General features: G+C 50.1%; 1 protein-coding gene across 1 annotated transcript; it reads right to left on the minus strand.

Moving 5' to 3' along the window:
• Positions 1-24,235: 24,235 nt before the first annotated feature.
• LOC139268331 (peptidyl-prolyl cis-trans isomerase FKBP8-like) lies at positions 24,236-56,842 on the minus strand. Its single transcript, XM_070886409.1, has 7 exons — positions 56,771-56,842; positions 49,498-49,550; positions 44,790-44,962; positions 40,893-40,970; positions 35,226-35,351; positions 34,987-35,097; positions 24,236-24,608 (listed from the first exon to the last, which is right to left on the minus strand). Exons 2-7 carry the CDS (start codon positions 49,529-49,531, stop codon positions 24,522-24,524), a joined length of 609 nt encoding a protein of 202 aa, XP_070742510.1. The 5' UTR covers positions 49,532-49,550; positions 56,771-56,842; the 3' UTR covers positions 24,236-24,521.
• Between the last annotated feature and the right edge of the window lie 15,075 nt (positions 56,843-71,917).

A 71,917-nucleotide genomic window follows, 5' to 3' on the forward strand; every position in this document is an offset into this window, starting at 1 on the left:
GGCAGAATGGGCAGTTCAGACCATCAAGCAAAGTTTGAAACGCGTGTCGGAAGATTCTCTGCGGACCCAGTTGTCCCGAGTACTGCTCAGCTACCGCACCAGACCCCACTCACTCACCGGGATTCCCCCAGCCGAGCTGCTTATGAAGAGGGCGCTTAAAACAAGGCTATCTCTGGTCCACCCTGATCTACATGATCACGTGGAGGACAAGCGGCATCAACAGAGTGTGTACCATGACCGCGCAAACTTGTCACGCGATATTGAGGTCAATGATCCTGTGTTTGTGCTCAATTATGGACATGGTCCCAAATGGCTCGCTGGCACGGTCACAGCCAAGAAGGGGAGTAGGGTGTTTCATGTCAAACTGACCAATGGACAAACGCACAGAGAACACTTGGACCAAATTAAACTGCGATTCACCAACAGCTACGTACAACCTGAAGAGGACACCACCAGCTTTCACCTTCCAACACACACACACAAGTGGCAACTGACATCACAGTTGACCACGAAACAGAACTCACCATCCCCAGCAGCCCAACAAGGCCAGCTGCCTAACAGCCCAATGAAGACCCGACCAACCCAACCACACCAGCATTTGTACTGAGACGATCGACAAGCCCCAGATCGGCTCACCTTGTAAATAAGTGTATTATTGACTTCACGGGGGAGTGATGTTATGTATTTAACCCCTTGTAACCTGCATCACACCTGTCCACCAGAGGCCCTACCTGTTGGAGTCCCAAGGGATCCCAGCATCCCTTGGGAGTACAGTATATAAGCAGGCCACCCAGGAGGTACCTGCACTCTGGAACCTTAATAAAAGAGCTAAGGTCACACTTGCTCATTACACACAGTACTTGGTCTGGCCATTTATTATGAACGTAACACGTCAAATGTTCCATAAGAACATAAGAATTAGGAGCAGGAGTCGGCCATTCGGCCCCTCGAGCCTGCTCCGCCATTCAATGAGATCACGGCTGATCTTTGACCTCAACTCCACTTTCCCTCACGAAGGCGCCGCCTTTTAAAACGGAGATGAGGAGTAATTTCTTCACTCAGAGGGTTGTAAATCTGTGGAATTCTCTACCCCACAGAGCTATGGAGGCTGGGTCATTATTTAAGGTGGAGATAGACAGATTTTTGAGCGATAAGGGAGTCGAGGGTTATGGGGAGCGGGCAGGGAAGTGGAGCTGAGTCCATGATCAGATCAGCCATGATCTTATTGAATGGTGGAGCAGGCTCGAGGGGCCAAATGGCTGACTCCTGCTCCTATTTCTTATGTTCTTATCCCCATGTCCCTCGATTCCCCGACAGTCCAAAAATCTATCGATCTCCATCTTGAACATATTCAAGGACTGAGCCTCCACAGCCCTCTGGGGCAGAGAATTCCAAAGATTCACCCCCCTCTGAGTGAAGAAATTCCTCCTCATCTCAGTCCTAAATGGCCGACCCCTTATTCTGAGACTGTGACCCCTGGTTCTAGACTCCCCAGCCCGGGGGAAACACCTTCCCTGCATCTACCCTGCCAAACCCTGTAAGAATTTTGTATGTTTCAATAAGAACACCTTTCATTCTTCTAAACTCTTGAGAATATAGGTGTGGTCTACTCAATCTCTCCTCATCAATCCCCCATCCCAGGAATCAGTCTGATGAACCTTCGCTGCACTCCCTCAATGGCAAGTATATCCTTCCTTAGGTAAGGAGACCAAAACTGTGCACAATACTCCAGGTGTGGTCTCACCAGGGCCCTGTATAATTGCAATAAGATAGCTTTACTCTGAAATTCAAACCCTCTTGCAATAAAGGCCAACATACCATTTGCTTTCTTAATTGCTTGCTGCACCAGAAGAGACATCGGAGCGAGCCTTTGGTTCAGTGGCAACATCCTGCCTCTGAGTGCAAGAACCAAGGTTCCTGGAGAGTCCCGGAAAGTGTAGGCTAGAGCGTCGGCTTGGAATTGGGGATTGGTATCCAGCGGGATCCTTGCGTCCGGTGGGGGGGGTATGTGCGCCCCCACACCCCCCCCCCCCCGCACCCCCCCCCTCCCAGGGAGCTCATAAACCCCTCCCACCATGCAGGACTGACCGCCCCACTACGGGTGGGGGTAAAGATGGTCACGGCCCATGGAAGGAGAGTTAGCGTCATGGACCGTCGGACTGTCAATCAGCCCGTGAATCCTCCCACTGCTTCGCACCGCTCCCCAAGGGAAGAGGGTGAAGATGCGGGAACAGCAATTATGTAACCCTGCCAGACTCAGCCTGAGAATCGGTGTCAGCCGCGGCTTTGTGGGAAAGCACCCTCGCCTCTGAGTCACAGGGTCGTGGGTCACAGTCCCCCTCGAGAGAGAGAGAGAGAGAGAGAGAGACTTGAGCACAAAAATCTGGGCTGGCCCTCAGAGGTGCTGTATTTCCGATGAGACGTTAAACCGAGGCCCCGTCTGCTCTCCCACGGATGTAAAAGATCCCACGGCACTAATTCGAAGAAGAGCAGGGGAGTTCTCCCCGGTGTCCTGGGGCCAATATTTATCCCTCAATCAACATCACTAAAACAGATTATCTAGTCATCATCAGATTGCTGTTTCTGGGAGCTTGCTGTGCGCAAATTGGCTGCCGCGTTTCCTACATTACAACCGTGACTGCACTTCATTGGCAGTAAAGCGCTTTGGGGTAGCCGGTGGTCGTGAAAGGTGCTATAGAAATGCAAGTCTTTCTTTCTTTCTTTTATGCTGTCCTTCAAGTGAACAGCGGAGTACAATAACTGTCCGAGGAGGACATCTCATTATGGGTGATTTTATTTGTCTGGCACCATCTTTAAGTGGTTTTGGGAGCAGAAATCTCTGCAGCAGGATAATTGCGAACTTTGGGCTGGAAACTTGGTTGGGGGCTAATGAGGGCGGTAATGGCGGTGGGGCGGTTAATTTTGTGCTGGGAAATGGTTTGCGTCTCCAGCCGCAAAATTCGCCAGCTGGGCCCTGAGGGGCGTTAAGGGAGGCGTTACACACCTCTCTCAGGGCGCCAGGCCGGCTGAGCGACCCCAAGCTAAATAGCCGGCCTGCGAACGCCCTGAGAGAGGCATCCCTGGGGGGGGGGGCGGGGAGAAAACTCAGCACAAAACACAACCAAAAGCATTGCCAATACCTTCCTCACCCCACATGCGGGTAAATTGCCCCTAAAGAATAACCAGTGACACTGACCTGTGGTGGACATTCCTTCCCTCACTGCAACTCGGCCCGCCCGCTATCCCAGGCGCTCCCACTAGGGCGTGCTGCGGGGCGCTTTGGCTAAGATCATGCGTAACTGACCTGACAGGGGAGTAACCATGACCAGAAAGTGGTTCTCCCTGGATCAGGAAGGTGGTTCTCCTATGCTTTTTGGAAATAGGAGGTGTGTGGGGGGCACACATCCACCTCCATGGCACGAACCTGGTATTGCAGTACTTCCAGGAACGGTGCTTGGGCTCTAGGCCTTTTGGCTAAGAGCAAAAACATTGGCGCAGAGTGATCCTTGAATTGGCCCAAGGTGACCTCTGGCGTTTGTGATCTGACAAAGAATTGGAAAGATTGGCAACGAATAAAACATTAAAAAAAAAAAAAATGGGTCCCCCAGAAAACACATTTCGAGCCAGTGTCGCAACCGGGGGGGCGTTGCACACCGGCTCGTCTCTCCCGGGCCGTACTGCTCTGCACCCCGTGTCCCGCGCCCCGGCAAATCCAACACCGAGTGTCCCGGCGGGAAGCGGGGAGCTGCCCGCCTGCCTGGAAATGCTCTCCATCGGCATTCCCACCGCCCAGGGCGCGAACACAGGCGGCAACAGAGAAAATTTCCAGCCCCATAATTTGTTACAGTAAATCCCTCCATCCCCCGCAAAACGACTCCTTGAACTCCAGTAGAGATTGGATTATGTTATTACCCCGTGTCATGCACAACAGCCTTTACAATACAGTAAAATCCTGCTGTGTGTGTGTTTCTACCTTGCACAGATCAAAGGTCACTGCCACACAACTCATCACCGCACCTATCGCCTGGAGAGAAGTAACATCATTCTAATCCCACTGACAGCATTGCTGGGCCAGCATTCTCAAACCGTCTCCATCTTAAAACAACAGGAACTGGGATTTATACTACTGTTGATTTATATCATCATCACCCCCTGTGCTCACTGACCTACATTGGCTCCCGGTTAAGCAATGTCTCGATTTCAAAATTCTCATCTGTGTTTTCAAATCCATCCATGGCCCTCGCCCCTCCCTATCTCTGTAATCTCCTCCAGCCTCACAACCCCACCCCCCCCCCGAGATGTCTGTGCTCCCCTAATTCTGCCCCCTTGAGCATCCCTGATTATAATCGCTCCACCATTGGTGGCCGTGCCTTCTGTTGCCTGGGCCCCAAGCTTTGGAACTCGCTCGCTAAACCTCTCCGCCTCTCTACCTCTCTTTCCTCAAAACGCTCCTTAAAACCTCCCTCTTTGACCAAGCTTTTGGTCACCTGTCCTGAGCTAGTCCCACTCCCCCTGCCCTTTCCCCGTAGTGCTGCAAATTTTTTTTCCTTCATAATAACAATACAATTTCTGTGCAACCTGGTTCTCGATAGGCTACACAGAGGATTTCCAACCTCCAGGATTGGCCTGTAGTCTCCGGGCATTGAAGATCAATCTCCAGGGCTCTGCTACAAGTAAAATCCTCGGGACATTTTCTTTGAACATTTATTCGGTTATAACAATATTGGAAATGGGATAGTAAGATGGGTTTGACCTCATCTTCATCCAATCGGGTAACGAAGTGCCTGATCGCTTTCCAATTGGCCGTGGGGGCGGGGCTCCGTGAGGATGGACGTCTCGGGCGACCAATAGCGGGAGAGTGGGGGCGGGGCGGTTGGAGGTGGGAGGTCATGTGATGAAACCCACCAGAGGTGGCGAACCCTAGTGACGGACTGACCTTCTGCGACCAGATCTTGTGCTGTCTCAGTATTGGCTGTGAGCATGTTGATACATTTAACCCTTAAATATACCATCAGGCGTTTGACTCCCTGCTTGAAAATGTGAGGTTATCCATTTTGGTAGGAAAAATAAAAAAGCAAGTTATTATTTAAATGTTGTCTTCCGAAAAAAGGTTGAGCAGGTTGGGCCTGTACTCATTGGAGTTTAGAAGAATTGAAACGTATAAGATTCTGAGGGGGCTTGACAGGGTGGATGCAGAGAGAATGTTTTCCCTCATGGGGGAATCTAGAACTAGGGGGCATAGTTTCAGAATAAGGGGCCGCCCATTTAAAACGGAGATGAGGAGGAATTTCTTCTCTCAGAGGGTCGTGAATCTTTGGAATTCTCTGCCCCAGAGAGCTGTGGAGGCTGGGTATATTTAAGGTGGAGATAGACAGATTTCTGAACGTTAAGGGAGTCAAGGGTTATGGGGAGTGGGCAGGGAATTGGAGTTGAGGCCAAGATCAGATCAGCCATGATCTTATTAAATCGCGATACAAGCTCGAGGGGTCAAATGGCCGACTCCTGCTCCGATTTCTTATGTTCTTATGAACCAACATCAATTAAAACAGATTGGTCATTATCACATTGCTGTTTGTGGGAGCTTGCTGTGCGCAAATTAACTGCCGCGTTTCCCACATTACAACAGTGACGGCACTCCAAATAGTGCTTCATTGGCTGTAAAATGCTTTGGGATGTCTGGTGATCATGAAAGACGCTATATAAATGCAAGTACAAAAGTCAAAATACTGCGGATGCTGGAATCTGAAATAAAAACAGAAAATGCTCGAAATCTCAGTGGGTCAGGCAGCATCTGTGAAGAGAGAAACAGAGTTAATGTTTCGGGTCTGTTATGTCTGTAATTCACTTATGAATGACTCCACGAGGCAATGTGTTGCACTCAAACTGTAGTGACCTTTATTCGTAACTCCAGAGTGAGGCACAAGCATGGTGAGCAGCCTTTTATACTGGGCCCTGCACACCTGTGCAGGTGACCCTCAGGTCTCCCACCGCAGTGCCCTCTGGTGGACAGCCTGTGCCACAGGGGCAAGAAATCCCGGTCTCTACCAGTTGCACCCTCTAGTGGTGCCAGCACAGTATATACACAGTGGAAACCTTATTGATAGTACATCAGGTAACAAGTCTCCATCTTATGCAACTATACAGTGACTACACAGAGAGTATATCTATAGTCTGCGTATATAACAGGGTCAATGACTCAAGGGTCTCCACAGATGCTGCCTGACCCGCTGAGATTTCCAGCTATTTCTCTTTTTATTATATAAATGCCATTTTCTTTCCAAAGGCAGTGATGGAGCTGAACCAGCAAAGGCTGAAGTGCGGCAGTTTGCGAAGTGCTCTGAGTTACTGTGTTTCCGTGGATCTTGACGCAGTCCCCTCACGTTGCCAGGCTCAGTAAGGTGACCAACCAGGGGGTAATGCTGATAATGCCACTTCCATAAAACGTTCAGGAAATCAATAGACACAACACAAACAGAGCCAACGGCCCTCCCTGGGCCGTCGCTGCCCATCATTCATTCCTCGTCGAAGCCATGCGGCAGAAATATTTTTAAACCATCGGGTTATATTTTCTGTAAGTTACCCACTGCCAACACGCTCCGCTTTTGAATGTCTTACTTAAGAAAAAAAAGAAAGTCTTGCATTCATATAGCGCCTTTCGCGACCACCTGATGTCTCAAAGTGCTTTACAGCCACTGAAGTATTTTTGGAGCGTAGTCACTGTTGTAATGTGGGAAACGCGGCAGCCAATTTGTCCTAAAGAAACCTGGACCCGGAATTTCAGGGCCTGTATGTTTCAATGAGTTGCTGAATGTTTGGTGAAATATTTAGTACAGGAAGATAATGCACCCCACAGAATTAGAATTAGATAATAGAAAGGAAAACCTTCAATCTGAACTAAAAACAGCGAGTGTTATAATCGCGCAGCAGGTCAGTGAGCATCAGATTGTCGGACACCAGGGCGGCTCAATCTGTCTCCCAATGAATGAACTTTCAAGCGGTTAATGTTCACCTTCCATCGGTCTCGCTGCCCAGCAGCTGAGCATTTATACAGTGCTTCAGTCGTGGCTCTGTGGGCAGCACTCTCGCCTCTGGCTCAGAGGGTTCAAGACCCACTCCAGACACGTGAGCATTCGAGCCAACACTTCAGTGCAGTGCTGAGGGAGTGCTGCACTGCCAGTCGTCATCTCGCTGCTGTTCGTGGGAGCTTGCAGTGCACACATTGTCGACAATAAAACTGTGCTTCATTGTACCGTAAAACCCCTCGGGAGGCCCCGAGGTCGGGAAAGGGCACAAGTTTTTTCTTCCGGTATAGAATGATACAACCTACGGATGGAAGAGGGCGGAGAGAAAGGGCTGGGTTCGCCTCAGTTAGCGGCCAGAGGGGGCGTTAATGAGAGGGTCAGAGGTTACCGACCGGGAGCGCAGTGTTTAGCGCCCCGACGGGAAATTCATTACCGGCTCACCGGGGGCGCAAACCATTAGCGCCCGGCTGCTGCCGATCGCTCCGATCCTGACGTATTCCTGGTGCAATGCCCACGCTCGCGCCCCGGTCGGTAAATTCGGTGCGTGCGCCTCATTGAGCGACCGCCATTAACACCGGCTGGGAAAACAGTGGGTGCAGGGTTGCAGAGTCGTTAACTGGCGGCTACTTAACGGGATGAGGAAGCGCTTCCCTGGGAGGTCGCAGTCAGTGCAACGTTTACACACAGCACGGTGCGTGAGCCTCCGAGCGTGCGGCGGCAGGCAGACACAACGGCACAGCTTGAGAGAAAGTGATTTTGAAAACTTTACCGGGTGCGTTACTCTGCCGCGCCTTTAAGACTCGGCTTTTCCCGGGATCTGAATCGGAGTTCGCCGTATGTACGATGACTCCGTTAAATTTAGCGCCGCCCCCCCAGCTCTGGTGTGCGACAGCTGATTTATCACCCATATCAGCTCTTCGACTGATTCTGACAAATTTCTGGGCGAGAGGCGCTAAAAGTACTGCTGCACCTGGATTAACACCGCGACAGAGGCATGACCGAATTACTACCCCAAAGGATTTTAAACAAGAGGTAAAAGTATGTGTACATATACACTGACAAATCTTGTACGTTCAATGGGCAATAACGAGGAGTGTGCCTGAGAAAGAGTGGAGACATTTCATGTACGAGGAACTGCTCCAGTCTTTAACAGCTGTCTCCTTTTACATGGCCTTATACTACCTGAATAATTAATCAGCAATATTACTGGCCGCAGATTAACTTGCAGCCGCTTCAAGTCATCAGATAAGGCCATATGCTCGGCAGCCCATTCCCAAGCCTGCAATCCCAGGAAGATGCTGGCTGCTTTTCAAGGGTAAGAGAAATGTAACCCTTTGTTGACCGACCGTCCTGGATATCAGGACATAAAAATCAAGGGAACTGTTGAAAAGAAAGTTGCTGGGAGAAAGTGGCTCAGTACCGAACATGACTTGTGAGTAAGAAAGAAAAATTTGCATTTATATCATCATCATCATCATCGTAGGCAGTCCCTCGAAGCGAGGATGACTTGCTTCCACGCCAAAAAAGGTTAAGTTCACAGGTGTTTCAAATAAAGGACTCAAACTACATCCTGAAGGGCGGAAGATGCCTGTGGGTGGATTGTTTTAACGTGGGGTGACCGTTGCACACCAGCCACCACACGGGCTTGACAGAGCTAGGTCTTGGTCCAGTGGCAAGGGTTAACCAGGACGACTGGAGACCTGCTCTGCTGCACGGACCGAGTGCGCGCACATATCGCAGTGTGGGGCTGGGCCCGTGCTGCCCCTGGCTCCTGGCCCCGAACTCACGCCTCTCCTGGATCCCGGTGGAGGTGTGCATTTATATAGCGCCTTTCACGACCACCGGACGTCTCAAAGCACTTTACAGCCAATGAAGTACTTTTGGAGTGTAGTCACTGTTGTAATGTAGAAAACGCGGCAGCCAATTTGCGCACAGCAAGCTCCCACACACAGCAATGTGATAATGACCAGATAATCTGTTTTAGTGATGTTGATTGAGGGTAAATATTGGCCCCAGGACACCGGGGATAACTCCCCTGCTCTTCTTCGAAATAGTGCTGTGGGATCTTTTACGTCCACCTGAGAGAGCAGACAGGGCCTCGGTTTAATGTCTCATCCGAAAGATGGCACCTCCGACAGCACAGCGCTGCCTCACTACTGCCGGAGCCTCTGACAGTGCAGTACTCCCTCAATACTGCTCCTCCAACAGTGCAGCCCTCCCTCAGTACTGCCCCTCCCACAGTGCGGCACTCCCTCAGTACTGCCCCTCCCACAGTGCGGCACTTCCTCAGTACTGCCCCTCCGACAGTGCGGCGCTCCCTCAGTACTGCCCCTCCCACAGTGCGGCACTCCCTCAGTATTGCCCCTCCGACAGTGCGGCACTCCCTCAGTACTGCCCCTCCGACAGTGCGGCGCTCCCTCAGTACTGTCCCTCCGACAGTGCGGCGTTCCCTCAGTACTGCCTCTCCGACAGTGCGGCGTTCCCTATACACATTGGAATTCAGAAGAATGAGAGTTGACCTTATTGAAACATTTAAGATAATGAGGGGGTTCGACAAGGTGGATGCAGAGAGGATATTTCCACTGATAGGGGAGACTAAACTAGGGAACATAGTCTCAGAATAATGGGCCGCCCATTTAAAACTGAGATGAGGAGAAATTTCTGCTCTCAGAGGGTTGTAAATCTGTGGAATTTGCTGCCTCAGAGAGCTGTGGAAGCTGGGACATTGAATAAATTTAAGGTGGAGTCAAGGGTTATGGGAGTGGGCGAGGAAGTGGAGCTGAGTCCATGATCAGATCAGCCATGATCTTATTGAATGGCGGAGTAGGCTCGAGGGGCCGAATGGCCGACTCCTGCTCCTATTTCTTATGTTCCTATGTATTGCCTCCCTGGAACTGCCTTCCTCTTTAAGGGCTCCCTTGTTTGCCATTTTAAGTTGACTGGCCAATCAGCCAGAGGGGAGATGAGGAGGACTTTTTTCATGCAGCGAGTTGTGGTGATCGGGAACGCGATGCCTGAAAGGGCGGTGGGAGCAGATTCAATAGGAACTTTCGAAAGGGGATTTGGATGGATCCCTGAGAAGGAAATGTTTGCAAAGCTATGGAGAAAGAGGGGGGGGGGGGGAGTGGGGCCAATGAACCCTTTAAGCTATGGGGTTTTGCAGCTCCCAGGACCTCCACACCACCAGCTCCCCAGCTCTCGAATGGACAAAACCGCAATGCACGGTATATTGGCGGAGGGCCGCACACCCCAAAAATATAAGGTAACGTTGAGTGGGACTAATTGGAGAGCTCTTTCACGGAGCCGACACAGGCACGATGGGCCGAATGGCCTCCTTCTGGGCTGTATCGTTCTCTGATTCTGTGACTTCTTTCACCCTCCCGTGCTTTATTCTATTGGTTGTTTATAGCATGGGACAGCCCATAGCGTTTGTGTCTTAGGCTCTTGCAGAAACTTCAGAATGATACCGGGGCTAAAAGGGTTAATTATGTGGCCAGGTTGCACAGACAGGGTTTGTGTTCCCTCGAGTGTAGTAGACGATTGAGGGGTTGTAATGTATCTGCCCACCACCAGGGGACACTACTGTCGGAGGTCCTGGGGTCATAGATACACTTGTGCTGGGCCCGGTATATAACCTGAACTTCACCTTTGTATCTTCACTTCTGGAAGCCATCAAAGACTGACCAGGTTACCATCATCATCATCATAGGCAGTCCCTCGGAATCGAGGAAAACTTGCTTTCATTCCTGGAGTGAGTTATTTGGTGGCTGAACAGTCCAATACGAGAGCCACAGTCCCCGTCACAAGTGGGACAGATAGTCTTTGAGGGTAAGGGAGGGTGGGACTGGTTTGCCGCACGCTCTTTCCGCTGCCTGCGCTTGGTTTCTGCATGCTCTCGGCGATGAGACTCGAGGTGCTCAGCGCCCTCCTGGATGCACTTCCTCCACTTAGGGCGGTCTTTTGGCCAGGGACTCCCAGGTGTCGGTGGGGATGTTGCACTTTATCAGGGAGGCTTTGAGGGTGTCCCTGTAACGTTTCCTCTGCCCACCTTTGGCTCGTTTGCCGTGAAGGAGTTCCGAGTAGAGCACTTGCTTTGGGAGTCTCGTGTCTGGCATGCGGACTATGTGGCCTGCCCAGCAGAGCTGGTCGAGTGTGGTCAGTGCTTCAATGCTGGGGATGTTGGCCTGGATGAGGACGCTGATGTTGGTGCGCCTGTCCTCCCAGGGGATTTGTAGGATCTTGCGGAGATCTTCCCGTGGCCAAGGAGCTCCTCCCCACCAGGTTACACCTAGTCACTGGCTCACAGTATGTAGTTCATTGTATCATTTCATACACCACAGGGGTGACCTAACAGATTGGATAGGGTAGATCGAGAGAAACTATTGCCTCTGGTGGGCGGAATCCAGAACAAGGGGGAGTCACCTTAAAATTAGAGCCAGGCCGTTCAGGGGTGATGTCAGGGAGCCCTTCGTCACACAAAGGGCAGTGGGAATCGGGAAAGCTGTTGAGGCTGGGGATCAATTGAAAATTTAAAAACTGAGATTGATTGATTTTTGTTGGGTAAGGGTATTAAGGGTTATTGAACCAAGTCAGGCAGATCGAGTTAAGATACAGATCAGCCACAATCTGACTAAATGGTGGAACTGGTCCGAGGAGCTGAATGGCCTCCTCCTGTTCTTTATGCTCATGTAAGAATGGGGCAGTGCTCTGATGGACTGACACAAGTGAGTTTAATCTTCTCAGTGGGCAGATTGACGAACACATTTGCATAAAATAGTTATTTTGATACAGTCATTAACAAATTTATTTACGGTAACATATGAAGGCGTTTCACGGAATCGCAATAACACGACTGAATTAAACCTTAAGAAAATGTTGCCTCTGTATGGTGTCCCAACTCTCTGCTTTCTATCTCCTGACCATCTCTCTAACCCTGCACCTACAATCCCCTCAATACCTTGGGCCTCAATTTTCACAAGTCTTTTGTGTTGCACTTTATCAGATGCCTTCTGTAAAATCCAGGTATACAACATGCACCACAATCGGGGAGATGTTCCTGAGTCTGTGCCTGATGGGGGGGGGGGGGGGGAATCGCTAGGCTGAGGTAGGTTAGCGCCTCCTGTTAGCGGCTGGCGGGGGCGGTAACGGGGCACTAAGGGGTTAGCGACCCGAGTGCGGCGAATGCAGTGATGCCCGCGAACTTCAGTGCCGGTCTAGCGCTGGCGCTATCTCTCACCGCCTGGGCCCCTGGCGCCCCGGAGATTGTAACGTCACGAAGTGCGCAGCGCCCCGTTACCGCCTCGGATGTGAAATTGCCCCCCGCCCCCTGCTGTATCGCCGGGCGTCAACAACGGCAGCAAGAGGGAGGCGTTGTGAACTCGGCCGGCCGCTGGGGGAACGCTGATTAAAGGGAAATGGTCTTCAGCGAGTGCAACCGTTACTGTTCGCCCCAGTCTGGTGCCTGCGCAAAGATTGTCCCGTTTCACCGGTGCGCGATGTCGGAGCCCCCCCTGCTCGCTGAGAGTGTTTGGGGCTGTAACGGCGGTCGGGCCGGTCGCTTGGCAACGCAGAGCCGCCCACAACCGGCTGGTACAGCATCACCGGCCCGGCCCTATCGCGGGAACCAGCCTCTGAGGCCGTTACCGATGCGCTCGAACATTGTTCAGCGTCTGCCGCTAAAGCCCCCGCTCTCAGACTTTAAGAGAAGTGGTTAGCGCTTGATTTAACGCTGCACTTTGCTCTCGGAGCGCTAAAGCTGAATATTGCGGGAGGAGAGAATGATTAGTGCCTGCCGCTAGTTTTACAACTTTTAAAGTTTTTGCGTCCCAAACGGGGCTGCACTGACTTCCCCCCCACCCCCCCTGTGTGTGAGAGCTCAACTTTCCTTCCAGTTAAAATTACTCCAGGGGCAAAAACCCCACTCTCCGGAACTTCCTCTCCACCGGGTGATGTTTACCACCCGGCAGCTAAAGGGGAGAATGTACCCCACACACCCCATTGCATTAGAATCACATTGGGGGAGAAATTCGACCGGTCCGCGTCCCCGGAAAGGGTCGGAATGTGGGGGGTGGGGGGTGGGGGGGGGGAGGCGCTAAAAGGGGTTGGGAGCCACGAGTGCCGGGAATCCCGCCGCTTGGCACCAGCGGTGTGCCGGTGTCGGCGGCGCTGACCAGTCCCGCCCGGGAGCGTCGCGCTGGTCTGCAACGCCCTCGGTTTCGACAACGATGCGATATTCGGTTTGCGTGGCACCTTGTAGCGCCCCCTAGTGACCCCGCCAGAGAAAGCTGCCGCGCAGAGCTGCCCCGGGGCGCTACGGGGAAGGAACGATTGAAAAAGGTCAGCGTGAGTGATACTTATTTGGATTTTTTTTTTAGCTATTCACCTTTATTTGGGGCGGGGGGGGAATACTTAATCGGAATTGGTTTTATGTGTTTTTAGTGCCGGTGTTTTTTTTTTTGCAGGGAGGCCTCTTTAGCGACGGACTTTCAGTCGCTCACCTGGCCTAGTGTCCTCAGAGAGTGTGTGGAACATGTCCCTTAGTGCTCTGCCCCACTCTCAGGGTGCAGCAACCGAATTCTTTGGCTGCCGTGGCAACCCATTGTCCGACGCAAAAGTTACCACCCGCCGCCATTAGCGCCCGAAGAAACCTCCAACCGAATTTCCAGCCCTTGGTATTTATGGCACAGGAACAGGCCATTTGGGCCCACCGCTCAGTGCCGGTGTTTATGCTCCACTCGAGCCCCCTCTCCATCTCACCCCATCACCACGTCCTTCTATTCCCTTCTCCCTCATGTGTTTATCCAGCCTCCCCTTAAATGCATCGATACTATTCGCCTCAACCCCTCCCTGTGGCAGCGAGTCCCACATTCTCACCGCTCTCTGGGTAAAGACGCTGTACTAATTAGCCATCTGGAGAACATCAAGTGAAGTTCCTGTTGACTTTTGATCCCCAGCGCTGAGGCTATTAAGTCTTTTGCGTTTAAAAACTGATCCAGGATCACCATTACTGTTTGATAATGATTCCCAGAATCGTTGGGATTTTATAGTTACAGTAATGTTGTGAATAATTTAGGCCCGCACAGCATCAACATATGGTAGCGTAACAGTAGCATCTGCTGGTGAGAGACTGCAATAACGGCACTGCCGGGGGAACAGCACAGGCAGGGGCAGGAGTTGGTGTACACACGGCCCACCCCAGCCGTAATCTCCTCCATATCTTGCCTCGCATAAACAAGCCTTCTATTCTCTACGAATTATGTCTGTATATTCTGCACAATTACATTGCAAAGTTCTTTTTAAATGTATTTTTTTCCAGGACATGCTGTCGATTACCAATCCTCCTGTGTTTTTCCCCCTTTCTGGTTACCGATTCAGGTCCCAGGCTCTGGAATTCCTTCCCTAAACCTCTCCGTCTCTCTCCTCCTTTAAGAAGCTCCTTAAAATCTCTCTCTTTGACCAAGCTTATGGTCACCGGTCCTAACGTCTCATTTTGTGTCAAATTTTGTCTGATAATCGATCCTGTGACGCTCCTTGGAACATTTTACTACGTTACTACCAAGACCAGCAGGAAGAGCAGTGCAAGGAAAGTAGTGCAGGGGTCCCCTGCGGTCATCCCCCTGCACAACAGATACACCGCTTTGAGTACTGTTGAGGGGGATGACTCATCAGGGGAGGGCAGCAGCAGCCAAGTTCATGGCACCGTGGCTGGGTCTGTTGCACAGGAGGGCAGGAAAAAGAGTGGGAGAGCGATAGTGATAGGGGATTCAATGGTGAGGGGAATAGATAGGCGTTTCTGCGGCCGCAACCGAGACTCCAGGATGGTATGTTGCCTCCCTGGTGCAAGGGTCAAGGATGTCTCAGAGCAGGTGCAGGACATTCTGAAAGGGAGGGTGAACAGCCAGTTGTCGTGGTGCACATTGGTACCAACGACATAGGTAAAAAAAGGGATGAGGTCCTACGAGACGAATTTAAGGAGCTAGGAGCTAAATTAAAACGTAGGGCCTCAAAAGTAGTAATCTCGGGATTGCTACCAGTGCCACGTGCTAGTCAGAGTAGGAATCGCAGGATAGCGCAGATGAATACGTAGCTTGAGCAGTGGTGCAGCAGGGAGGGATTCAAATTCCTGGGGCATTGGAACGGTTCTGGGGGAGGTGGGACCAGTACAAACCGGACGGTCTGCACCTGGGCAGGACCGGAGCCGATGTCCTAGGGGGAGTGTTTGCTAGTGCTGTTGGGGAGGAGTTAAACTAATATGGCAGGGGGATGGGAACCAATGCAGGGAGACAGAGGGAAACAAAATGGAGACAAAAGCAAAAGACAGAAAGGAGATGAGTAAAAGTAGAGGGCAGAGAAACCCAAGGCAAAAAACAAAAAGGGCCAATGTACAGCAAAATTCTAAAGGGTCAAAGTGTAATAAAAAGGCAAGCATGAAAGCTCGGTGCCTCAATGCGAGGAGTATTCGGAACCCAGGAGAGGGCTCTGAGCTAGTTGGAGTGGGTGAGAGCTCAGATGAACAGGACCCCAAGAAAGAATGCAAAAGGCAGAGCAGAGTAGCACTGGGGTAAGTGTAAACCACAAGGTGATAGGAAGGGACAATATGTATGAATATAAAGGGGCTGCAGGAGGGGTCAAAACTAAAAATCATGGTTTAAAAACTAGTATTAAAACACTCTACCTAAACGCACACAGCATTCGAAATAAAGTAAATGAGTTGACGGCACAAATCATTACAAATGGGTATGATTTGGTGGCCATTACAGAAAGGTGGTTGCAGGGTGGCCAAGACTGGGAATTAAACATACAGGGGTATCTGACGATTCGGAAAGATAGACAAGAAGGGAAAGGAGGTGGGGTAGCTCTGTTAATAAAGGATGATATCAGGGCAGTTGTGAGAGATGATATTGGCTCTAATGAACAGAATGTTGAATCATTGTGGGTGGAGATTAGAGATAGTAACGGGAAAAAGTCACTGGTGGGCGTAGTTTATAGGCCCCCAAATAATAACTTCACGGTGGGGCGGACAATAATCAAGGGAATAATGGAGGCATGTGAAAAAGGAATGGCAGTAGTCATGGGGGATTTTAACTTACATATCGATTGGTCAAATCAAATCGCATGGGGTAGCCTTGAGGAGGAATTCATAGAATGCATATGGGATTGTTTCTTAGAACAGTATGATACAGAACCTACAAGGGAGCTAGCTATCTTAGATCTGGTCCTGTGTAATGAGACAGGAATAATAAACGATCTCCTAGTAAAAGATCCTCTCGGAATGAGTGATCACAGTATGGTTGAATTTGTAATACAGATTGAGGGTGAGGATTAAGCGTACTCTGCTTAAACAAAGGGAACTACAGTGGGATGAGGGCAGAGTTGGCTAAAGTAGACTGGAAACACAGATTAAATGGTGGCACAATTGAGGAACAGTGGAGGACATTTAAGGAGCTCTTTCATAGTGCTCAACAAAAATATATTCCAATGAAAAAGAAGGGCGGTAAGAGAAGGGATAACCAGCCGTGGATAACCAAGGAAATAAAGGAGAGTATCAAATTAAAAACCAATGCTTATAAGGTGGCCAAGGTTAGTGGGAAACTAGAAGATTGGGAAAATTTTAAACGACAAAAAAGAATGACTAAGAAAGCAATAAAGAAAGGAAAGATCGATTACGAAAGTAAACTTGCACAAAACGTAAAAACAGATAGTAAAAGCTTTTACCGTTATATAAAACAGCAAAGAGTGACTAAAGTAAATGTTGGTCCCTTAGAAGATGAGAAGAGGGTTTTTATAATGGGAAATGTGGAAATGGCTGAGACCTTAAACACTTATTTTGCTTCGGTCTTCACAGTGGAAGACACAAAAACCATGCCAAAAATTGCTGGTCACGGGAATGTGGGAAGGGAGGACCTTGAAATAATCACTATCACTAGGGAGGTAGTGCTGGACAGGCTAATGGGACTCAAGGTAGACAAGTCCCCTGGTCCTGATGAAATGCATCCCAGGGTATTAAAAGAGATGGCGGAAGTTATAGCAGATGCATTCGTTATAATCTACCAAAATTCTCTGGACTCTGGGGAGGTACCAGCGGACTGGAAAGCAGCTAATGTAACGCCTCTGTTTAAAAAAGGGGGCAGACAAAAGGCAGGTAACTATAGGCCGGTTAGTTTAACATCTGTAGTGGGGAAAATGCTTGAAGCTATCATTAAGGAAGAAATAGCGGGACATCTAGATAGAAATAGTGTAATCAAGCAGACGCAACATGGATTCATGAAGGGGAAATCATGTGTAACTAATTTACTGGAATTCTTTGAGGATATAACGAGCATGGTGGATAGAGGTGTACCGATGGATGTGGTGTATTTAGATTTCCAAAAGGCATTCGATAAGATGCCACAACTGTTTACAATATACATCGATGACCTGGAAGAGGGGACAGAGTGTAGTGTAACAAAATTTGCAGATGACACAAAGATCAGTGGGAAAGCGGGCTGTGTAGAGGACACAGAGAGGCTGCAAAGAGATTTAGATAGGTTAAGCGAATGGGCTAAGGTTTGGCAGATGGAATACAATGTCGGAAAATGTGAGGTCATTCACCTTGGAAAAAAAACAGTAAAATGGAATATTATTTGAAGGGGGAGAAATTACAACATGCTGCGGTGCAGAGGGACCTGGGGGTCCTTGTTCATGAATCCCAAAAAGTTAGTTTGCAGGTGCAGCAGGTAATCAGGAAGGCGAATGGAATGTTGGCCTTCATTGCGAGAGGGATGGAGTAAAAAAGCAGGGAGGTCCTGCTGCAACTGTATAGGGTATTGGTGAGGCCGCATCTGGAGTACTGCGTGCAGTTTTGGTCACCTTACTTAAGGAAGGATATACTAGCTTTGGAGGGTGTATAGAGATGATTCACGAGGCTGATTCTGGAGATGAGAGGGGTACCTTATGATGATAGTTTGAGTAGACTAGGTCTTTACTCGTTGGAGTTCAGAAGCATGAGGGGTGATCTTATAGAAACATTTAAAATAATGAAAGGGATAGACAAGATAGAGGCAGAGAAGTTGTTTCCACTGGTAGGGGAGACTAGAACGAGGGGGCACAGCCTCAAAATATGGGGGAGCCAATTTAAAACCGAGTTGAGAAGGAATTTCTTCTCCCAGAGGGTTGTGAATCTGTGGAATTCTCTGCCCAAGGAAGCAGTTGAGGCTAGCTCATTGAATGTATTCAAATCACAGATCGATAGATTTTTAACCAATAAGGGAATTAAGGGTTATGGGGAGCGGGCGGGTAAGTGGAGCTGAGTCCACGGCCAGATCAGCCATGATCTTGTTGAATGGTGGAGCAGGCTCGAGAGGCTCGATGGCCTACTCCTGTTCCTAATTCTGTTGTTCTTATGTATGTTCTTCTTAACGTACAACGGTCACCACACGTTAGAAAAATCCACGCACAGGCATCTTCCACCCTTCAAGATTTAGTTCGGGATCTGGAATATTAGGTCCTTCATTGAAACACCTGTGAACTTTTTGGCGTGGAAGCAAGTCATCCTCGATTCGAGTGATTGCCTATGGTGATGATGATGATAATGATAAATGCAAGCTGTTATTTTTAAAAATAATTTAGTCGTTCCTGGGATGTGGGCATCGCTGGCGAAGCCGGCATTTATTGCCCATCCCTAATTGCCCCTTGAGCCACCTTCTTGAACCGCTGCAGTCCGTGTGGTGAAGGTGCTCCCACATACGCTGACTTTGTCGGAGCGGTTTGGTACAACTGAGTGGCTCGCTGGGCCATTTCGGAGGGCAGTTAAGAGTCAACCACATCGCTGTGGGTCTGGAGTCACATGTAGGCCCAGACCGGGTAAGGGCGGCAGATTTCCTTCCCTAAAGGGACATTAGTGAACCCGATGGGTTTTTCTGACAGCAGCTTTTTAATCCCAAAGGTATTTAATTGCCGTGGGACTGGAACTCACGTCACCAGATCATTAGTCCAGGCCTTCGGATTCCTGGTCCAGTAACATAGGGGCTCAAATTGATCAACTCACCGCCCGCTCCCACCCATTGCCGCCGACACTCCTCCTGCAGAGCCGCCCAGTGCCACTTTCGGGGCGGCCTGGAGCGGGCGGGAGGGGAGAGCCACCGGGAAGCGCCCGCTGACACCAGCGGACGGCCGAGAGGCGCAACCGAGCTCCCGCCCGCCGAGCTCCCGGATTCCTGCGGGCGGGAGTCGGCGGCAGAACGGGGGGGTGGGCCGCTGGCTGGAGGCTGGTCTGTTCCCGATGGTCAGTCCGAAGATCCTGAAAAAAAGGACAAAGGTAAGTGAACATGTTACGTATTTCTTTCCCCAGCGACTTACCTGGATGAGCTCCTCTGAAGGTCTTCCGATAGTTTTTGAAATTATTTCCTGATGATTTTTATTTCCAGCTCTTCGACCCTCGGTGGGCCCCGACTCCATCCTCGGTGACACTTGGGCGGCAAGCGCCTCTGCCGCCGGGAATGAGACCTCCCGCCCGCTGCCGCCCAGATTGGCGGTGTACGTCGTCCATTTGCCACCCGCCGACCTTCGCGGGACCTCGGCGATGAATATCCCGCCCAAAGTACCGTCCGGTACCTCGACGGCCATCATTTGGCCCGATAACCACTGTGCTGCTGTGCTCCTGGGAGGTGGGGAAGAAATCCAGAGTGACCTATTGTCAGGGTCCTGTGACATCATTGCAAGTTCCTCTGCAGTTGGAGGGGAGCTTGGCGAGGGTCTCGGACCAGTTTCTGGGCATCCAGTGAAGAGGAGGATGAGGCTGATGGGCCGGGAATGGCCCCCATCCACCTCATTGGGCTGTAGATGCAGGAAATCCGGGGCCCCATAACGGGGCCAAAGACTTGGCATTAGACTGGGTCTCTCTTCTCTTGAGGGTGGCCTACTAGAAGTTTTTATATTTATAAAAGATTTTGATAGAGTGGATACAGAGAGAAAGTGGGGAAATATGGAAAAAAGACCTGCATTTATATAGCGCCTTTCAAAACCATCGGATGTCTCAACATGCTTTGCAGCCAATGAAGTACTATTGAAGTGCAGTCATTGTTGTAATGTGGGAAACGCGGCAGCCAATCTGTGCACAGCAAGCTCCCACAAACAGCAATTAGATAATGACCAGATAATCTGTTTTTATTGATGTTGATTGAGGGATAAATATTGGCCCCAGGACACCGGGGATAACTCCCCTGCTCTTCTTCGAAATAGGGCCATGAGATCTTTCACGTCCACCTGAGAGAGCAGATGGGGCCTTGGTTTCACGTCTTATCCTCCGACAGTGCAACACTCCCTCAGTACTGCCCCTCCGACAGTGCAACACTCCCTCAGCACTGCCCCTCCGACAGTGCAGCACTCACTCAGCACTGCCCCTCCGACAGTGCAGCACTCCCTCAGCACTGCCCCTCCGACAGTGCAGCACTCCCTCAGTACTGCCCCTCCGACAATGCGGTACTCTCTCAGCACTGCCCCTCCGACAGTGCAGCACTCCCTCAGTACTGCCCCTCCGACTGTGCAGCACTCCCTCAGTACTGCCCCTCCGACAGTGCAGCACTTCCTCAGCACTGCCCCTCCGACAGTGCAGCACTCCCTCAGTACTGCACTGCGTGTGTTAGCCTAAATTTCTGTGCTCAAGTCCCGGGAGTGGGACTTGAACCCACAACCTTCTGACTCAGAGGCGAGAGTGTTGCCCACTGAGCCACAGCTAGTGAGCATAACTCAGGGCCATCAATATAAGATAGTCACTAATAAATCCAATGGGGAATTCAGGAGAAGCTTCTTTACCCAGAGAGGGGTGAGAATGTGGAACTCACTGCCACAGGGAGGGGTTGAGGCTGGATAAACATATGAGGGAGAAGGGAATAGAGGGTTATGCTGATAGAGTTAGATGAGGAAAGACGGGAGGGGGCTCGAGTGGAGCATGGACTGGTTGGGCCCAATGGCCTGTTTCTGGGCCGTATATCCGACATAATCCTATTTTAAACAGCAGCTGCTTGTTTAAAAGCTGGCACAGTCACTCACACAATCTGAATTCATTTGATTTCAACACAGAAGTGATTTCCCATCTTCACAGTTGATCTTTTTCAGCCAAGTCTCTAGACACAGTCAGGAGGTCCCAACTCCCCGTGCTGTTAATTAAAAGTCACAACAGCTCTTCGCCAGTGTGCCGACAGTCCCCAGACACACAGGCTTCTTGGCTCTGCGTTTCGTATTCATCCAGCTGATGACCTTTTATTTCAAACAGTAACATTGATAAAAGAAACCCAAATTTTGGGAAATCAACCCGCACTCGTCAGGGGGGGGTCAGGGGAATGGGGGCGGGGGTGACAGTGTGGGCTGGGCTGGGGGGCGGGGGGCAGGTGGGTGGGGGGGTGAGGCCAGGGGGCGGTGGAGAGGTGTATGGGATCGGGGGTCGGTGGGGTGGTGTATGGGGTCGGAGGTCGGTGGGGAGGTGTATAGGGTCGGGGTTCGGTGGGGAGGTGTATGGGGTCGGGGTTCGGTGGGGAGGTGTATGGGGTCGGGGGTCGGTGGGATGGTGTATGGGGTCGGAGGTCGGTGGGGAGGGGTATAGGGTCGGAGGTCGGTGGGGAGGTGTATAGGGTCGGGGTTCGGTGGGGAGGTGTATAGGGTCGGGGGTCGGTGGGGAGGTGTATGGGGTCGGGGGTCGGTGGGGAGGTGTATAGGGTCGGGGGTCGGTGTATGGGGTCGGGGGTCGGTGGGGAGGTGTATGGGATCGGGGGTCGGAGGGTGCGGGGGGTGAGTTGGGTGGGGGGGAGGTGGCAGGGGTGTGGGGGAGGGGGGGGGGGAACAGTGCCGGCTGGGCTGGGGGCACGGGACCCTCCCCGGGGCGGCTGACTGGCTTCGGCGGGCCAGCTCCCGGTTACTGAGTCCGAACCCCGGCCTGGCAATCTCCGGAAACCGTGACCGGGAGGCTTTGCTCGGTGGTGGAGTTGCCCCTTGGCCTGTCCGGAGCTGTTGGGCCAACAGCCTTTCCAGAACCTGCCAGTTGTTATTAAAGCCCAGTTACTGAATGTGTGACGGGAACTCAGAACGGACCCCCCACTGCCCCCGCCCCGCCCCTCCACCCCCCCACCCCACAGACTGTGGGACAAATTGTCTCCCCCCCTCCACACACCCCACAATTTTAACACTGAAAAAGTACTTGTGCTTGGTAACAGGGAGTCCGCGGAGTTTTTATCCCAAGCAAGGGGAGTGGGGGGGGGGTCCCAGATGTAGACAGGTTGAGTGCCGCTGCTCTATTGTGTTGGTGTTACCCTGAGGGAAGGTTGGTGTGCAAGGGCCTCCCTCACACGTTGAAAAGCTCACCTTCGCACAGTGCAACGACCTGAGAAGCCTTCGCCTGTTCTTTTTAAATGTCTCATTCAAAGCTAAAACGTACAATTACATCGCATGTAGAGCACAGAAACAGGCCAGTCGGCCCCCACGCTCCGTGCCGGGGTTTATGCTCCACACCAGCCCCCTCCCACCCCTCTCCATCTCACCCCATCACCATATCCTTCTATTCCTTTCTCCCTCACGTGTTTATCCAGCCTCCCCTTAAATGCACCTCTGCTTTTCGCCTCAACCCCTCCCTGTGGCAGCGAGTTCCTCATTCTCACTGCTCTCTGGGTACAGAAGTTGCTCCTGACTTCCCCGTTGGATTTACAGTCAGACGCCAGTTTGAAAAATGATTCATCCCTGGGATGTGGCCGTCACTGGCAAGGCCGGCATTTGTTACCCATTCATGGCTACCCCTTGGCAGTGTCCGAGACAGAAATGTTACTCAGGGATACTCTGGCTCCACAGCTTGGAGCCTGTAATGGGTGCACCTGAGAGAATGCTCTCAGGTTTGCTGTTGACCATCAGCCGGTCCAGGCAGCGGGCGGTCGAGGGGGTCGTTCAGCCCGACTGCCTGCCTCTCTTCCGCGCCTACATCCGAGCCAGGGTGTCCCTGGAGATGGAGCACGCGGTGTCCACCGGTACGCTCGCGGCCTTCCGCGAGAGGTGGGCGCCGGAGGGACTGGAGTGCATCATCACCCCCGGCAACCAAATTTTAATGTGATTTTATATGTTTTAAAGTTTAATTTGTTTTATTGCCAGTTTTAGTGTCCCCCTAGTCAGGGGGCACTTGTATAATTTGCCTCTTGGTGCCCTAAAAAAAAAACACAGACCCCACCCCCAAAAAGACAAAAAAAGCAACAAAAAAAGGGCACCTGACTGAAAAGTGTTTGGCGTTTCCCTCCCCCCCCTTTAATAAGGGGGCACTTGATTTAATTGTTTTTGCAACAATAAGAGTTGTAGAGTTGTTGAGGAGTCCGTGTTCCATGTACAATGTGTGAGGTTGCAACCCCTCTTCCAATATTTGAAGGGGCTGCTCCCCAAATTCTGGTTGCACTTCAGTCCCACACTCCTGATCTTTGGGCACCCTGTGCGGAGGGGAGCGGGTAGGTCCGAGGGCCTCCTCGTAGGACTGCTCCTGGGCCTGGCCAAGGGGGCCATCAGCCGGTCCAGGCAGCGGGCGGTCGAGGGGGTCGTTCAGCCCGACTGCCTGCCTCTCTTCCGCGGTTACGTTCGCGCCGGGGTGTCCCTGGAGATGGAGCACGCGGTGTCCACCGGTACGCTCGCGGCCTTCCGCGAGAGGTGGACACCGGAGGGACTGGAGTGCATCATCACCCCCGGCAACCAAATTTTAATTTGATTTAAGTTTCCTTTAAAGTTTCATTTGAAAATGTGTGGGTTCTAGTGCCCTTACCAAAAGGGGGCGCTTGATTTAATGTTACAGTAAAATAGTTGTAGAGCTGTTGAGTTGGGAGGGGCTTAGCCAGTCACATGATGTTCACAAGACTCAATAAAACCCCAGCCAGTTGGGTTCGGGGGATTCACGATGAGGCAGATGGTTGTGAGCCTGGTGGATGAACCGGTAATGTGTAGTTTAATTGTTAAACCTTTGCTAATAAACCAACTGGTTCTTAATAGCAATGTGTTGCTGTGAATTCTTAAGCAAAGAACCCATGAAGCAAATACATTACAGAGCCTGACCCAACTAAATACTTTACACTTGGCACGACTGAGACCCAGGTTTGCAGCGAGGCCCACAGTGAGCGCTGAGAACATTACATGACCATGACAGAACTGAAGGATAAAAATGTTTTTAATTTGAAATCCAGCTTCAAGGATACAACAGTTTCTGTGATGCAATACATGCATCAAACCGAATTCAAAACTACACTGTTGGCCTTTTCAAGATTTATCAGCTTCTCTTGTGCAGTTCCTGCTACTTTTGAAATTCTGTTGATCCTATCGGGACCAGCCGCCTTAACTTATTGCTATTTATTCCTAAGTAAGGAGCTGTGTATGTCTCTATAATGTATGTTGTGGTCTTGCAGGAGGTTCAATACGTTCAAAGCATTCGTTCGATAGTTTCTGTCATTGTGAAAGAAAATCGGATATAACTGTGCAGTAACTGAAGTCCTTGTCAAATCCCGAGGGGGTCTATTTCCAGTTAGAGAGGCGTGCACTGGCAGCTGCACCCCCGAGGGCAACAACCACCCCTCCGATTAACCACTTCCAGGAAATCCTCTGAAAACAGACAGAGGTGGCACGATAAAGTGTGTAGATAAATTGTATTCACGACCAAACATTCATCTCTTAATTATTATAGCTATTACAGAGACATGGCTAAAAGAGGGGCAAGTATGGCAGCTCAACATTCCTGGTTACAGGATTTTCAGACGGGATAGAGAGGGGGGATAAAAAAGGAGGGGGGTGTGGGGTTGTGGTATTGATTAAAGAATTTATTGCAGCTGTGAGGAGGGATGATCAAATGAAGCCATATGGGTCGAACTGAAAAACAAAAAAAGGCTGATCACACTGCTGGGCGTGTATTATAGACCCCCAAACAGTGGGAGGGAGATAGAAGAGCAAATATGTAGAACATTTCTGAGAAGTGCAAAACCTATAGGGCAGTAATAGTAGGGGATTTCAACTATCCTAATAGTAACTGGGACAAAATTAGTGTGACAGGTATAAAGGGTGAGGAATTCCTAAAATGCATTCAAGGGAACTTTTTTAGCCAGTATATAGCAAGCCCAACAAGGGAGGGGGCAGTTCTGGATTTAGTTTTGGGGAATGAAGCTGGGCAGGTGGAAGGGGTATCAGTGGGAGGGCACTTAGGTGCTAGTGACCATAATTCAGTTAGATTTAAGGTACTTATGGAAAAGGGCAAGGATAGAGCAGGAATAAAAGTTCTAAATTGGGGAAAAGCCAACTTTGCTAAGCTGAGAGGTGATTTGGCCATAGTGAACTGGAAACAGCTACTTGAAGGTAAATCAGTGTCAGAGCAGTGGGAGGCATTCAAGGAGGAGATCCGGAGGGTTCAGAACGAGTATGTTCCCTTAAAGAAAAAGGGTGGGACTAACAAATCTAGAGCCCCCCCTAGATGTCTAGGGACATACAGGGTAGGATAAAGAAAAACAGGGAGGCTTATGACAGATACCAAGGGCTAAATGCTGCAGAATCTTTAGAGAAGTATGGAAAGTGCAGGGCTGAAATTAAAAAGGATATTAGGAAAGCAAAGATAGAGCATGAAAAATTCTTGGCAAGTAAAATCAAGGAAAACCCCAAGATGTTTTAAAATATATTAAGAGTAATAGGATAACTAAACAAAGGGTAGGGCCTATTAGAGACCATGAGGGTAATCTGTGTGTGGAGGCGGAAGATATGGGTAGGGTTCTTAATTAATATATTGCGAGTAAAAGATCCTCTCGGAATGAGTGATCACAGTATGGTTGAATTTGTAATACAGATTGAGGGTGAGGAAGTAGTGTCTCAAACGAGCGTACTATGCTTAAACAAAGGGGACTACAGTGGGATGAGGGCAGAGTTAGCTAAAGTAGACTGGGAACATAGACTAAACGGTGGCACAATTGAGGAACAGTGGAGGACTTTTAAGGAGCTCTTTCATAGTGCTCAACAAAAATATATTCCAGTGAAAAAGAAGGGCGGTAAGAGAAGGGATAACCAGCCGTGGATAACCAAGGATGTTTCCAGTAGAGTGGACAAGTGAGAACCAGTTGATGTGGTATATTTTGACTTTCAGAAGGCTTTCGACAAGGTCCCACACAAGAGATTAATGTGCAAAGTTAAAGCACATGGGATTGGGGGTAGCGTGCTGACATGGATTGAGAACTGGTTGTCAGACAGGAAGCAAAGAGTAGGAGTAAATGGGTACGTTTCAGAATGGCAGACGGTGACTCGTGGGGTACCGCAAGGTTCTGTGCTGGGGCCCCAGCTGTTTACACTGTATATTAATGATTTATTCGAGGGGATTAAATGTAGTATCTCCAAATTTGCGGATGACACTAAGTTGGGTGGCAGTGCAAGCTGCGAGGAGGATGCTATGAGGCTGCAGAGTGACTTGGATAGGTTAGGTGAGTGGGCAAATGCATGGCAGATGAAGTATAATGTGGATAAATGTGAGGTTATCCACTTTGGTGGTAAAAACAGAGAGACAGACTATTATCTGAATGGTGACAGATTAGGAAAAGGGGAGGTGCAACGAGACCTGGGTGTCATGGTACATCAGTCATTGAAGGTTGGCATGCAGGTACAGCAGGTGGTTAAGAAAACAAATGGCATGTTGGCCTTCATAGCGAGGGGATTTGAGTACAGGGGCAGGGAGGTGTTGCTACAGTTGTACAGGGCCTTGGTGAGGCCACACCTGGAGTATTGTGTACAGTTTTGGTCTCCTAACCTGAGGAAGGACATTCTTGCTATTGAGGGAGTGCAGCGAAGGTTCACCAGACTGATTCCCAGGATGGCGGGACTGACCTTTCAAGAAAGACTGGGTTAACTGGGCTTGTATTCACTGGAGTTCAGAAGAATGAGAGGGGACCTCATAGAAACATTAAAATTCTGATGGGTTTGGACAGGTTAGATGCAGGAAGAATGTTCCCAATGTTGGGGAAGTCCAGAACCAGGGGTCACAGTCTAAGGATAAGGGGTAAGCCATTTAGGACCGAGATGAGGAGAGACTTCTTCACCCAGAGAGTGGTGAACCTGTGGAATTCTCTACCACAGAAAGTTGTTGAGGCCAATTCACTAAATATATTCAAAAAGGAGTTAGATGTAGTCCTGACTACTAGGGGGATCAAGGGGTATGACGAGAAAGCAGGAAGGGGGTACTGAAGTTGCATGTTCAGCCATGAACTCATTGAATGGCAGTGCAGGCTAGAAGGGCCGAATGGCCTGCTCCTGCACCTATTTTCTATGTTTCTAAAGGAGAGTATCAAATTAAAAACCAATGCATATAAGGAAGCCAAGGTTAGTGGGAAACTAGAAGATTTGGAAAATTTTAAACGACAGCAAAGTATGACTAAGAAAGCAATAAAGAAAGGAAAGATAGATTACAAAAGTAAACTTGCGCAAAACATAAAAACAGATAGTAAAAGCTTTTACCTTCATATAAAAAAGAAAAGAGTGACTAAAGTAAATGTTGGTCCTTTAGAAGATGAGAAGGGGGATTTAGTAATGGGAAATGTGGAAATGGCTGAGACCTTAAACAATTATTTTGCTTCGGTCTTCACAGTGGAAGACACAAAAACCATGCCAAAAATTGCTGGTCACGGGAATGTGGGAAGGGAGGACCTTGAGACAATCACTATCACGAGGGGGGTAGTGCTGGACAGGCTAATGGGACTCAAGGTAGACAAGTCCCCTGGTCCTGATGAAATGCATCCCAGGGTATTAAAAGAGATGGCAGAAGTTATAGCAGATGCATTGGTTATAATCTACCAAAATTCTCTGGACTCTGGGGAGGTACCAGTGGATTGGAAAGCAGCTAATGTAACGCCTCTGTTTAAAAAAGGGGGCAGACAAAAGGCAGGTAACTACAGGCCGGTTAGTTTAACATCTGTAGTGGGGAAAATGCTTGAAGCTATCATTAAGGAAGAAATAGCGGGACATATAGATAAGAATAGTGCAATCAAGCAGACGCAACATAGATTCATGAAGGGAAATCATGTTTAACTAATTTACTGGAATTCTTTGAAGATATAACGAGCATGGTGGATAGAGGTGTACCGATGGATGTGGTGTATTTAGATTTCAAAAAGGCATTCGATAAGGTGCCACACAAAAGGTTACTGCAGAAGATAAAGGTACGCGGAGTCAGCGGAAATGTATTAGCATGGATAGAGAATTGGCTGGCTAACAGAAAGTAGAGAGTCGGGTTAAATGGGTCCTTTTCGGGTTGGAAATCGGTGGTTAGTGATGTGCCACAGGGATCGGTGCTGGGACCACAACTGTTTACAATATACATAGATGACCTGGAAGAGGGGACAGAGTGTAGTGTAATAAAATTTGCAGATGACACAAAGATTAGTGGGAAAGCAGGTTGTGTAGAGGACACAGAGAGGCTGCAAAGAGATTTAGATAAGTTAAGTGAATGGGCTAAGATTTGGCAGATGGAATACAATGTAGGAAAATGTGATGTCATCCACCTTGGAAAAGAAAACAGTAAAAGGGAATATTATTTGAATGGGGAGAAATTACAACATGCTGCGGTGCAGAGGGACCTGGGGGTCCTTGTGCATGAATCCCAAAAAGTTAGTTTGCAGGTGCAGCAGGTAATCAGGAAGGCGAATGGAATGTTGGCCTTCAATGCGAGAGGGATGGAGTACAAAAGCAGGGAGGTCCTGCTGCAACTGTACAGGGTATTGGTGAGGCCGCACCTGGAGTACTGCGTGCAGTTTTGGTCACCTTACTTAAGGAAGGATATACTAGCTTTGGAGGGGGTACAGAGACGATTCACTAGGCTGATACCGGAGATGAGGGGGTTACCTTATGATGATAGATTGAGTAGACTGGGTCTTTACTCGTTGGAGTTCAGAAGGATGAGGGGTGATCTTATAGAAACATTTAAAATAATGAAAGGGATAGACAAGATAGAGGCAGAGAGGTTATTTCCACTGGTCGGGGAGACTAGAACTAGGGGGCACAGCCTCAAAATACGGGGGAGCCAATTTAAAACTGAGTTGAGAAGGAATTTCTTCTCCCAGAGGGTTGTGAATCTGTGGAATTCTCTGCCCAAGGAAGCAGTTGAGGCTAGCTCATTGAATGTATTCAAATCACAGATAGATAGATTTTTAACCAATAAGGGAATTAAGGGTTATGGGGAGCGGGCGGGTAAGTGGAGCTGAGTCCACGGCCAGATCAGCCATGATCTTTTTGAATGGCGGAGCAGGCTCGAGGGGCTAATTCTTATGTATTCTTATGTCTGTTTTCACAAAAGAGAGGGGAGAAGCAGACACTGCTGTCGAGGAGGAGGAGTGTGAAATATTAGATGAAATAAACAGAGAGAGGAGGTGTTAGAGGTTTAGCAGCTTTGAAAGTCAAGAAGTCCCCAGGCCCGGATGAAATGTATCCCAGGCTGTTAAGCGAAGCAAAAAAGGAACTAGCAGAGGCTGTGACCATCATTTTCCAATCCTCTCTGGCTTCAGAGTGCGGTGCCAGAGGACTGGAGGACTGCTAATATTGCACCTTTGTTTAAGAAGGAAGAAAGGGATAAATCGAGTAATTACAGGCCAGTCAGCCTAACCTCGGTGGTGGGAAAATTATTGGAAAAAATTCTGATGAACCGGATAAATCTTCATTTAGAAAGACGTGGATTAATCAAGGACAGTCAGCATGGATTTGTTAAGGGAAGGTCGTGTCTGACTAACTTGATTGAATTTTTCGAGGAGGTAACCAGGAGGGTTGATGAGGGCAGTGTGTATGATGTAGTGTATATGGAATTTAGCAAAGCTTTTGTTAAGGTCCCATATGGCAGTCTGGTCACGAAAGTAAAAGCCCATGTGATCCAGGGCAAAGTGGCAAGTTGGATCCAAAATTGGCTCAGAGGTAGGAAGCAAAGGGTAATGGTTGATGGGTGTTTTTGTGACTGGAAGGATGTTTCCAGTGGGGTTCCGCAGGGCTCAGTACTGGGTCTCTTGCTTTTTGTGGTAAGCATCAATGATCTAGACTTGAATATAGAGGGTATGATTAAGAAGTTTGCACATGATATTAAAAATCAGCTGGGAGGGTGATAATGAAAAAGCTGTGGATTGCAGGAAGATACCAATGGACTGGTCAGGTGGGCAGAACAGTGGCAAATGGAATTTCATCCGGAGAAGTGTGAGGTAATGCATTTGGGGAGGGCTAATAAGGAAAGGGAATACACATTAAATGGTAGGACACCGAGAAGTGTAGATGAACAGAGGGACCTTGGAGTGCTGGTCCACAGATTCCTGAAGGTAGCAGGCCAGGTAGATAAGGTGGTTAAGAAGGCATACGGAATGCTTGCTTTTATTAGCCGAGGCATAGAATACAAGAGCAGGGAGGTTATGCTTGAACTGTATAAAACACTGGTTAGACCACAGCTGGAGTACTGCGTGCAGTTCTGGTCACCGCATTACAGGAGAGGTACAGAAGAGATTTACGAGGATGTTGCTGGGAGTGGAGAATCTTCGCTACGAGGACAGATTGGATAGGCTGGGTTTGTTTTCCTACGAACAGAGGAGGGTGAGGGGAGACCTCATTGAGGTGTATAAAATTATGAGGGCCTAGATAGGGTGAATAGGAAGGACCTAGTCTCCTTAGCAGAGAGGTCAACAACCAGGGGCTATAAATTTAACGTAATTGATATAAGGTTTAGAGGGGATTTGAGGGGAAGCTTCTTCAAGCGGAGGGTGCTGGGGGTCTGGAACTCACGGCCTGAAAGGGTGGTAGAGGCAGAAACCCTCACCACATTTAAAAAGTACTTGGATGTGCACTTGAAGTGCCGTAACCTACAGGGCTACGGACCAAGAGCTGGAAAGTGGGATTAGGCTGGATAGCTCTGGTGTTGTCCGGTGCGGACATGATGGGCCGAATGGCCTCCTTCTGTGCTGCAATTTCTATGATTCTTAATAGATACTGACTGAATGGCTTTGCCAGCCATGGCTCTGCACTCTCGCCTCTGAGTCAGAAGGTTGCTGGTTCAAGTCCCGCTCTGAGAAAGTTCAGCACATAATCCAGACTGACACTCCCAATGCAGTGCTGAGGGGGTGCTGCACTGTCGGAGGGGCAGTGCTGAGGGGGTGCTGCACTGTCGGAGGGGCAGTGCTGAGGGGGTGCTGCACTGTCGGAGGGGCAGTGCTGAGAGAGTGCTGTACTGTCGGAGGGGCAGTGCTGAGGGAGTGCTGCACTGTTGGAGGGGCAGTGCTGAGGGAGTGCCGCACTGTTGGAGGGGCAGCGCTGAGGGAGCGCTGCACTGTCGGAGGGGCAGTACTGAGGGAGCGCTGCACTGTCGGAGAAGTAGCATTGAGGGAGTGTTGCTCTGTCGGAGGGGCAGTACTGAGCGAGCGTTGCTTTGTCTGAGGGGCAGTACTGAGTGGGTGTTGCACTGACGGAGGGGCAGTACTGAGGGAGTGCTGCACTGTCGGAGGGGTAGTACTGAGGGAGTGCCGCACTGTCGGAGGCACCTTTGGGATAAGATGTTAAAACGAGGCCCTGTATGCCCTCTTCAGTGGACGTAAAAGATCCCATGGCACTCTTTGAAGGGCAGGGGCGTTATTCCCAGTGTCCTGGCCAATATTTATCCCTGAATCAACACAACGAAAACAGATTATCTGGTCATTATCACAGTGCTGTTTGTGGGAGTTTGCTGTGCGCAAATTGGCTGCCACGTTTCCCACATTACAAGAATGACTACACTCCAAAAGTACTTCATCGGCTGCAAGAAAGTCCTGAAGTTGTGAAAGGCGCTATAGAAATGCAAGTCCTATCTTTTTTCTTTGCTGTCTATTTCCAGCAAATTCTGCTTTGCCTCTCTTTGCTCAGGCATGATCCCGCACCCTTTGAAAGCCTCTCCGAAAATCATGTTTTTAACACAGGTGTCTGGAATTGACTGTGGCTTACGGCTTAAGAAATAGCCATAGAAAATAAACTGTTCTGAAAAAGCCAAATGTTTGATCCCAGATTCTGACTGAAAGCCTGAAGAACAATTCAACTCTGATTGACCTCACCAAACAATTCAGGAGAACATAAGAAATAGGAGCAGAAGTCTGCTCCATCATTCAATAAGATCACGGTTGATCATCGACCTCAACTCATTTTCCCGCCCGATCCCCATATCCCTCGATTCCCCTGGACTCCAAAAATCTATCGAACTCAGCCTGGAATATATTCAGAGACTCAGTATTCACGGCCCACTGGGGCAGAGAATTCCAAAGATTCACCTCCCTCTGAGTGAAGAAATTCCTCCTCATCTCAGTCCTAAATGGTCGACCCCTTATCATGAGACGGTGACCCCTGGTTCTAGACCGGTGGAAACAACCTCTCAGCATCTACCCTGTCAATCCCCCTCAGAATCTTGTATGTTTCAATGAGCTCACCTCTCATTCTTCTAAAGAGTATAGGCCCATTCAACACAATTTCTCATCATAGGACAGCCCTCTCATCCCAGGAATCAATCTAGTGAACCTCTGTTGTACCGCCTCCAAGGCAAGTATATCCTTCCTTAAATAAGGAGATCAAACCTGTTCGCAGAACTCCAGGCATGGCCTCACCAGGGCCCTGTACAATTGTAGCAAGACTTCCTTACTCTTATACTCCAACATGCCATTTGCCTTCCTTATTGCTTGCTGTACCTGCATGCTCACTTTCTGTGTTTCATGCACAAGGACCCCCAAGTATCTCTGGAACACCAACATTTAAAAGTTTCTCACATTTAAAACATATTCTGACTGACCACACCAAACAATTAAACTCTGATTGACCACACCAAACAATTACACTCTGATTGACCACGCCAAACAATTACACTCTGATTGACCACGCCAAACAATTAAACACTGATTGGCCCGAGGCTCCATTTTGTTGACAATCAATCTATGTGGCATTAAAGGGATACAGAGGTACCTCAGCAGAATAATTTAACAGCGTGCTTACTGCTGAAGAACCAAAGTTTTTGTCAGTCTCAATGATTTACAAGATTCCACTGATTGCCAGTTCTGTGCATGTGTGGGGCGGGGCGGGGCGGGGCCGGGGGCCGGGGGGGGAAGCGCAGGTGTGTGGGGCAGGGCGGGGGGGGGGGGTGCAGTGAGGGCGGGGGAACAGCGCAGCCAGTTTCAGAGCTGTGGTTGACAGACCCCAACTCCGCGATTTCTGCGCACGCTTGCGCCAAATCCCGGAGTTGCCGTCAGTTTCGAAGGCGAAATGATGGCGAACTCTGAGAGTGCACCGCCATAAAGACCACAAATTCAGGACTGTTGTCTTGATTGTTACGCAATATGGTAATGGCAACAGCATAAGAACATAAGAAATAGGAGCAGGAGTCGGCCATTCGGCCCCTCGAGCCTGCTCTGCCATTCAATAAGATCATGGCTGATCCAATCTTCGACTCAACTCTGGAGGAGATGATGTAAAAAATGATCAAAATAAATACTTGCATTTATAAATATTGGCCGGGACACCGGGGAGAATTCGCCTTCAAATGGCGCCATGGGATCTCTGACGTCCACGTGATGATGGCAGGCGGGGCCTCGGTTTAACGTTTCATCCGAAAGACGGCCCCTCTGGCAGTGCGGCGCTCCCTCCGTACTGCCCCTCCGACAGTGCGGAGCTCCCTCAGTACTGCCCCTCCGACAGTGCGGCACTCCCTCAGCACTGCCCCTCCGACAGTACGGCACTCCCTCAATACTGCCCCTCCGACAGTGCGGCTCTCCCTCAGCACTGCCCCTCCGACAGTGCAGCGCTCCCTCAGTACTGCCCCTCTGACAGTGCGGCACTCCCTCAGCACTGCCTCTCCGACAGTGCGGCACTCCCTCAGTGCTGCCCCTCCGACAGTGCGGCGCTCCCTCAGTACTGCCCCTCCGACAGTGCGGCGCTGCCTCAGTACTGCCCCTCTGACAGTGCGGCACTCCATCAGTACTGCCCCTCCGACAGTGCGGCGCTCCCACTGTACTGCCTCTCCGACAGTGCGGCGATCCCTCAGTATTGCCCCTCCGACAGTGCGGCACTCCCTCCGTACTGACCCTCCGACAGTGCAGCGCTCCCTCAGTACTGGCCCTCCGACAGTGCGGCACTCCCTCAGTACTGCCTCTCCGACAATGCAGCACTCCCTCAGTACTGACCCTCCGACAGTGCAGCACTCCACCAGCACTGAACTGGAGTGTCAGCCTGGATTTTGTGCTCAAGTCTAGGCTCGGGTGAAGTATAATCATCGGTATGGACCAGTTGGGCCGATTGTCCTGTTTCTGGGCTGTAAGTACTTTGTAAGTCTCTGGAGTGGGAACTTGAAATCACGACCTTCTGACTCAGAGGCTGGACTGCTCCCAGTGAGTCATGGTTGATACTAATCAAGTCATGAATTAAAGATTTTTAAAAAAATGGCATGTACTGCAAATTGGAGCTTCGAAAGCAGAAATTGCTGGCAACACACAGCAGGTCCAGCAGTATTTCTGAAGAGAAAAGGCAGATTCATGTTTAGGGTGTGCCCTCGAAATCTTAACACCTCATCTCTCTCCCAAATGCGATGGACTGGTTTCTTTTAAGCGCAAGCTTAATAAGTACACGAGGGAAAAAATAAAAGTATATTTAGTATGTTAATAGTTCTGGGTCAAAATCCTGGAACTCCCTCCCTAACAGCACTGTGGGAGCACCTTCACCATACGGACTGCAGCAGTTCAAGAAGGCGGCTCACCACCACCTTCTCAAGGGGCAATTAGGGATGGGCAATAAATGCCGGCTTTGCCAGCGACGCCCACGTCCCAGGAGCGGATAAGAATAAAAGTGCAGAGAGGGTGAGATGAAGAGGGGTGGGAGGGACCTCGTGTGGAGCATAAACACTGGCACGGACAAGTGGCCTGTGCCTGTGTTGTACGTTCTACGTGATTCTGCACAATACTTCCCCCTATACAGCAAGTACAAAATTACTCACTATTGTTTTCTGCAGTGGGTTATTACTAGCTGTCTTATTCTTTCTTTCACCTTGATGTTGATGCAGTTCCACCAAGTTCTTCATCGACACATCCAAATCCCGCCGAATCGTCTACAAGGGGAAAGAATCGAGAGATCGGAAAGCCACAATAAAGAGAACCTCTTGCAGAACAATGAGGAGCAGGAGTAGTGTTTATGAATGAAGAACTGGGATATATTTTCCTCTGCGGGTAAACTTACTGTCAATTCCCAAATCCTTAACAGAAACCAGTCGTCGTTTAACGAAAACCTCAGCCAGATACTGCGGATGCTGGAATCTGAAAGGCAAACGGAGAATGCTGCAAATCTCAGCAGGTCAGGCAGCGTCTGTGAAGAGAGAAACAGAGTTAACGTTTCAGGTCACAACTGGCAAATTTTGAGATGTAGCAGATTCTTAAGGAAGTCATCATCATCATCAGAGGCAGTCCCTCAGAATCGAGGAAGACTTGCTTCCACTCCTGAAGTGAGTTCTTTGGTGGCTGAACAGTCCAATATGAGAGCCACAAACTCTGTCACAGGTGGGACAGATAGTCGTTGAGGGTAGGGGTGGGTGGGACTGGTTTGCCGCACGCTCCTTCCGCTGCCTGCGTTTGACCTCTTCACGCTCTCAGCGTCGAGATTCGAAAAGCTCAACGCCCTCCCGGATGCACTTTCTCCACCTAGGGCGGTCTTCGGCCAGGGTCTCCCAGGTGTCAGTGGTGATGTCACACTTTACCAGGGGGGCTTTGAGGGTGTCCTTGTAACGTTTCCGCTGCCCACCTTTGGCTCGTTTACCATGAAGGAGCTCCGCATAAAGCACTTGCTTAGGGAGTCTCGTGTCTGGCAAGCGAACTATGTGGCCTGCCCAGCGAAGCTGATCGAGTGTGGTCAGTGCTTCAATACTGGGGATGTTAGCCTGGGCGAGGACATTGATGTTGGTGCATCTGCCCTCCCAGGGGATTTGCAGGATCTTGCAGAGACATCGTTGGTGATATATCTCCAGTGACTTGAGGTGTCTTCTGTACATTGTCCATGCCATGACGTGCAGGAGTGGTGAAAGGGGGAGGGGACGAAAGAACAGAAGGGAAGGTCTGTGATAGGGTGGCACGCAGGAGAGATTTAAGATCCCTTTTAGCATCTCTTTTGTCTCAAGAATCTGTTACATCTCAAACTTTTCCAGTTCTGAGCAAGGGTCACCGACCCAAAATGTTAACTCTGTTTCTCTCTCCACAGATGCTGCCCAACCCGCTGAGATTTCCAGCATTTTCTGTTTTTATTGCAATTTAATGAAAGAATTCTTTGTGAAGGTATCCATCCCCCATGTGCCGTGATATAGTGGGGTAGATCTCCCCTTTCAGCACCGGGGTAGGAGAGTTTGGTGGGGTGAAGCCCCCATCGCAACATTGGGCACAAACTGCCCACCACAATGGTCAGAACCCCCCTGATCAGATTGGGCCTGATTCAGCAATGTGTTTCCACCCACAGACTTGCACAGGTTGGGCCTATACTGTCTGGAGTTTAGAGAAATGAGAGGTGATCTCATTGAAACATACAAGATATCGACAGGGGATTGACGGGGTAGATGCAGAGAGGATGTTTCCCCCCGGGCTGGAGAGTCTAGAACCAGGGGTCACAGTCTCAGGATAAGGGGTCGGCCATTTAGGACTGAGATGAAGAGGAATTTCTTCACTCAGAGGGGGGTGAATCTTTGGAATTCTCTGCCCCAGAGGGTTGTGGAGGCTGAGTCTTTGGGTATATTCCAGGCTGAGATCGATAGATTTTTGAACTCTAGAGGAATCGAGGGATATGGAGACAGTGCAGGAAAGTGGAGTTGAGGTCGAAGATCAGCCACGATCTTATTGAAAGGGTTGAACAGGCTCGAGGGGCCGAATGGCCGACTCCTGCTCCTATTTCTTATGTTCTCAACTTTCCAATACCTTCATACTGACAGGGTAAATCTCACCCTGTAGCTCCAAACTTTCAAAGCTTAACTGTACTCTACTTTGTACCCACCAGGACTGTACCCCAGTGTTAGACAGTGACAGACCTGTACCCACCAGGACTGTACCCCAGTGTTATACAGTGACAGACCTGTACCCACCAGGACTGTACCCCAGTGTTAGACAGTGACAGACCTGTACCCACCAGTACTGTACCCCAGTGTTATACAGTGACAGACCTGTACCCACCAGGACTGTACCCCAGTGTTAGACAGTGACAGACCTGTACCCACCAGTACTGTACCCCAGTGTTATACAGTGACAGACCTGTACCCACCAGTACTGTACCCCAGTGTTATACAGTGACAGACCTGTACCCACCAGTACTGTACCCCAGTGTTATACAGTGATAGACCTGTACCCACCAGTACTGTACTCCAGTGTTATACAGTGATAGACCTGTACCCACCAGTACTGTACCCCAGTGTTATACAGTGACAGACCTGTACCCACCAGTACTGTACCCCAGTGTTATACAGTGACAGACCTGTACCCACCAGTACTGTATCCCAGTGTTATACAGTGATAGACCTGTACCCACCAGTGCTGTACCCCAGTGTTATACAGTGACAGACCTGTACCCACCAGTACTGTACCCCAGTGTTATACAGTGACAGACCTGTACCCACCAGTACTGTACTCCAGTGTTATACAGTGATAGACCTGTATCCACCAGTACTGTACCCCAGTGTTATACAGTGACAGACCTGTACCCACCAGTACTGTACCCCAGTGTTATACAGTGACAGACCTGTACCCACCAGTACTGTATCACAGTGTTATACAGTGATAGACCTGTACCCACCAGTACTGTACCTCAGTGTTATACAGTGACAGAGCAATAGTGAGAAAGGATATTGGCTCAGAAAATCAAGATGTTGAATCAGTCTGGGTGGAGCTAAGGAGCACCATGGGGCAGAAAACATTGGTGGGAGTTGTCTATAGGCCTTCAAACAGTAGTGGTAGTGTAGGGGACAGCATCAAACAGGAAATTAGAGATGCATGTAGCAAGGGCACTACAGTAATCGTAGGTGACTTTAATCTACATATAGACTGGCCAAACCAAATTAGTAATAATACTGTGCAGATTAATTCCTGGAGTGTGTACGAGATGTTTTTTAGACCAGTATGTTGAGGAGCCTACTAGGGAATAGGCTATCCCAGATTGGGTATTGTGTAATGAGAAGGGGTTAGTTAACAGCCTTGTTGTGCGGTGTGCTTTAGGGAAGAGTGACCATAACATGATTGAATTCTTTATTCAATCTGAAACTAGGGTCCTAAATCTAAACAAAGGAAACTACGAAGGTATGAGCAATGAATTGGCTATGATAGATTGGGAAGATTCATTAAAAGGCATGACGATGGATAGGCAATGGCTAACATTTAAGGAACGAATGCATGAATTGCAACAGTTATACATTCCTTTCTGGCGTAAAAACACAAAAGGAAAAGTGGCCCAAACATGGCTAACAAAATAAATTAAGGATAGTATCAGATCCAAAGAGGAGTTATACAAAGTTGCCAGAAAAAGTAGCAAGCCTGAGGATTGGGAAGAGTTTAGAATTCAGCAAAAAAGGACCAAGAGATTGATTAAGAGGGGAAAAATAGAGTACGAGAGTAAATTTGCAAGCAACATAAAAACCGACTGCAAAAGTTTCTACAAGTACATCAAAAGAAAAAAGGTTAGTGAAGACAAATGTAGGTCCTTTACAGACAGAAATGGGACAATTTATATTGGGGAACAAGGAAATGCCAGAAAAATTAAATAAATACTTCGGTTCTGCTTCATGGAAGAGGACACAAATAATGTCCCAGAAATGCTAAGGAACCAAGGATCGAGTGAGCAAGAGGAATTAAAGGAAATGATTATTAGTAAGAAAATAGTCCTGGAGAAACTAATGGGACTGAAGGCCGATAAATCCCCAAGGCCTGATGATCTGCATCCCAGAGTACTAAAAGAGGTAGCCATGGAAATAGTGGATGCATTGGTTGTCATCTTCCAAAATTCTATAGAATATGGAACAGTTCCTGCAGATTGGAGGGTGGCAAATGTAATCCCACTATTTAAAAAAGGAGGGAGAGAGAACACAGGGAACTACAGATCGGTTAGCCTGACATCAGTAGTAGGGAAAATGCTAGAGTCTATTATAAAGGATGTGATAACGGCACACTTAGATAATATCAATGAGATTAAACAAAGTCAACATGGATTTATGAAAAGAAATTCATGTTTGACAAACGACTGGAGATTTTTTGAGGATGTAAGTGATAGAATAGATAAGGGAGAACCAGTGGATGTAATGTATTTGGATTTTCAGAAGGCCTTTGATAAAATCCCACATAAGAGGTTAGTGTGTAAAATTAAAGCATATAGGATTGGGGGTAATGTACTGGCTTGGATTGAAAATTGGTTAACTGACAGGAAACAGAGAGTAGGAATAAATGGGTCTTTTTCGGGGTGGCAGGCAGTGACTAGTGGGGTACCACAGGGTTCAGTGCTTGGGCCCCAGCTATTCACAATATATATACATGATTTGGATAAGGGAACCAAATGTAGCATTTCTAAGTTGATGACACAAAACTAGGTGGGATTGTGAGTTGTGAGGAGGATGCAAAGATGCTGCAAGGTGATTTAGATAGGTTGAGTGAGTGGGCAAACACATGGCAGGTGCAGTATAATGTGGATAAATGTGAAGTTATCCACTTTGGTAGTAAAAACATAAGGACAAAGTATTATTTAAAGGGGTGATGGCTTGGAAGTGTCGATGTACAGAGGGACCTGGCTGTCCTTGTACACCAGTCACTGAAAGCAAACGTGCAGGTGCAGCAAGCAGTTAGGAAGGCAAATGGTATGTTGGCCTTTATTGCAAGAGGATTTGAATACAGGAGCAAGGATGTCTTACTACAGGTATACAGGGCCTTGGTGAGACTGCACTTCGAGCATTGTGTACAGTTTTTGTCTCCTTACCTAAGAGAGTATATACTTGCCATAGAGGGAGGGCAGCGAAGGTTCACCAGACTGATTCCTGGGATGGCAGGACTGTCGTATGAGGAGAGATTGGGTCGACGAGGCCTGTATTTACTAGAGTTTAGAAGAATGAGAAGCCATCTCATTGAAACGTATACAATTCTGACTGGGCTAGATAGGCTGGATGCGGGGAGGATGTTTCCCCGGGCTGGGAAGTCTAGAACAAGGGGTCACAGTCTCAGGATACGGGGTAGGAAATTTAGGACCGAGATGAGGAGAAATGTTTTCACTCAGAGGGTGGTGAACCTGTGGAATTCTCTACCACAGAAAGCTGTGGAGGCCAAGTCACTGAATATATTTAAGGGGGAGATAGATAGATTTCTAGACACAAAAGGCATCAAGGGGTATGGGGAGAAAGCGGGAATATGGTGTTGAGAGAGAGGACCAGCCATGATCATATTGAATGGTGGTGCAGGCTCGAAGGGCTGAATGGCCTACTACTGCTCCTATTTTCTATGTTTCTATGTTTCTAACTATTATGCTAAGTTTATAAATGCAAGTTCTTTCCTTTCCTTTATAGTATTTTTCTCAATATCTCTTACGACCTCTGGGAACAATTTGGATATTTCTGCTGTCCTTTGGGGGAGACGACTGAATCTGATTTTGCAGGTGATCCTTTGGTTGAGCCAGCACTGGGACTACTATTCTATCTGCCTGTGCTCCACATACAGTTCCCGAGCTCAGTGAACAATGGTCTACTCAATGGAGCCACTCAGTACCCACTCAAGCAGGAGACCGTTGCAATGTCAGAGTTCCTCTGTGCTGCGTGCGTGTTTATGGAACTATTGGGAGCAGAGAACAATTGCACGCAGTTCATGGGCAAAAGATCCTTTTTCTGGAAAGCTGAGAATGAAAATTTACCTCACTTTCGGGGGCCAGTTCCAAAGCTTCCCTTAGAATCGTGATAGCATGCGAATAATATCCTTTACGGAATAATACCTATTTAGAAAGATCAAATCTTCGATTAGCTACACGAACTACAGTTTTGCACGCTATATCACGCTATATCAAACATACCACAGGAATCCAAATATTAGGCGTGAACCTAATCATGGGGCCTAACTTGATGAAGGCCAAGTCCCGCCCAAGTCCCGCCCAAGGCCGCCGAGAGACCGGGCGGCACTTTGGGCGGGAAATTGGTGAAAAATAATTTACAAGTTGGGCCGGCGGCAAACTGGGTGAGAGCTCCCAATCTCGGCAGGCGGGAGGTCACTTGCACTGCTCGGCCGTCCGCTGAGGTCAGCGGGTGCTTCTCGGCGATTCTCCCCTCCCGCCGGCTCGGGCCTGAGTGCAAACTAGCACTGGGTACGACCCGGGGAGGAATGTCGGCGTATCTCGGTGGCAGTAGCGGCAGTGGGCGGTAAGGCCATTAATTTTGGCCCCATATTCTGTTAGATTTTGGCCGACACAACAAGAGCTGTCTCGTGTCAATAATTCTTGAACAAATAGCTGTCCCTTCATTTAGTATCAGCCGGCATACCTGATGTAGTGGCTGAAACCACAACTCTCGTACTGCATCGAACTTACAGCATAGAAACAGGCCACCCGGCCCAACAAGTCAATGGTCCACGCCAGACCCCTCCCACCCCTCTCCATCTCACCCAATCACCATATCCTTCTATTCCTTTCTTTCTCATGTGTTTATCCAGCTTCCCCTTAAATACCTCGATACTATTCAGCTCAAGGCCTCCCTGTGGCAGCGAGTTCCACATTCTCACCGCTCTCTGGGTAAAGAAGTTTCTCCTGAATTCCCCATTGGATTTATTAGTGACTATCTTGTATTGATGACCTCTAGTTCTGGTCTCCCCTATGCAAGTGGAAACATCTTCTCTCTGTATCTACTCTACAAAACCCATTCATAATTTCAAAGACATCAATCGGGTCACCCCCCCCCCCCAGCCTTCTCTTTTCTAGAGCCCCAGACTGTTCAGTCTTTGCTGAGTTATAGCCTCTCCGTTCCCCTATCACCCGGGTAAAGACTTTCAGGCTCAGTGAGAGTGCGATGTGTAAGGGTTTAGCTCGATCAGGCGGACTGTTATTTCTCATCTATAGTACCTTCCCTGCCACTTCCTCATCAATGGAACTGGTTTCAAAAATGGGCTTTTTAAAAACTTAAATCGAGCAGAACATTAAGAAAATGAAATAAAAGCAGAAAATGCTGGAAATCTCAGCGGGTCAGGCAGCGTCTGTTGAGAGAGAAAGAGAGTTAATGTTTCGGGTCGCAACTGGCAAAGATCAAGATTTTTACGGAAGTGCAGGGGTAAGTGAAAGGGGGGAGGGGAGGAAAGAGCGAAAGGGAAGTTCTGTGATTGGGTGGAAGGCAGGAGAAATTTAAGATCCCTTTTAACATCCCTTTTGTCTCTTAAGAATCGGTTACATCTCAAACTTTTCCAGTTCTGACCAAGGGTCACAGACCTGAAACGTTAACTCTGTTTCTCTCCACAGACGCTGCCCGACCCGCTGAGATTTCCGGCATTTTCTGGTGATCTCATTGAAACATACAAGATATCGCGGGGGATTGACAGGGTAGATGTAGGGAGGATGTTTCCCCCGGGCTGGAGAGTCTAGAACCAGGGGTCACAGTCTCAGGATAAAGGGTCGGCCATTTGGGACTGAGATGAGGAGAAATTTCTTCACTCAGAGGTGGGTGAATCTTTGGAATTCTCTGCCCCAGAGGGCTGTGGAGGCTCAGTCGATGACCCTTCGTCAGAACTGGCGAATGTTCGAAATAAATGGATTCTTAAGGAGCACTGAAAGGGGGAGGAGAGGAAAGAACAAAAGGGAAGGTCTGTGATAGGGAGGAAGGCGGGAGAGATTAGAGAGACAAATGGGATGGTGGGCCGAATTCAAATGGTAATGGCAGAAGTTAGAAAAAGGTGAGTCTGGATAGGGTGTGAATGGCAGGATAATTACCAGCTGCCATGAAGACAGAGAGAGAGAGAAAAAGAATATAAGATCGCGGGGTGGGGGAGGGTTAATGAAAGAAGGAAAGGGAGTAAAATATGGAGAGAGGTTATGGTCTGAAATTGTTGAGCTCGATGTTAAGAAAATGAATCTCCATGTAGCACATTATAACATAATGCTTGGCTGAGTTATACAGCAACTTTTTAAATGCAGGTTTGATTTAATAGATATTCAATAACTCTCTTTTCAGCAACTCCATTTCAAAGTAATAAATATGTGTAAACCAGTGTGAAATGATGAGCATTCCAGAGCCTCTGGCTCAGTAGACCAGTGATTTTCATTGATTATATTTTTAACAGGTTTTGCTGTTCTGGCAACACACGGCGGATAAAAATATGTAAATAAGTGGCATGGTTGGAAATCTTTCTCAACCACTTTTGTGAGGCTGAGAAGTACCATAATTACTGGTGTCTCGTTAGCTATTGGGAGGAAATGACAGCGTGTGATCTGAACATTATGAAATAGAGTAAATAGTCTTGTTGTTACAGAGGGTCCGGTTTTCAGCCAGGCCCCCACCCGCCCGAGTGCCGCCGATAGCCGCCGATGGCCACCGAGGTACCGGGCGGTACTTTGGGCGGGATGTTCATGGCCGAGGTCCCTCGAAGGCCGGTGGGCGGCAAATGGAAGACGTACACCGCCAATCTGGGTGGCAGCTCTCATTCTCGGCGGCAGAGGCGCTTGCCGCCCAAGTGTCGCCGAGGATGGAGTCGGGCCCACCGAGGGTCGAAGAGCTGAAAAAAAAAAATCATCGGGAATAAATTTTTTAAAACCATCGGAAGGTATTCAGGGGACGCTGTTGGAAATGTTTCCTTTACATGTTACCTTTTTTGCAGAATCTTCAGACTGACCGTCGGAGACAGACCAGCCTCCAGCCAGCGGTCCGCCCCCGCTCTCCTGCCGATTCCCGCCCGCAGGAATCTGGGAACTCGGCGGGCGGGAGCTCAGTTGCGCCACTCGGCCGTTAGCTGGCGTCAGCGGGCAGTTCCCGGTGGCTCTCCCCTCCCACCCGCTCCAGGCCGCCCCGAAAGTGGCACTGGGCGGATCTTCAGGAGGAATATCGGCGGCAGCGGGCGGATGAGCGATGAATTTCGGCTCCAGAGTGTCTATTGGCACCACTTTCTCAGTCAATGAGTTGGAGGCGGGACAGGACTTACAAGCAAACAGATTCTATTTACTCAGCAATCAGCAAACAGATTCTATTTACTCAGCAATCAGCAAACAGATTCTATTTACTCAGCAATCAGCAATCAGTGTCTATTTTCACAGTGCACGACAGCAAACAGTCCACAGTGTCTATTTAAAACAAGTCTCTACGCACTACAGCAAACAGAACTCCTGACTGAAACTACAGCAATGTCTCCCAATAAAAGTAGCATTGTTTCTCCAGCAAAACGAGTGAGTGAAGGAGAGTAATAGAATACAGATTCTGTGCATAAAATCAATCCCAGTCACTGACAGCAGTGCAGTCTCCAGGCGTGAATGACGGGGTAATTACCCAATCATCTGCATTCTGGTCGGAAACAGCTGTGCCCCATATGCAGCCCGTTTTCTATTCATCTTATCCAAACCCCTTACAATTCTAAAACAAAAACTCCATTATATCTCCTCTCAGCCTCCTCTCCTCAGTGGAAATGGTCCTGGAACTATACTTTTGCAGCACTGGTGTCATCCCGTATTGCAAATAAAACATTTATTTTTAAACTTCACGTACAAACTTCCGAGCAATTGCTTTTTTTTTTTAGGGAGACAAAACAGGACACGGACACACGGCATCTGAGTTTGGGTGCCGCCTACCTTTGCCTTGCTGTATAAAGTCATGAGATCTCTCGGATTCATCTCCAGCAGTTCGTCACAGTAGTATAGAACTGTCGCTATTTGTTCATCCTCAATTTCTTCCACAATTTCGTTGATCTCCTTAAACGACTCCTCCAACTGGCAATTACTTTTTTCTTCTATAGTCGCATCAACTGCAAAGAACATAACCCTGCTCAAGGGTGAACGTAATTTCTTAGCCCTCTCTCTACTCGGCCTGGGCCTGGGCTGCTGGTGGGCTGAGGTGCCCCCTGAGCCTTTCCAAAGGCCATTGAGAATTCTAGACGCCCAATTAGGGCACTCCCCTCAATTGCTTCCGTCCCTTTAAATTTCACTGGGCATTCATCAGTGTCTGATTGGCTAACGAACAGAAAACAGTGGGTCGGGATAAACGGGTCATTTCCCGGTTGGCAAACAGTGACTAGTGGGGTGCCGCGGAGATCAGTGCTGGGTCCTCAACTATTTACAATCTACATTAATGACTTGGATGAAGGGACCGAGTGTAATGTAGCCAAGTTTGCTGATGATACAAAGATGGGTGGGAAAGCAAATTGTGAGGAGGACTCAAAAAATCTGCAAAGGGATATTGGGCGAGATTTTCCCCAAGCAGTTTTGTCGGCGCACTGACCTCAAGCGCGCCGACTTTGCGCGCTGGAAACGGCGCCGGCAAAAACTCGCCCCATCCTGGCCGCTGCGCACAGTCCCCGGAGTCGTGGCGTGGCGTGGGAGCAACAGGCCAACGCAGAAAGCACTGCCAGCAGCTGCGCGCATGCTCAGTGAGAGCTGCGCGCATGCTCAGTGAGAGCTGCGCGCATGCACCTGCCCTCCCAGCGCGTCCTGTGGGCTGTGAGCAGGACCCGATGCTCGCAGCCCCTATCCCTGGCCGAAGGGATGCCCGATCTCGCCGTACCCTATCCCTGGTCGAGTGGACTCCCGCACCGGCCAGCCGGCCCACTGCCTTTCCCGGGCAGACTTTAAAGATAAGGTCGGATTTACTTATTTTTTATTGTACTTTATTGGTTTGAGCTTTTCCGTAATGTTTGCTGCTTGGTTGTTGAGGTCCTCTCCAGTTCCCTTCCCTCCCCTATCCCTGCCCTAATGTCTGCTGAATGTGTGCTGCTTTTTCTTAACTGCTCGCAATGTTTTTCAGAGCTGGCCACATACGCTGACCTAAGTCGATTTGGAGTAAGTTTTCGCTGGCCAAAGTGGCATAAATGGCCAAAACTGGCGTAAGTGTCTAGGAACGCCCCTTTTGAAAAAAAAAAACTGACCTAAAAAAAATCGTACCTAACTGAATTACTCTGGAGCAAATTTTTGGGGGAAAATGGCATTTTCTAACTGAGCAGAAAAAACAACTTACTCCAAAAAAATTGATGCAAGTCATGGCCAATGTTGGGCCCATAGACAGGTTAAGTGAGTGGGCAAACATTTGGCAGATGGAGTATAATGTGAGAAAAAATAGAAAAGCAAATTATAAATTAAATGGAGAAAAATTGCAAAGTGCTGCAGTACAGAGGGACCTGGGGGGCCTTGTGCATGAAACACAAAATGTTAGTATGCAGGTACAGCAAGTAATCAGGAAGGCAAAAGCAGAGAAGTCCTGCTACAACTGTACAGGGTATTGGTGAGGCCTGTGTACTGCGTAGAGTTTTGGTCTCCTTATTTAAGGAAGGCTATATTTGCATTGGAGGCTGTTCAGAGAAGGTTCACTGGGTTGATTCCGAAGAGGAGGTTGACTTATGAAGATAGGTTGGGACTATATTCATTGGAATTCAGAACAATGAGAGGTGATCTTATCGTAACATATAAGACAATGAGCGGGCTCGACAAGGTGGATGCAGGGAGGATATTTCCATTCATAGGGGAAACTAAAACTGGGGGCATAGTCTCAGAATAAGGGGCCGCCCATTTAAAACTGAGATGAGGAGGAATTTCTTCTCTCAAAGGGTTGTAAATCTGTGGAATTCTCTGCCCCAGAGAGCTGTAGAGGCTGGGGCATTGAATATATTTAAGGTGGAGTTAGACATTTTTTTGAGCGATAAGGGAATAAAGGATTATGGAGAGCGGGCGGGGAAGTGGAGCTGAGTCCATGATCAGATCAGCCATGATCTTATTGAATGGCGGAGCAGGCTCGAGGGGCCAAATGGCCGACTCCTGCTCCTATTTCTTGTGTTCTCCTAATCTGAAGAAGGACATTCTTGCTATTGAGGGAGTGCAGCGAAGATTCACCAGACAGATTCCTGGGATGGCAGGACTGACATATGAGGAGAGACTGGATCGACTGGGCTTATATTCACTGGAGTTTAGAAGAATGAGAGGGGATCTCATAGAAACATATAAAATTCTGACGGGATTGGACAGGTTAGATGCAGGAAGAATGTTCCCAATGTTGGGCAAGTCCAGAACCAGGGGTCACAGTCTAAAGATAAGGGGTAAGCCATTTAGGACCGAGATATGAGGAGAAACTTCTTCACTCAGAGAATTGTGAACCTGTGGAATTCTCTACCACATAAAGTTGTTGAGGCCAGTTCATTAGATATGTTCAAAGGGAATTAGATATGGCCCTTACGGCTAAAGGGATCAAGGGGCATGGAGAGAAAGCAGGAATGAGGTACTGAAGTTGCATGATCGGCCATGATCATATTGAATGGTGGTGCAGGTTCGAAGGGCCGAATGGCCTACTCCTGCACCTATTTTCTATGTTTCTATGTCCTTATGTGTCAGCCGTGATTCAGTGGGTAGCACTCTCGCCTCTGAGTCAGAAGGTGGTGGATTCAAGTCCTACTCCAAAGACGTGAGCCCAAAAATCTAAGCTGACACTCCTAGTGCAGTGCTGAGGGAGTGCTGCACTGTCGGAGGGGCAGTGCTGAGGGAGTGCTGCACTGTCGGAGGGGCAGTGCTGAGCGAGTGCTGCAATGTCGGAGGTGCCGTCTTTCGGCTGGGACAGTAAACCGAGGCCCCGTCTGCTCTCTCAGGTGGATGCTAAAGATCCCACAGCACTATTTCGAAGAAGAGCAGGGGAGTTCTCTCTGGTGTCTTGGCCAATATTTATCCCTCAGTCAACATCTAAAAAACAGATTATCTGATCATTACCACATTGCTGTTTGTGGGAGCTTGTTTTGTGCGAATTGGCTGCTGTGTTTCCCACATCATTACAATGACTACACTCCAAAATTACTTAATTGGCTATAAAATGCTTTGGGATGTCCGGTGGTCATGAAAGGCGCTATATAAATCCAAGTCTTTCTTTTTTTAATCTGGCACCCACTAATACAGTGCTCGCTGCACATGCCCAAATCTGCTCTTGAAATTTGTGCATAATTTGAGGGTGCGTTAACCTCGGTAACTTGGATGTAAACGGCAGGCTCCCAGTCGAGGCAGTGCGGAAGCCAATTTTCTAACCATTCCACCCATACCAGGAAATCGAGGCTATACTGTGCAAGTGGCTTTGCTTCAGAAATCATTTCGATAATCATTTCCACTGATTAGCGTCAAAATTTAAAGCTGCATTTCTCTCCCATGACTTATATTAATCTATTGACCGTATTCAGCGCTGAGTTACCCAGGGCCTTGAGGGCTGGTTTCCCAGAATTATTCATGGGCTACAAGTTGAACGCTCATCCCCAGGGGAGTAGAGAGTGACACCCAGCGTAGCGAGTGATGAGCGCTAGAATGTCCCAGGCACGATCCACTACTGGTGCTAAAGCTTGCGTTATTGCCCCTGAACCAGGGCGGGAAACGATCGTTGGACCTTTGGGACAGAGGAGGCTGAGGGGAGACCTAATTGAGGTGTATAAAATTATGAGATGCCTGGATCATCATCATCATCATAGGCAGTCCCTCGGAATTGAGGAAGACTTACTACAACTCAAAGTGAGTTCTCAGGTGACTGAACAGTCCAATACGGGAATTACAGTCTCTGTCACAGGGAGGACAGACAGTGGTTGAAGGAAAGGGTGGGTGGGGAGTCTGGTTTGCCGCACGCTCCTTCCGCTGCCTGCGCTTGGTTTCTGCATGCTCTCGGCGATGAGACTCGAGGTGCTCAGCGCCCTCCCGGATGCACTTCCTCCACTTAGGGCGGTCTTTGGCCAGGGCCTCCCAGGTATCGGTGGGGATGTTGCACTTTATCAGGGAGGTTTTGAGTGTGTCCTTGAAACGTTTCCTCTGCCCACCTGGGGCCCACTTGCTGTGTAGGATGCCTGGATAGATTGGATAGGAAGGACCTATTTCCCTTGGCAAAGGGGTCAACAACCAGGGGGCATAGATGTAAAGTAATTGGTAGAAGTATTAGAGGGGAGTTGAGAACTCTTTTCACCCAGAGGGTGGTGGGGGTCTGGAACTCGCTGCCTGAAAGGGTGGTGGAGGCAGAAACCCTCACCACATTTAAAAAATACCTGGATGTGCACTTGAAGTGCCGTAACCTACAGGGCTACGGACCAAGAGCTGGGAAGTGGGATTAGGCTGGGTAGCTCTTTGTCGGCCGATGCGGACACGATGGGCCGAATGGCCTCCTTCCGTGCTGTAAATTTCTATGATTCTATAATCAGCGATGGCTCTCGCACCTAGTCGCCATCGATTGATCCTGCAGGAACGTCAACAGGTGAGCAAGCCGACTTTAATTTTATTGACCACCCAACTTTGGTGGGCTAGTGGTTAAGTAATGTCTGATGTAACACAACACTCCACTCACCTAATTCATTTTTGAAACATGTTGCAGAGGCCATTTTAATCCAGTGTGTAAGGCTGTAAATTAAAAATGACACAGCTAAGTACATGTTATTTGTCAGGTTTAAGTAAAAGTTTGAATAGCTGGCTCCGTGGCCATCTTATTCACTTTCAATCAGAAAGAATGAACTTACCTTTCTGTAGCGCCTTTCACAACCTCAGGACGTCCCAAAGCGCTTTACAGCCAATGAAGTACTTTTGGAGTGTGGTCACTGTTGTAATGTGGGAAACACAGCAGCCAATTTGCGCACAGCAAGCTCCCACAAACAGCAATGTGATAATGACCAGATCATCTGCTCCAGCATTTTGTTTTTATTATCATCTGTTTTAGTGATGTTGGTTGAGGGATAAACATTGGCCCCAGGACACCGGGGTGGGGGGTTAACTCCCCTGCTCTTCTTCGAAATAACAACATGGGATTTTTTAACACCCACCTGAGAGAACAGACGGGGCCTCGGTTTAACGTCTCATCCGAAAGACGGCACCTCCGACAGTGCGGTGCTCCCTCAGTACTGCACTGGGAGGGTCAGACTGCATTATTGTGTTCAAAGTCCCTGGAGTGGGACTTGAACCCATGACCTCCTGACTCAGAGGCAAGAGTTCTACCCACCGAGCCCCGGCTGACCCTTGACTGTCCAAATGACTGTTACGGAGAATGATAGAATAATTAGGAGCACAGGGATTGCTGGATGAAGAAAGACCCAGGGACATTGAGCCCGCCTTCCCCCATCCCGTTAGTCCCATGATACAATCACAGTGGAGTTGTTCACCAATCAGATTTTCAGCAAAGTTGCAAAGAAGACGCGGCAGCTCCAGCACTTGAAGGGCACGAACACTGAGTCGGGAGGGAAGGGCTCAGATCTTGGGATCGAAGTGGCCATCACTGTGAGAGGCACAGTGCCCCTCGTTCCCCACGGTAGCTCCCAACAGCCATTGTCAGAATTGTGTTGGTGAATGTCCAGAAGCAGGTTGCTGGGGTGCCCACCAGCCTCCTCAGTTGTGGGTGATGCGTGGAGGAAAGCCAATGGACACCTGGGGCAGATATAGCTTGTGTCTGTGTCTGTCAACACCGCCGATGTCCTCCTCCGTCACATCGGCTGTCTCCGCCACGACCCTCATCTGCGCCTTTGTCACCTCCACACGCATCTATTCCAACACTCTCCTGGCCGGCCTCCCACCCACCAGCCTCTGTAAACGTGAGCTCATCCAAAACCCTGCTGCCCCGTACCCTAACCCGCACCGAGTCCCGCTCACCCATCACTCCCTGTGCTCGCTGCCCCGTGTCCTAACTCGCACCGAGTCCCGCTCACCCATCACCCCCTGTGCTCGCTGCCCCATGTCCTAACTCGCACCGAGTCCCGCTCACCCATCACCCCCTGTGCTCACTGCCCCGTACCCTAACCCGCACCGAGTCCCGCTCACCCATCACACCCTGTGCTCGCTGCCCCGTGTCCTAACTCGCACCGAGTCCCGCTCACCCATCACCCCCTGTGCTCGCTGCCCCGTGTCCTAACTCGCACCGAGTCCCGCTCACCCATCACCCCCCTGTGCTCGCTGCCCCGTGTCCTAACTCGCACCGAGTCCCACTCACCCATCACCCCCTGTGCTCGCTGCTCCGTGTCCTAACTCGCACCGAGTCCCACTCACCCATCACCCCCTGTGCTCGCTGCCCCGTACCCTAACCCGCACCGAGTCCCGCTCACCCATCACCCCCTGTGCTCGCTGTCCCATGTCCTAACTCACACCGAGTCCCACTCACCCATCACCCCCTGTGCTCGCTGCCCCGTGTCCTAACTCGCACCGAGTCCCACTCACCCATCACCCCGTGCTCGCTGCCCCGTGTCCTAACTCGCACCGAGTCCCACTCACCCATCACCCCGTGCTCGCTGCCCCGTGTCCAAGCTCGCACCGAGTCCCGCTCACCCATCACCCCTGTGCTCGCTGGCCTACGTTTGGTTCCTGCTTAAGCCTCGCCTTGAGTTCAAAATTCACATCGTTGTTTTCAAATCCCTCCATGGTCTCGTGCCCTCCCTATCTCTGGACTCTCCTCCAGCCCCACAACCCCCTGAAATTTCTGCGCTCCCCTAATTCTGCCCTCCTGGGCATCCCTGATTATAATCTCCCCACCATTGGTGGCCGTGCCTTCTGTTGCCTGGGCCCCAAGCTCTGGAACTCCCTCCCTAAACCTCTCCGCCTCTCTACCTCTCTCTCCTTTAAATCGCTCCTTAAAACCTACCTCTTTGACCAAGCTTTTTGGTCACCTGTCCTAATATTTCCTCATGGGGCTCGGTATCAAATTATCTGTGAAACGCCCTAGAGACTGTTCACTACGTTACAGGTGCTATGTAAATGCAAACTGCTGTTCAATTCGCGTAAAACAGCCCTGCTGAAGAACCAATAGTGACCAAAAATGACTTTTAGTGAACTTGACATCGATCAGATATCCACATTAGATAAAAACAAAAGCAAAATACTGCAGATGCTGGAATCTGAAATTAAAAACAGAAAACGCTGGAAATACTCAGCGGGTCAGGCAGCGTCTGTGGAGAGAGAAACAGAGTTAACGTTTCAGGTCTGTGACCCTTCGTCCACATTAGTTAAGCTGACGAAGTTGCTTTGCTTTGCATTATCCATTATCGTTGGATTGTGCGACTAGCAAGATGGGAGAAGGCGAGCTCGGTGGACCTTGGTCTTTCTGGGAATTACTCTGTTCTTAGTCATTTGGTGCTCTGACTGGGTTATTTCTGAGTGACAATATCTTCTGCTAGCACGGCGTAAGCTGGTTCCCTTTCCCTACCGGTGGTATTCGGAGATAATCTTTAGCTGCTAAGTGTAGCAAGCTCGGGGCGAACGTGACTTTGGGCCTCTCCCCCACCAGGGGTTTTCCTCACCTCGTGGCTGGGTCTGTTGTCGACGCACTGAGAGAGATAGATCGCTGTGATTGGGCAACAACCATTATAAGAACATAAGAATGAGGAGCCAGGAGTCGGCCATTCGGCCCCTCGAGCCTGCTCCGCCATTCAATAAGATCACGGCTGATCTTCTACCTCAACTCCACATTCCTGCACTGTCCCTTGATTCCCTTAATATCCAAAAATCTATCGGTCTCAGCCTTGAATATACTCAAAGACTGAGCCTCCACAGCCCTCTGGGGTGGAGAATTCCAAAGATTCACCACCCTCTGAGTGAAGACATTTCTCCTCATCTCAGTCCTAAATGGCCGACCCCTTATCCTGAGACTGTGACCCCTGGTTCCAGACTCACCAGCCCGGGGGAAGCACCCTCCCTGCATCTACCCTGTCAAGCCCTATAAGAATTTTGTATGTTCCAGTGAGATTGTGGGAATTATCGTTGGATCCTGCGACTACCATGATGGGAGAAGGCGAACTCAATGGTCCGTGGTCCACCTTCATCCAGCAACACCAATGTTCCTAATTACTCTATGATGCCTCAGCACCTCCAGTCCTTCTGTGCATGACCTTTCGGTGACCCTCCAAGATAAAAGCTGAAATCACTGAGCTCTGCTCTCAAATAGTCCAACAGAAGCCATTTAGCGTACAGTCACAGATATAGTTTGATGCCCACAGTTTGATCATAGAAATGTATAGAATGGTCACAGCACGGACGGCCATTCGGCCCGTCGAGCCCGTGCCGGCTCTCTGCAAGAGCACCTCAGCCAGCCCCACTCCTCCCCAGCTTTCCCCAATAGCCCTGCAAACCTTTACCTACAGATATTGTTGCCGCACTCCAGTGTGTGGTGATTGGCGGCTCTGCCGATGTCTCCTATATGCTAATTGTTGTTATCGCTGGAGGCTGAAATTAGGCGAACGTTATAAGTCAGTAAACAGTGATGGACAGCGAAGGCAAGTAACTGTGAATCATTATGGTAATTCACTCACTATTTCAGCGGTTTTAGAGCAAATTAGCAAGATGGAATCTTAATGGCTCTACAATCAACATGCCAGAGATGTGTTAATTCAGGAGAGAGTGAAATAGTCTCGACTGCGTGAAGCAACCCTTATCTAGCAAATTCTCAACATCACTTTGTTCATCCTGACAACACGTGAAGTAGGAACAGGAGGAGTCCATTCAGTTCCTGGCTGATCTGTATCTTAACTCCATCTACTCTCCTTAGTTCCATAACCCTTGTCAAACAAAAATCTATCAATCAGTTTTGAAATTTCCAATTGACCCCCCAGCCTCAACAGCTTTCTGGGGGAGAGAGTTCCCGATTCCCACTGCCCTTTGTGTGAAGAAGTGATTCCTGACATCACCCCTGAATGGCCTGGCTCTGATTTTAAGGTGACGCCCCCTTGTTCTGGACTTCCCCCACCAGAGGGAATAGTTTCTCTCGATCCACCTTATCGACTCCTTTAATCATGTCAATTAGACCACACCTTAAGAACATAAGAACATAAGAAATAGGAGCAGGAGTAGGCCATACGGCCCCTCGAGCCTGCTCCGCCATTTAATACGATTATGGCTGATCTGATCATGGACTCAGCTCCACTTCCCCGCCTGCTCCCCATAACCCCTTATCCACTTATCAGTTAAGAAACTGTCTATCGCTGTCTTAAATGTATTCAATGTCCCAGCTTCCACAGAGGCAGCGAACTCCACAGATTTACAACCCTCTGAGAGAAGAAATTTCTCCTCATCTCTGTTTTAAATGGGCGGCCCCTTATTCTAAGATTATGCCCTCTAGTTCTAGTCTCCCCCATCAGTGGAAACATCCTCTCTGCATCCACCTTGTCAAGCCCCCTCATAATCTTGTACGTTTCGATAAGACCACCTCTCATTCTTCTGAATTCCAATGAGTAGAGGCCCAACCTACTCAACCTTTCCTCATAAGTCAACCCCCTCATCCCCGGAATCAACCGAGTGAACCTTCTCTGAACTGCCTCCAAAGCAAGTATATCCTTTCTTAAATATGGAATCTGCTATAATCACCGTGCTGCACTGTCAGAGATGCCGTCTTTCGGATGAGATGTTAAACCGAGGCTCCGTTTGCTCTCTCAGGTGGACGCAAAAGATCCCATGGCACTATTTCACAGAAGAGCAGGAGAGTTCTCCCTGGTGTCCTGGGGCCAATATTTATCCCTCAATCAACATCACTAAAACAGATTATCTGGTCATTATCACATTGCTGTCTGTGGGAGCTTGCTGTGCGCAAATTGGCTGCCGCATTTCCCACATTACAACAGTGACTACACTCCAAAAGTACTTCATTGGCTGTAAAGGGCGTTGGGACATCCAGTGGACGTGAAAGGCGCTATATAAATGCAAGTCTTTCTTTGTATAATCGAGGGAATGCAAGCCCTGTCTATGCAACCTATTGTCATAATTTAACCCTTGTGGGGCGGACACAATGAGATGGTTGTGTATTCAGGCACATCAGTGTAATTGCACGGATACCCACGTGTTGCAGAAACCCTCGAAGGGCCGCTGCTGTAAGTTAGCGTTGCCGCAGCGATTCTGCTCGCCTCACGCTCGCAGATTCCCCAATAGTTTCGTGATAACTTGCAGGTCGGTTTGCATTATTACCGCTTCTCTGGGACACACGGGCAACGAATGACATATCGTGCTCCGTCATCACCGTCTCTGAATAAGGGGCGATGAGGAGGAATTTCTTCTCTCAGAGGGTTGTAAATCTGTGGAATTCTCTGCCCCAGAGAGCTGTGGAGGCTGGGTCATTGAATATATTTAAGGTGGAGATGGACAGATTTTTGAGCAATAAGGGAGTCAAGGGTTATGGGGAGCGGGCAGGGAAGTGGAGTTGAGTCCATGATCAGATCAGCCATGATCTTATTGAATGGCGGAGCAGGCTCGAGGGGCCAAATGGCCGACTCCTGCTCCTATTTCTTATGTTCTTATCATCTACTAAATTTAAACAGTGTCTTGCAAAATTGCTGCAGTGCAATTGCAAGAGTACTGCCTTTAATGGCAGTGCCTTCCCACACACCTTAATGCAGGTCAGATCTTCACTTCCAGTTTGTGACTTGATACTGCTTGGAATTCATTGCATTCTGCATTAATGAGGCCCTAAAACATCATACACACAGGATGTGGGTGTCCCAGCATTTATTGCCCAGCCCTGTACAACTGAGTGTCTCGCTGGGCCCTTTCAGAAGGCAGTTAAGAGACAACCACATTGCTATGGGTCTGGAGTCACTTATAGGCCCAAACCGGGTAACTTCCTTCCCTAAAGGACATTGGTGAACCAGGTGGGTTTTTACGACAATCCGGTAGCTTCATGGTCGCTGTTTCTGAGGCTAGCTTTTTATTCCAGATTTATTTAATTGAATTTAAATTCCACAGCTGCCACGGTGGGATTTGCAGCCATATCTCTGGATCATTAGTGCAAGCCTCTGGATTAACTAGTCCCGTACCATAACCACTATGCTACCATTTCCACAAATCATATACATACATATATATACCTATACACACACACATATATATATCCGTATCATAGAAATTTACAGCAAAGAAGGAGGCCATTCAGCCCATCGTGTTCGTGCCAGCCGACAAAGAGCTATCCAGCCTAGTCCCATTTATTTATCACATATTTATCCCTCAATCAACATCACAAAAACAGATGATCTGGTCACTATCACATTGCTGTTTGTGGGAGCTTGCCGTGCGCAACTTGGCTGCCGCGTTTCCCACATTACAACAGTGACCGCACTCCAAAAAGTCCTTGATTGGCTGTAAAGGGCTTTGGGAGATCCTGAGGTCGTGACAGGCGCTATATAAATGCAAGTCTTTCTTTCACATAATCAGACAATAATGGAATTTGGCATTGGGATTAAAGTAGAGTTTTCATACATTTTCCCACATTACAATAGTGACTACACTTCAAAAAGTACTTCACTGGCTGGAAAGCGCGTTGGGAGGTCTGGTGGTCGTGACAGGCGCTATATAAATGCAAGTCTTTCTTTCTATGAATCCTTACACTAAAAACAGAAACCCTTGCTCAGAATATTGCCTTATATGGGGCATATTTTTTGCAGTGTGTGTCCAGTATAAACGAAGCCCCCATCCATGTTAAACCTTCCTCTCTGAGCCCCCGGTGGACCGACATTGAGGGAGTTCTGTTTTTAGTTAAAATCTGCAGACACACAAACTGTTTTTTACTTTCCATCTCTCCCCAGATGTTGCAGTTTGCAGGATTGCATGCTCCCCCCCCCCCCTGCAGGGAGTTTGCGGGGGAGGGGGGGCACACTGCTATACTTCACCTTGCTGCTGGTCGCCGCTCTGTGCACCGCCCGCCCCGGGCTCAGTCTCTGATGTGGCCGCGCCCGGCTCTGTTACCCCGGCAACCGTCGCTGGGGGGCGCCAGTGTGACGGAGGCGGTGCAGGGGGCAGCGCCCCCCCTGGCGGGCAGGTGAGGCTACTGCAGGGGGACAGGGGCTGAGGGGCAAGAGGGGGAGGGGGCAAGGGGAGGGAAAGGGGGTGGGGCAAGAGGGGAGGGGAAGGGGAGAGGTGCAAGGGGGGGGGGGGTGCAAGAGGGGGGAAAGGGAAGGGGGCAAGGAGGGCCAAGGGGAGGGCATGGGGAGAGGGACAAGGGGAGGGAAAGGGGAGGGGGCAAGAGGGGGAGGGGGAGGGGAGGGAGGGCAAGGGGAGAGAGGGCAAGGGGAAGGAGGGGGAGGAGAGAGGGGTAAGAGGGGGCTCGGGGTAGGGGCAAGGGGAGAAGAGTGAAAGGGGAGGGGGACAAGGGGAGAGGGGCAAAGGGAGGGGGTACAATGGGAGGGCGCAAGGGGAGGGGGTACAATGGGAGGAAGTACAATGGGAGGGACTGCAAGAGGAGAGGGGAAAGGGAAGAGAGGAAAGGGCTGGGTCACAGGGGAAGGGACGGGAGAGAAAGGGCGGAGGGGTAGGGCAGGGTGGGAGAAGGGGAACGAGGTCAGGGGCAAGGGTAGTGACAGGAATGGGGAGGAAGGGAGGGGAGTGATGGGGAGGGGAGGGGAGGCAGTGAGAGGAGGGATTGGGGAGAGGAGGATCAAAGCCGAACTCAATAATGGGAGAAAAAAGGAAAGCTCTGGGCTTCTGGCAGACGGTACAGTTCTGTTTCCTCCTTACCTGAAAGGACACGGGGAATCGATGGATATGGGGAGCGGGCAGGAAAGTGGAGTTGAGGTCGAAGATCTGCCATGATCTCAGTGAATGGCGGAGCGGGCTAGAGGGGCCGAATGGCTGACTCCTGCTCCTGTTATGTTCTTAAAGGACATCTCGCAGAGGCCAAATCACAAGACCAGGTTTGTAGGAGGAAGCAACTGTCAGTCATAGGCAGTCCCTCGGAATCGAGGAAGACTTGCTTCCATTCCCTAAGTGAGTTCTTTGGTGGCTGAACAGTCCGATACGAGAGCCACAGACCCTGTTACAGGTGGGACAAACATTTATCGAGAGAAGGGATCGGTGGAGCTGGTTTGCCACGTGCTCCTTCCGCTGCCTGCGCTTGGCCTCTTCACACTCTTTGCCCTCCCGGATGGACTTTCTCCACCTTGGGCAGTCTTCGGCCAGGGTCTCCCAGGTGTCAGTGGTGATGTCGCACTTTACCAGGGGGGCTTTGAGGGTGTCCTTGTAACGTTTCCGCTGCCCACCTTTGGCTCGTTTACCATGAAGGAGCTCCGCATAAAGCATTTGCTTAGGGAGTCTCGTATCTGGCATGCGAACTATGTGGCCTGCCCAGCGGAGCTGATCGAGTGTGGTCAGTGCTTCAATACTGGGGATGTTGGTCTGGTCGAGGACACTGATGTTGGTGCACCTGTCCTCCCAGGGGATTTGCAGGATCTTGCAGAGACATCGTTGGTGATATATCTCCAGCGACTTGAGGTGCCTTCTATACATTGTCCATGCCTCAGATCCATACAGGAGGGTGGGTATTACTACAGCCCTGTAGACCATGAGCTTGGTGGTAGATTTGAGGGCCTGGTCTTCAAACACTCTTTTCCTCAGGCGGCCAAAGACTGCACTGGCGCACTGGAGGTGGTGCTGAATCTCCGCATCAATGTCTGCCTTTGTTGATAAGAGGCTCCCGAGATATGGGAAATGGTCCACGTTGTCCAGGGCCACGCCATGAATCTTGATGATTGGAGGGCAGTGCTGTGCGGCGGTGACAGGCTGGTGAAGGACCTTTGTCTTACGGATGTTTAGCGTAAGGCCCATGCTTTCAAATGCCTCAGTGAATACATTGACTATGTCCTGGAGTTCAGCCTCAGAATGTGCGCAGACGCAGGCGTTGTCCGCATACTGCAGCTCAACGACAGAGGTTGGGGTGATCTTGGATGTGGCCTGGAGGCAGCGAAGGTTGAACAGGTTCCCACTGGTTCTGTAGTTTTGTTCCACTCCAGCGGGGAGCTTGTTGATTGTGAGGTGGAGCATGGTGGCGAGGAAGATTGAGAAGAGGGTTTGGGGCGATGACGCAGCCCTGTTTGACCCCGGTCCAGACGCGGATTGGGTCTGTGATGGATCTGTTGGTAAGGATCATGGCCTGCACGTTGTCGTGGAGCAGGCGAAGATGTTGACAAACTTTTGGGGGCATCCGAAACGGAGGAGGACGCTCCATAGACCCTCGCGGTTGACAGTGTCACAGGCCTTTGTAAGGTCGAAAAAGGCCATGTATAAGGGCTGGCGCTGCTCCCTGCATTGTTCCTGCAGCTGTCGCGCTGCAAAGGGAGCAACTGTACGCTGTGCTCAAAGGTTTTGTTTGAACAAAGTGCAGAAGGTGCATTTTTTAACGGAGCCGATAAACTTGCTGTTTCTGACGACAGAACGATCACTGCAGCGATTCCGTGACACAATGTCGTGACTTGAGGGGCACCGGGAGGAGTGGCACCGCCCCTCTGCCAGGGTGTGAGATGCCACGAGTCTCTGCGAGCCCCGCACTATTTGAGAGTGAACGAGAGAAAGCGACACATTTCACAGGCTCGCCTGAGAAACGGCAATATAAAAGCAGTGACCGATTCTTCCAGACGCAGCGTGGGCTTTGAGGAAACGTTAGAAGTTTCACGGTCAGAAAGATTAGATTGTCAACGTATTGAAACACACTCGGGGGCGATTCTGGATGGGCTGTAAACCCGCGGATGCTGGCAATCGGACATATAAAAGAGGAAATGCTGGGAACGCTCAACTTCTGTGGGAAGTGAAACAGAGTTAACATTTCAGGTCGATGACCCTTCATCAGAAGAAAGAAAGAACTTGCATTTATATAGCGCCTTTCAAGATCTCGGGATGTCTCAAAGCGCTTTACGCCCAACGAAGTACTTTTTGGAGTGTAGTCACTGTTGTAATGTAGGAAACGCGGCAGCCAATTTGCGCACAGCAAGCTCCCACAAACAGCAATGTGATAATGACCCGATAATCTGTTTTTTTGTTATGTAACGCCTCGCGCCAGTAATGATGATGTCATCACCGTGCGCAGTGACCTGTTTTTGCCCCGCAGCGAATATTGGGCAGCACCCCGTGAGGCCCCCCCCCCCCCGCGGGCGATGTCAGTGCCAGCCTCGCGGGTCACGAATAAATATTGGCCCCAGGACACCGGGGATAACTCCCCTGCTCTTCTTCAAAATAGTGCCATGGGATCTTTTACACCCACCCGAGAGAGCAGACGGGACCTCGGTTTAACGTCACAACCGAAAGACGGCACCTCCGACAGTGCGGGGCTCCCTCAGTACTGCACTGGGAGTGTCAGCCTGGATTTTGTGCTGTAAGGGTTTCTAATACCTTGTTGCCTGTTACACACAGTTCTTTGACTTCAGGATTTATAAGAACAAAATACACACAGCACAGGGTTATGCTCAACCAAGATTTGTTTGTTTATTGAACATACATACGACTACCTCCTCAATATAAGCCACTACAATTTATATTGGACAAACAAACCCCAGGATACAACCCATACAAAAAGATTGTTTGCATCAGGCACAACTTGATACAGTTAAACCCCTCTGCGAATTGACTGTTACATATAAAGAGACCCAGACTAAATCACAAAACCCTTCAATGATTTGACTGGAAACAATATCAGAGTCAGTCCCTCGGAGTCGAGGAAGACTTGCTTCCACTCTAAAAGTGAGTTCTCAGGTGACTGAACAGTCCAATACGGGAATTACAGTCTCTGTCACAGGTGGGACAGACAGTGGTTGAGGGAAAGGGTGGGTGGGGAGTCTGGTTTGCCGCACGCTCCTTCCGCTGCCTGCGCTTGCTTTCTGCATGCTCTCGGCGACGAGACTCGAGGTGCTCAGCGCCCTCCCGGATGCTCTTCCTCCACTTAGGGCGGTCTTTGGCCAGGGACTCCCAGGTGTCGGTGGGGATGTTGCACTTTATCAGGGAGGCTTTGAGGGTGTCCTTGTAACGTTTCCTCTGCCCACCTGGGGCTCGCTTGCCGAGAAGGAGTTCCGAGTAGAGCGCTTGCTAAATCACAAAACCCTTCTATGATTAGACTAGAAACAACATACACTCACCGATTCCCCGGCTGGTTCCTGAGGTTGACTGTTGACCCGGATCTTTAGTTGCAATTCTGTTGCTGTTTCGATTCTGTTCCTGTACTGCTCTGTGTCTTCGAAAATAGGTCTTCTTTATCCCCAAAACCAACTTGCAATCTCGAAACAAATTTTCTGTTTCCCTCCTGTGATATCAGCTCGCCTGCTGTGTAGCACACTGCAGAACCTTCCTTGGTCTCCACGGTTGAGGAATGTGTGAATGAAACATTGAAATATAGAAATTTACAGCGCAGAAGGAGGCCATTTCAGCCCATCGTGTCCGCGCCGGCCGACAAAGAGCCGCACGGCCCTCGGTCAGCAGCTCTGAAGGTTACATATAAACCTATGAACAATGAACAATGGCGGACAGGTAAACAGCACCCGGCCCAACCAGTCCACTCCACACAACCGCGACACCCCTTACACTGAAACATTCTACACTCCACCCCAACCGGAGCCATGAGATCTCCTGGGAGAGGCAAAAACCAGATAAAAACCCAGGCCAATTGGGGAAAATAAAATCTGGGACAATTCCCCTCTGACCCATCCCGGCGATCGAAACTAGTCCAGGAGATCACTCTGGCCGTTTAGATTCCCTGAAGTACTTACCATCGTATCTGCGCTGGCCAAGAAGAGGCTACCCAGTCTAATCCCACTTACTAGCTCTCGGTCCATAACCCTGCAGGTTACAGCACTTCAAGTGCCCATTCAAGCACCTTTTAAATGTGGTGAGGGTTTCTGCCTCTAACACCTTTTCAGGCAGTGAGTTCCAGACCCCCACAACTCTCTGCGTGAAGAAGCCCGCCCTCAAATCCCCTCTGAACCTTCCACCAACCACCTTAAAACTATGGCCCCTCGTAATTAATGTCCCTGTATTGTTGCAGACAGAAAACCATTGACAGTCTGGATGTCCCAGTTCTGGTGCTCTCGTCTGTGTTAATGAGATCGAGTGACAGGTAGCCTTCATCATTGTCTCTGACGATGTCTCCATGTCTCGTGGGTTCGCTGCAATGTTTGAATTAACACTTTGCTGCCCAGCACATTTTTGTGGGCTGTGATGCAGTTCTAGATTTTTATATTTCATGGTGCAATTTTTACCGTTGGTGGGGGGGGAGGAACGCATCCTACAGCCCACAACCTTCTGACTCAGACGCAAGAGAGTGCTGCCCACTGAATCACAGCTAACTCCCGTATAAAGCAACATTTATATCATACTAAATGGTACCAATCGGCTCATAGGTAAGAAAAATGGAGAGCGCTCAGTAGTATTTAATGAAGTAAAGCCAGTGGGATCCAAGCACTGGGACCCCAAGCACTGAGATCCAAGCACTGGGATCCAAGCACTGGGACCCAAACACTGGGATCCAAGCACTGGGACCCAAACACTGGGACCCCAAGCACTGGGATCCAAACACTGGGACCCAAACACTGGGACCCAAACACTGGGACCCAAGCACTGGGACCCAAACACTGGAACCCCAAGCACTGGGACCCAATCACTGGGACCCGATCACTGGGACCCCAAGCACTGGGACCCCAAACACTGGGACCCAAACACTGGGACCCAAACACTGGGACCCAATCACTGGGACCCGATCACTGGGACCCCAAGCACTGGGACCCCAAGCACTGGGACCCAAACACTGGGACCCCAAGCACTGAGATCCAAACACTGGAACCCCAAGCACTGGGACCCAAACACTGGGACCCAAACACTGGGACACCAAGCACTGGGACCCCGAGCACTGAGACCCAATCACTGGAACCCCAAGCACTGAGACCCAATCACTGGGACCCCAAGTACTGAGACCTAATCACTGGGACCCCAATCACTGGGACCCAAACACTGGGACCCCAAGCACTGGGACCCCAAGCACTGGGACCCAAGCACTGAGATCCAAACACTGGGACCCCAAGCACTGAGATCCAAGCACTGGGACCCAAACACTGGGACCCCAAGCACTGAGATCAAAACACTGGAACCCCAAGCACTGGGACCCAAACACTGGGACCCCAAGCACTGGGACCCCAAGCACTGGGACCCCAAGCACTGGGACCCCAAGCACTGAGACCCAAACACTGGAACCCCAAGCACTGGGACCCCAAGCACTGAGACCCAAACACTGGGACCCAATCACTGGGACCCGATCACTGGGACCCCAAGCACTGGGACCCCAAGCACTGGGACCCAAACACTGGGACCCCAAGTACTGAGATCAAAACACTGGAACCCCAAGCACTGGGACCCAAATACTGGGTCCCAATCACTGGGACCCGATCACTGGGACCCTAAGCACTGGGACCCCAAGCACTGGGACCCAAACACTGGGACCCCAAGCACTGAGATCAAAATACTGGAACCCCAAGCACTGGGACCCAAACACTGGGACCCCAAGCACTGAGATCCAAACACTGGAACCCCAAGCACTGGGACCCAAACACTGGGACCCCAAGCGCTGAGACCCAATCACTGGGACCCCAAGTACTGAGACCCAATCACTGGGACCCCAAGCACTGGGACACCAAGCACTGAGATCCAAACACTGGAACCCCAAGCACTGGGACCCAAACACTGGGACACCAAGCACTGGGACCCAAACACTGGAACCCCAAGCACTGGGACCCCAAGCACTGGGACCCCAAGCACTGAGACCCCCAGCACTGGGACCCCAAGCACTGGGACCCCAAGCACTGAGACCCAAACACTGGAAACCCAAGCACTGGGACCCCAAGCACTGGGACCCCAAGCACTGGGACCCCAAGCACTGGGACCCCAAGCACTGAGACCCCAAGCACTGGGACCCCAAGACTGGTACCCCAGCACTGGACCCCAAGCACTGAGACCCAAACACTGGAACCCCAAGCACTGGGATCCCAAGCACTGAGACCCCAAGCACTGGGACCCCAGGCACTGGTACCCCCAGCACTGGACCCCAAGCACTGGGACCCAAACACTGGGACCCCAAGCACTGGGACCCCAAGCACTGGTACCCCCAGCACTGGGCCCCAAGCACTGGGACCCAAGCACTGGGACCCCAAGCACTGGGACCCCAAGCACTGAGACCCCAAGCACTGAGACCCAAAGACTGGGACCCCAAGCACTGGGTCCCCAAGCACTGAGACCCCAAGCACTGAGACCCCAAGCACTGAGACCCAAACACTGGGACCCCAAGCACTGAGACCCCAAGCACTGGGACCCAAACACTGGGACCCCAAGCACTGGGTCCCCAAGCACTGAGACCCCAAGCACTGAGACCCAAACACTGGGACCTCAAGCACTGGGACCCAAACACTGGGATCCCAAGCACTGGGACCCCAAGTACTGGGACCCCAAGCACTGGGACCCCCAGCACTGGACCCCAAGCACTGGGACCCAAACACTGGGACCCCAAACACTGGGACCCCAAGCACTGGGACCCCAGCACTGGACCCCAAGCACTGGGACCCAAACACTGGGACCCCAAACACTGGGACCCCCAGCACTGGGCCCCAAGCACTGGGACCCAAACACTGGGACCCCAAACATTGGAACCCCAAACACTGGGACCCCAAGCACTGGACCCCAAGCACTGGGACCCAAACACTGGGAACCCAAACACTGGGACCCCAAACACTGGGACCCAAACACTGGACCCCCAGCACTGGGACCCCCAGCACTGGACCCCAAGCACTGGGACCCAAATACTGGGACCCCAAACACTGGGACCCCAAGCACTGGGACCCCCAGCACTGGACCCCAAGCACTGGGACCCAAACACTGGGACCCCAAACACTGGGACCCCCAGCACTGGGCCCCAAGCACTGGGACCCAAACACTGGGACCCCAAACATTGGAACCCCAAACACTGGGACCCAAACACTGGACCCCCAGCACTGGGACCCCCAGCACTGGACCCCAAGCACTGGGACCCAAACACTGGGACCCCAAACACTGGAACCCCAAACACTGGGACCCCAAGCACTGGATCCCAAGCACTGGGACCCAAACACTCGGACCCCAAGCACTGGGACCCCAAGCACTGAGACCCCAAGCACTGGGACCCCAAGCACTGGTACCCCCAGCACTGGACCCCAAGCACTGGGACCCAAACACTGGGACCCCAAGCACTGGGACCCCAAGCACTGGTACCCCCAGCACTGGACCCCAAGCACTGGGACACAAACACTGGGACCCCAAGCACTAGGACCCCAAGCACTGGGACCCCAAGCACTGAGACCCCAAGCACTGAGACCCAAAGACTGGGACCCGAAGCACTGGGTCCCCAAGCACTGAGATCCCAAGCACTGAGACCCCAAGCACTGAGACCCCAAGCACTGAGACCCAAACACTGGGACCCCAAGCACTGAGACCCCAAGCACTGGGACCCAAACACTGGGACCCCAAGCACTGGGCCCCCAAGCACTGAGACCCCAAGCACTGAGACCCAAACACTGGGACCTCAAGCACTGGGACCCAAACACTGGGATCCCAAGCACTGGGACCCCAAGCACTGGGACCCCAAGCACTGGGACCCCGAGCACTGGACCCCAAGCACTGGGACCCAAACACTGGGATCCAAAACACTGGGACCCCAAGCACTGGGACCCCCAGCACTGGACCCCAAGCACTGGGACCCAAACACTGGGACCCCAAACACTGGGACCCCCAGCACTGGACCCCAAGCACTGGGACCCAAACACTGGGACCCCAAACACTGGAACCCCAAACACTGGAACCCCAAACACTGGGACCCCAAGCACTGGACCCCAAGCACTGGGCCCCAAACACTGGGACCCCAAACACTGGGACCCCAAACACTGGAACCCAAACACTGGACCCCCAGCACTGGGACCCCCAGCACTGGACCTCAAGCACTGGGACCCAAACACTGGGACCCCAAACACTGGAACCCCAAACACTGGGACCCCAAGCACTGGACCCCAAGCACTGGGACCCAAACACTGGGACCCCAAACACTGGAACCCCAAACACTGGGACCCCAAGCACTGGGCCCCAAGCACTGGGACCCAAACACTGGGACCCCAAACACTGGAACCCCAAACACTGGGACCCCAAGCACTGGACCCCAAGCACTGGGACCCAAACACTGGGACCCCAAGCACTGGGGCCCAAATACTGGGGCCCAAGAGCTGGGAAGATGTTGAGAAAACAGATAAATATTATACAGCAAGCGAAGGCTGCAGAGAGAATTAGAAAAGTTCAACACAGCCACGTTTAAAGGTCTCCATCAGCAGGGGACAGTGAGGAGGACGTTCATGAAGATTAATTGTAAAGCAAAGTGAAATGGAGCAAAATAGTTTGCAAACATTGCACCCAAAACATTCAAAATCGTGAAGGGTCTGGACAGAGTAGATAGAGAGAATCTGTCCCATTGGAGAAAGGGTTGAGAACAAGAGGACACGGATGTAAGGTGATTGGCAGAAGAACCAAAGGCGACATGATAAACCTTTTTACGCAGCGAGTGGTTAGGATCTGGAATTAATTTCCAAAATATCCAAAAATCTATCGATCTCAGCCTTGAATATACTCAGAGACCCAGCCTCCACAGCCCTCTGGGGCAGAGAATTCCAAAGATTCACCACCCTCTGGGTGAAGAAATTCCTCCTCATCTCAGTCCTAAATGGCCGACCCCTTATCCTGAGACTGTGACCCCTGGTTCTAGACTCCCCAGCCCGGGGGAAACATCCTCCCTGCATCTACCCTGTCAAGCCCTGTAAGAATTTTGTATGTTGCAATCTACTCCCCTTGGTTCTGTGACCCTTAATACCCTTGCCTAACAAAAATCTATCGATCTGAGTTTTGCAAAAATTTCACATGACCCCCCCCCACCCCTTAGCATTAAGTGCTTTCTGGGGGAGAGAGTTCCAGATTCCCACTGCCCTTTGTGTGAAGGAATGTTTCCTGACATCACCCCGGAACGGCCAGATTTACGGGAACGAAGAGGCCATTCTCCATCTGACCACATGAGGGCCTGATTGCTTCACTTTGTGAGCTGTGCACAGCGATTTTAATTGGGCTGAAATACATAAAATATAACATTAATACACAACGACTGCTATCAAACTCCAGCGGCATTATGACAATTAGTTTGATTTGTATCGAATACCCCAAAGTATATATTTTTTTAGTTTACACAAATTGCTATAAAAATTCACTTGATATAACTTAATAACTACATGTAATTTTTAATTAAAAAAAATACTTTCTGAGGTTTGCGTAATTCTTTTCAGTGCCAAATTAGAACGACACATCGATGTGTCATGTTATTTATTCTATGTGTCAATGGAGCGATACTTAAAAGGATTAATTAGCAGGGCTATGGGGAAAGAGCGGGGGGAGTGGGACTAATTGGATCGCTCTCTCACAGAGCCGGCGCGGGCACGATGGGCCGAATGGCCTCCTTCCGTGCTGTGAGATTCGACATTGCACGATAATTACAGTGTCAGCCGTGACTCAGTAGTCAGCACTCTCACCTCTGAGTCAGAAGGTTGTGGGTTCAAGTCCCACTCCAGAGACTTGAGCACAAAAGTCTAGGCTGACACTCGCAGTGCAGTGCTGAGGGAGTGCTGCACTGTCGGAGGTGCCGTCTTTCGGATGAGAAATTTGTAATCCATGCACCTGTGAGTATCCTCACAGGTTTGTAGAGCTGTTGGACAGAAGAAGCTGGTGGACTTCTTCTGGAACAACAGGAAGCACTGGGTCTCTGCCGCGGTCTTGAGTCTCCCGCTTAGGGAGGGCGGTCAGTCGTTGGTGTGCGTCAACACCCAGCTCGCGACTCTCCGTCTTCAGACCCTGCAGAAATACCTTTACGTCGAGCCCCCTCCTAGGTGGTGTGTGCTGGCGACGTATTTCTTCCGCCAGCAGCACGGCCTCAACTACGACACGCAGCTCCTGTTTGTGAGCTTGGGGGGCGTCAGGACCACCGTCCAGGAGCTGCCTGTCTTTTACAAGGAACTCATCAGGGTCTGGAACAAAGTCTCCACCAAGCGCAGCTCTCCACCGGCTGGAGTGGCGGCTGTCGTGCAGGAGCCGCTGCTCGGGAATCCGTACCTCCACGACCGAGGTTTCAGGTGGCAGTCGGACGAGAGGGCTGTGGCTGGTGAGGTGACCAGGGTCAGGGACCTGCTCGATGGCAGAGAAGCGGGCTGGATGGCGCCAGACATGCTGGCACGGCGCCTAAATTCGGCCGACGTCCGCCACGCGGCCGATGCCATCGAGTCGCTAAAACCAGCTCTGGGCCCTGACTCCGTTAGGTGTATCGAGGAGGCTCAAGCACGTGGGGAGATCCCGTCCGAACTGACCCCCGTCCGGACGGAATTCCTCATCGGCGCCAAACCCCGGAACCTCCCTCGGGAGCCGGCGCCTCACAACTTGAGCCGCCTCGGGGAAATCCCCTCCATGCCTTTCAGTTCTGTGCGGAGGGGTTTCCTGTACGGGCTGCTCCTGCACACCCTCAACTTTGCCATCCTCGCCTGCCGTCCGGACACGCCATGGCGTACCATCTTGCCGTCCGGAGGAGGCGGGGGTCCCCGATGGAGTGCACTCTATGCAGGAGTCCTCCCACTATTTATCGGGGACTTGGCCTGGAGGATGGTGCACGGAGCAGTCCCATGCAATACATTTTTAAGCCGGTTCACGGGCTCCCAGGCCGCCTGCAATTTCTGCGGTCTGGAAGAGTCCGTGTTCCACGTTTTTATTGAATGTGTGAGGTCGCAGCCCCTGTTCCAATATTTAAAGGGGCTGCTCCTGAAATTCTGGCTGCACTTCAGTCCCACACTCCTGATCTTTGGGCACCCTGTGCGGAGGGGAGCGGGTAGGTCCGAGGGCCTCCTCATAGGACTGCTCCTGGGCACGGCCAAGGGTGCCATCAGCCGGTCCAGGCAGCGGGCGGTCGAGGGGGTCGTTCAGCCAGACTGCCTGCCTCTCTTCCGCGCCTACATCCGGGCCAGGGTGTCCTTGGAGATGGAGCACGCGGTGTCCACCGGTACGCTCGCGGCCTTCCGCGAGAGGTGGGCGCCGGAGGGACTGGAGTGCATCGCCACCCCCGGCAACCAAATTTTAATTTGATTTTATGTTTTAAAGTTTAATTTGTTTTAATTTCCGGGGTTTTAGTGTCCCCCTCCACTTTTATAGGGGGCACTTGTAAAATATTGAATTTTAATGCCCTAAAAAAACACAAAAAAAAACCTACAAAAATACAAAAAACACAAAACAAAAACAAAAAAGAGGGCTGTTATAAGTGTCTGGAGTGTCCCCCAGATCGGGGGGCACTCGATCTAATGTTGATTTGTTTACTCTAAAAGAGTTGTAGAGCTGTTGACTGCTCCTGGGCATAGCCAAGGGGGCCATCAGCCGGTCCAGGCAGCGGGCGGTCGAGGGGGTCGTTCAGCCCGACTGCCTGCCTCTCTTCCACAGTTACATCCGGGCCAGAGTGTCCCTGGAGATGGAGCACGCGGTGTCCACCGGTATGCTCGCGGCCTTCTGCATGAGGTGGGCGCCGGAGGGATGGAGTGCATTATCACCCCCGGCAACCAAATTTAAATTTGATTTTACATGTTTTAAAGTTAATTTGTTTTAATTGCCGGGTTTTTAGTGTCCCACTTCCCTTTTATAGGGGGCACTTGTAAAAAAATATATAATTTTAATGCCCCCCCAAAAAATTTAAAAATCACAAAAAAAAATGCAAAAAACCAAAAAATATAAAAAAAGAGGGCAGTTAAAAGTGTCTGGAGTGTCTCCCAGATCGGGGAGCACTTGATCTAACGTTTATTTTGTTTCCCCCCCCAAAAGAGTTGCAGAGCTGTTGACAACAAAAGAGTTGAAGAGCTGTTGACAACAAAAGAGTTGAAGAGCTGTTGACAACAAAACAGTTGTAGAGCTGTTGATCATCAGGGTCTGGAACAATGTCGCCACCTAGCGCAGTTCTTCCCTGTCTGGAGTGGCGGCGGTCCTTCAGGAGCCGCTGCTCAGGAATCCGTATCTCCACGATGGTGGTTTTAGGTGGTAGGTGGACGAGAGGGCTGTGGCTAGCAAAGTGACCAGGGTCAGGGACCTGCTCGATGGCGGAGGAGCAGGCTGGATGGCACCAGACGTGCTGGCACGGCCCCTAAATTGGGCCGACGTCCGCCGCGCGGCCGATGCTATAGTGGGGAAAATGCTTGAAACTATCATTAAGGAAGAAATAGCGGGACATCTAGATAGGAATAGTGCAATCAAGCAGACGCAACATGGATTCATGAAGGGGAAATCATGTTTAACTAATTTACTAGAATTCTTTGAGGATATAATGAGCATGGTGGATAGAGGTGTACCGATGGATGTGGTGTATTTAGATTTCCAAAAGGCATTCGTTAAGGTGCCACACAAAAGGTTACTGCAGAAGATAAAGGTATGCAGAGTCAGAGGAAATGTATTAGCATGGATCGAGAATTGGCTGGTGAACAGAAAGCAGAGAGTCGGGATAAATGGGTCCTTTTCGGGTTGGAAATCGGTGGTTAGTGGTGTGCCACAGGGATCAGTGCTGGGACCACAACTGTTTACAATATACATAGATGACCCGGAAGAGGGGACAGAGTGTAGTGTAACAAAATTTGCAGATGACACAAAGATTAGTGGGAAAGCGGGTTGTGTAGAGGACACAGAGAGGCTGCAAAGAGATTTGGATAGGTTAAGCGAATGGGCTAAGGTTTGGCAGATGGAATACAATGTCGGAAAGTGTGAGGTCATCCACCTTGGGAAAAAAAACAGTAAAAGGGAATATTATTTGAATGGGGAGAAATTACAACATGCTGAGGTGCAGAGGGACCTGGGGGTCCTTGTACATGAAATCCAAAAAAGTTAGTTTGCAGGTGCAGCAGGTAATCAGGAAGGCGAATGGAATGTTGGCCTTCATTGCGAGATGGATGGAGTACAAAAGCAGGGAGGTCCTGCTGCAACTGTATAGGGTATTGGTAAGGCTGCACCTGGAGTACTGCATGCAGTTTTGGTCACCTTACTTAAGGAAGGATATACTGGCTCTGGAGGGGGTACAGAGACGATTCACTTGGCTGATTCCGGAGATGAGGGGGTTACCTTATGATGATAGATTGAGTAGACTGGGTCTTTACTCGTTGGAGTTCAAAAAGATGAGGGGTGATCTTATCGAAACATTTAAAATCATGAAAGGGATCGACAAGATAGAGGTAGAGAGGTTGTTTCCACTGGTCGGGGAGACTAGAACTAGGGGGCACAGCCTCAAAATACGGGGGAGCCAATTTAAAACCGAGTTGAGAAGGAATTTCTTCTCCCAGAGGGTTGTGAATCTGTGGAATTCTCTGCCCAAGGAAGTAGTTGAGGCTAGCTCATTGAATGTATTCAAGTCATAGATAGATAGATTTTTAACCAATAAGGGAATTAAGGGTTACGGGGAGAGGGCGGGTAAGTGGAGCTGAGTCCACGGCCAGATCAGCCATGATCTTGTTGAATGGCAGAGCAGGCTCGAGGGGCTAGATGGCCTACTTCTGTTCCTAATTCTTATGTTCTTGTTATGTTCTTATGTCGCTAAAAACAGCTCTGGGCCCTGACTCCGTTAGGTGTATCGAGGAGGCTCAAGCACGTGGGGAGATCCCGTCCGAACTGACCCCCGTCCGGACAGAATTCCTCATCGGCGCCAAACCCCGGAACCTCCCTCGGGAGCCGATGCCTCACAACTTGAGCCGCCTCGGGGAAATCCTCTCCGGGCCTTTCAGTTCTGCGCGGAGGGGTTTCCTGTACGGGCTGCTCCTGCACACTCTCAACTTTGCCATCCTCGTCTGCCGTCCGGACACGCCATGGCGCACCATCTTGCCGTCCGGAGGAGGCGGCGGTCACCGATGGAGGGCACTCTACACGGGAGTCCTCCCATTATTTATTGGGGACTTGGC

The sequence above is a fragment of the Pristiophorus japonicus genome, chromosome 8, assembly GCF_044704955.1.
Source record: "Pristiophorus japonicus isolate sPriJap1 chromosome 8, sPriJap1.hap1, whole genome shotgun sequence".
Lineage (NCBI taxonomy): Eukaryota > Metazoa > Chordata > Chondrichthyes > Pristiophoridae > Pristiophorus > Pristiophorus japonicus.

Excerpts from the sequence above, each read along its gene's own strand:
- LOC139268331 (XM_070886409.1), bottom strand. The coding sequence starts at position 49,531 with ATGGCCTCTGCAACATGTTTCAAAAATGAATTAG. Across the intron at positions 44,963-49,497 it reads ATGTTTCAAAAATGAATTAG|TTGATGCGACTATAGAAGAA; the intron begins GTGAGTGGAGTG and ends TGTTCTTTGCAG. Across the intron at positions 35,098-35,225 it reads TAAGGATTTGGGAATTGACA|ACGATTCGGCGGGATTTGGA; the intron begins GTAAGTTTACCC and ends TTCCCCTTGTAG.